The sequence below is a fragment of the Triturus cristatus genome, chromosome 2_2 (genome assembly GCF_964204655.1).
Source record: "Triturus cristatus chromosome 2_2, aTriCri1.1, whole genome shotgun sequence".
Lineage (NCBI taxonomy): Eukaryota > Metazoa > Chordata > Amphibia > Caudata > Salamandridae > Triturus > Triturus cristatus.
The window spans coordinates 844,737,647-844,809,735 of record NC_140582.1 but is presented as its reverse complement, the minus strand read 5'-3'; positions in this window follow the sequence as shown (position 1 = coordinate 844,809,735).

Here is a 72,089-nt window from a genome sequence, read left to right as displayed (position 1 = left end):
CAGGTAATCAATCCTAGAGAGGCTACCATGCGCTCCGGAGTGGAAGGTGTATTGGCTCTGTGTGGGGTGCCGGAGCCTCCAGCAGTCTATCAGGCCAAGTGTGTCAAGAAAGTCTGGAAGCCACTTCTGAGCCCCCCCTGTGTCTCTGGGCGGGTATCTATCCAGCAGCCCAGAGCCGACAGCATTGAAGTCACCCCCCACTACAAGCATACCCCCCGGGAGATCCAGCAAGGCCCTACCCAGATCTGTAAACGTGGAGGCCTGCAGGGCCGGTGGGACATAAACCGAAACTAAAACCAAAGTTCTTCCTTCCCACCGCCCCGCCACCGCCACAAACCTCCCCCTATCGTCAACAATAGTGGAGTCCACCTCAAATGGTAGCGAGGCTCTGACTAGGATGCCCACACCCCTGGACCCAGAGGAAAATCCCGAATGAGCTATGAATTTATAACCCTTCCTATTAAGAGCATAGCACGTGTTACCTATAAGGTGCGTCTCCTGCAGTAGGGCGACATCCGGCAATGACCGTTTCAAGAATTGCAAAACAATCCCGCGCTTAATGCGATCCCCAAACCATTAACATTCCAGCTAATAACACTTAAACCCCTACCCCCCATCCCCAAACGTAAGGAGGCCCACCCCACACCCGAAGAGCCACCATGGAACAGTCCTGAAAATAATCAATACGCCTTGCAGAAACAAACCCCCCAACAACAAACCCAACATCCCAACTATCCCCCCCACCCTGCACCCCTGCTGCAGCTTACAAAGCCCCCCCAACTTGCAGTGTGCCTGTCGCCCTACCAAACCCAAAATCTACAAAAAGTACCCTAAGGGAGGAAAGAGCTCCCCTCGTCCTCCCACAACCCTCCGTATTTACTGCATTCTGTTCAAGTCATTAGCTAGAGTCAAATCGAGTCAGTCCGGTTCCGAAGACATCAACCTTGTTCATCCCGGCCACTGTCCCCGTCTGCGGCAGTGTCCTCTCCCGTCCGTCGTCGGGGCAGAGCGTCTAGCCATTCATCGGCCATGACAGGCGACTCAAAAAAGAATGTTCGGTCATCGTACACCACACGTAGTCTGGCAGGGAAGAGCATGGCATATTTCAGGTCCCTCTCCCGAAGCCGCCTCTTCACCCCCAGGAAGCCCTGCCTCTGCCTCTGCACCTGCTGGGTGAAGTCAGGATAGAAATTCACCGAAGCGTTCTGGAAGGGGACCGGGCCCGTCACCCTCGATGCTTGCAGGATAGCGTCCCGATCTCGAAAATGAAAGAGCCGGGCGACAATCGGCCTCGGTGGGGCTCCCACCATGGGCCTACCCCCCGGTACTCTATGGGCCCTCTCAACTGCGAAAAACTTTCCAAGACCCTTAGGCTGCAGATGGTTAAGAACCAAGTCCTCCACTAGCCGGTCTACAGAAGTCTCGTCCGAGGACTCCGGGACCCCGATAACGCGCAAGTTGTTGCGCCTGGCCCGGCTCTCAAAGTCCTCCAGCCGACGGGCGGCGAGATCACTCTCGGTCCGCAACTTACGGACCTCGGTCTGTAGTTCCGAGACATCATCAGCGAGGCCCGTGGTCTTGAGGTCCAGGGTTTTAACTCGTTCGTTCGTTTTGCCCAAATCCGCGCGGATCAGATTAACGTCCACCAAGATGGCATCCACTTTGTGCACCAGGGCATCAAACTGTCTCCCAATCGAAGTCTGCAGCCCTTCGAGCGCGCCCATGACATCCTGGAGCGAGAGCTCCGGGGCCAAGGGTGAGGCAGTCTTCTGTGCATCCGGCGACTGGCTCGGTCCACCCGGTGACCCCTTCTGCTGGGCGTAGCGGTCCATATTATTGGCCTGAGTATAGGCTCCCCGCCTGGTGGCCTTAGGCTTCAGCCGATCCACCTCTGCTTTGCCCGACATGGTTGGCTCAAGCAGGTCGGTTCAAACAGGACGACCCTCTCTCAGCGAAAGGAGGCAGGAGTGCGCAGTCCTGCGGTGGGCCGCCAGAGTAGCGTGCAGAGCGTCCAAATGATAATAAAGCAGCCGAGAGCACTCCCTGGGCAGGGCAAACAAAGGGCGAGAAAGTGAAAGTGAAAGGATGGGGACCTCCGTCCGGTAGTTCACACCTCGCCTGGCCGCTGTTGTTCAATTAGAGGTCGGGCATCCTGCCAACTCTAGCCCCTGGCATCCCTCGGAGATAGGCCTCAATCTTCCGCCATGCATAACTCCGGTTCCCGGTGGGCGATCCGACCGCGGGTAGCATCAATCGCCTCCCTGACAAGTCATCTGCACGATGCCATGCATGCAAACAGGATTAGAGACAGGATAGTCGACGGAGGGCACGAGGGTCTCTGGAGCTCAAAGCTCACGCGGCCATCTTGGTCAAGCGCTAGGCTCCTCCCCCCCTATGTACTTTGTTAAAAGAACACCGGAATAAGTTTAAAAGCAAGAAGGTATATGTTTATTTAATTTTAAGGCACTTTTACACATAGTGCAGGTCATAGAGCAGAAGAATAGCTGTAACTAAACAGCATCAAGGCTGATTATGCTATGTGAAGTTAAAGCATTTCACCGTAGGAGTTGAATGAATGGCCAAGAGGCAGAAAACTAAGAAAGAGGAGCTAGAGAGTTTTCAGTTCACGACATAAAGATGCCAGACTGAAGAGGAATGCATTGCAAATGAGAGGGGCACAAAAGAGATGAGAACGGAATCAGTGAGTTGAATTTGGGATTCAGAAATAGATGGTGACCCAGCAGCATATCAGCTGCAGCGCAAAGATTGAGGAGGTCAAGGATGGAGGTGTGTTTTTTGAATAAGCTGAACGATAGAAGTTGTGAAGAAGATCAGTGTCGGTTGCATGAGAAGAAACAAGCACTGGCAAAGCCTGCTGCGGCATGGCGTTGTCTTTCAGCCTTTTGGATTTAGCAATGCGTAGGTTTTTTTGTCATGGGTTTTGCAAAACTTAATTGTTGGGAAAGCTGCCGTGCTCTCACCACTCAACATTCACTAAAAACAAAACAAAATCTGGTCTCACAAAGCACACAGTGCCGTAGTAGCCCCTGGAACTGATGGCAAACTATTTTGTGTGTGGATGGGCTCCTTGTGAAAGGACAGAATGCCATGAGTCGCAGTGAAGTTGCCCAACGGCAGAAGTAGGTTGACCCACCGCCCCTTTCTGTATGCTGTAGTGGGTGGTACATAGATATCAGTAGCGGCCGCCATATACAAAAAGAGGAGGGGCAGGTGCACAGAGGGGATAGAGAGCGTGGCGGGGAGTGCGTGTTTAAAATAATATTAAAAAATAAAAAGTTAAGCTTACCTGCAGCCGGCCGTCTCACGCTTGTGCCTTGGTGCTGGGACTTCCTTGTCCCAGCAGACACATTGTGACTACTTCACAGACTCCCTGTCCAATCCCGGCACTGCAGGGCAGTGCGGGGATTGGCCTGATCAGGCTAGAAAGATGCCCTGCCAAGACCAGGGAGTCTGTGGGGTTTCTCCAGCCTGGCTGCCAATGCGGCCAGGCTAGAGAAACCAAAGTGTGCATGTGAGTTTTGGTCGGCCTGAGACGGCTGGCCAAACACACATGAGCACTTAGGGAGTACACTTAGCACTCCTCCTCGCCCTTCCATGCCTCGGCTCCGCCCCTCCCTTTGCAGAGCCAGCGGCTTAAAAATAAAATGATATTGAAATATCGTTGAATATTTTGCTGCTGGTTCTGAGCCAGTAGGGCGACGCTCCTCCGCCATTGCGGAGGGCCACCCCTGAAAGATATGAGAGACAAAATAACAGATCAATGGATGAAGAGGACTGGCTAAAACCGTCTACAAGTAAGTATATTATAAGTATAATTTTTAGTTAAATTAAAAGGTCTTGGCTAATGCCAGAGCCAATTACAGCAGACTAGATGCTGCAGCACAGGGACTATAGAAAAGATATGTGGTTTATTATTTCTGAAATACACATTTTAAGATCTTGGGGCCATATGTATCAAAATAGAGTTTTACGATTCTCAAATTGCGATTTTTTACGAATCGCAATAGAGAATCGTAAAATGCAATGCATGTAGGATTTACAAAACTTTTTGTGAATCCTACATATTCCTTATTTGCGAATCTCAAATTGAGATTCGCAAATAAGGAATACCTTCCCATTCATTCCTATGGGCTAGGAGGCCCATAGGAATGAATGACAACACATTCTCAATTTGCGATTACCAATTAGAGAATCGCAAATTGAGAATTCAATTTCAGGGTTGCAAGGATGCCAAAAGGACACCCTGTTGCACCCCTGAAATATGAATGTGTGCACATTTAGGGCATGTGTGTGCGACATATGGCACTTTAGAAAATCAAAAAAGTGCTTTTTAGAGAAAATCGCAAATTACCACCCAGTTGGTGGTAATTTGCAATTCCTTAAGGCCAAATAGCACATTTCTGGTGCTTCCAGAATTGCATTTAAGGAATCGCAATTTGTAATTCCTTAATTGCATTCCAAAATAGAGAATCGCAGATTTTGCAATTCTCTATTTTGCGATGGCATTTTGGGATGATACATTCCAAAAGGCTATTTCCAATTCGCAAACGGGCTGATTCTGAGAATCTGTCCGTTTGCAAACGGGAAAAAGGCGTGATACATAAGGCCCCACGAGAGGAAGGGGTGGTGTGAAATAGGAAGCTAGCCAAAAGGGAAAAAGTCACCCAGTAAAGGGTTTAAAAAAGAATAAGGTTCAATCCAGAAATCTGAGCAGAGCTGGAGAGAAGGGTGGTAGAACGAAGACGTGCAGGAGCTGGAAGGAGCGGCAGTAGGCCAAGACTGAGTGGGTAACTCATAGCAAGAAAATAAGATGCAGATAGTTTTGAAATAAAACACAGGAGATAACAGGAAGGATATACAATCAAGCACAGAGAGTCAATTTTTGAAAGAGAGGACATAGGAGCAAAGAGACTAGGAAATGGAGGGACACGGGGAAATATGGAGCACTATTGATGGTTAAAACAGCTGACAGGTTTGTGAGGTAGATGGGGATAAGTCAAGAAATAAAGATTCTCTGCCTGTGCAGAGAGCAGAGAGAGGGTACAGGCAGATTTCGTTATCGATCCTGCTTAGTTTGACAGGAGTGTGAAAATAGTCTAAACGGTAGGAATGTGAAAGAGCTGTGTTGGCTTCAGAGAGGGAGAAAAAAGATCAAGATTATAGATCGAGCTGGCAGAAAATGATCACGAGGTAGAAAGATTGGAGGTGTCAGACGCTGTTTGGGGGCTACTGAGCCACAGTCATGGTGGTTGAGGTCCTTTGCCACTGTTGTTCTGGGGTCCATTCTACTATGGCTCTGCAAACTAGTCCAAGTACACCCCTTTGGCCTCGGCTCTCTGGGAGTGAAGGCATACATTAAAGGCTTCTAGAAATATTGTCGAGCGGGGGGCATCAGTTCAGAATTCAATACACAACCATCAGACACAAATCCGTATGGTGCATCCCAGTGCCTACCTTTTAGTTAAATGAAAATACTTTTTTCTCATAGCAAAACAAAATACTACTCAATTCAATAGCAATTTTAGGTACAGGGTTGTAATACTATCTAAAACGATCCTCAATGAGGAGTTAAACCCTTCTGGTACCCTCTGCCTGCCATTGGAGTTCACTAATATCTATAGTGCCTGCTGTGTATTGGGTTGAAGCATTAATTAGGAAGAGGTGCAGTTCACTCTGGATTCATGCATATGCAATTTCAGTGGCTTTGGGCAGCTTGAGTTCATAAGATAAAAGTCTCAAGTTCATAGATCAAATTTCTCTGAATGATTGCTCTGATCACAGCTGGACCCGGCTTTTAACTGTTTGGTGGAGATGCAGCTCTGGTGGAGGCGGTGGACATGTTCTACTGGCCCCTTCTGCAGCAGGAGCTTTATTAATGTAGGGGCTGCAGCAGGGGCTCCTCCCCAAACATAAAACCCTTGGCAAAATCATCTCAGCATGCCTGCACGGGAATTTGTCTTCGGCATTGTGACCTCCTCAAACAGGCACTCAGTCATGGCAGTTGAAGTATCTGGGACTGATCTTCAACAGGTGTGTGACTTCGGTAGGGTTTCCTCTTTTGCGGCAATGAGGATCTTCAACTCTGATGTTGGGGAGCGGCAGCATCAATTTCTCAGTCCCACTGGAAGATGTTAGACCACATAGTAATGCTTTGCTCTTAAAAAAACGATTTTGTGAATAGCAGGTGATTTCTTCGGAGTACGAGGTGTTGAAACACTGCGGTGTGAAATGCTAAGAAAGTGCATTACCTTTTTACACACTATCCATGAGGAATACATTTTCACCTATCCCATGCCTGCTTTTTTTGGAACAAATAAACAGCCACCATGAATCGTGACCCTATGCGTACGTGTCATGATGCATTCATGGGCTTTCATTAAAACCCACTTCCATGCATTATCAATCAATCAATCAATCCATTTGTAGAGCGCACTACTTACCCATGAGGGTCTCAAGGCGCTAGGGGGGGGGGGGGGCGGGGGTGCTGCTACTGCTCAAACAGCCAGGTCTTGAGGAGTCTCCTGAAGGCCAGCAGGTCCTGGGTCTGTCGTAAGCGGATGGGGAGGGTGTTCCAGGTTTTTGCAGCAAGGTGAGAGAACGATCTGCCGCCGCCGGTCGCTCGGCAGATTGTGGGGGACGGTGGCGAGGGCGAGGTCAGCGGAGCGAAGATGGCGGTTCGGGGTGTAGAAGGTGAGTCGTTCGTTGAGGTACACTGGTCCGGTGTTGTGGAGAGCTTTGTGAGCGTGGGTGAGGAGCTTGAAGGTGACCCTCTTGTTGATGGGGAGCCAGTGCAGGTCCTTCAGGTGGGCTGTGATGTGGCTGTGATGGGGGATGTCGAGGATGAGGCGTGCAGAAGCGTTCTGTATGCATTGTAGTCGTTTCTGGAGTTTGGCAGAGGGTTCTATGTAGAGAGCATTGCCGTAGTCCAGTCTGCTGCTGACGAGGGCCTGGGTGACTGTCCTTCTGGTACCGGTGGGGATCCATCTGTAGATCTTGCGGAGCATGAGGAGAGTGTTGAAGCAGGAGGAGGAGACGACGTTCACTTGCTGGGTCATTGACAATGCGGAGTCCAGGATGGCTCCAAGGTTGCGTGCGTGGTTAGTGGGCGTCGGTGCAGCTCCCAGTGCGGCCAGATGGTGATGAGGACCTCTGTCTTGTCCGAGTTCAGTTTCAGGCGGCTGTTCGTCATCCATTCGGCGATGGCCTTCATTCCTTCGTGCAGGTTGGTTTTGGCGGTGGCGGGGGCCTTGGTGAGGGAGAGGATCAGCTAAGTGTCGTCGGCGTATGAGATGATGTTGAGGTCGTGTGATCTGGCGATGTTGGCGAGCGATGCCATGTAGATGTTGAAGAGTGTCGGGCTGAGGGACGGTCCTTGGTGTACGCCGCGGATGATCTTGGTGTCTTTAGATGGGAATGGGGGAGGCGGACACTCTGGGTTCTGCCGGTGAGGAAGGAGGTGGTCCAGTCCAGTGCTTTGTCGTGGATCCCTGCGTTGTGGGGGAGTGTGCGGAGGGTGTGGTGGCAGGCAGTGTCGAAGGCGGTCGAGAGGTGCAGGAGGATGAGGGCCGCGGTTTCTCTGTTGTCCATCATGGCCCTGAGGTCGTCGGTGGCGGCGATGAGTGCTGTTTCGGGGCTGTGGTTGCTGCGGAATCTGGATTGGGATGGGTCCAGGATGTTGTTCTTTTCGAGGAAGGAGGTCAGTTGCCTGTTGACGATCTTCTCGATGACTTTCACTGGAAACGGGAGGAGGGAGATGGGCCGGAAGTTCTTGCGGTCCTTGGGGACTGATGCGCACAAGTGAGGTGATGTATGTGTATGAACAGGTGACCAATTTGCAAAAATGTTAGTAGAAAATCCATTGCAAGCATGTAAGTACTGCGTGCACATACATAATAAATGTGCATGTAAATGGCAAGGAAAAAGCCAATAGCACACTGATTTATACTTATTGTACGGCCTGGGGCCACATGTGGCCCACCAGGCCCTTTCTTGAGGCCCTCCTTGTGAGTATTGATTGCATTGCTATTTGAAGTCTGATCTGGTGAAAGCAGCCACTTTCATGTAAGAGTGCTTCACTGTAATGTAAACATACAATTCAGTACTCACTTGGCGCACTGCAGAAAAGTACAGAAGAGGAAATTAAAACATTTCTAAGGCACTTTAGCATATCATATTAGCATTTGAAAATGTAAATCATTTACTTATTTCAGGATTGCTTTTCTAGGTGAACTGTTCTCATAATATTTTCTGTGGTTTGTAAAACACATGAAGAAGAGAAAATCACAAAATATACAAAAATGTATGCTTTAAGTAAATTTCAGAAGAAAGCATACATTTGTTGTTTTCAATCTTACTTTGCATCTGTGATTGCTCCCTCCCCTCTGCCCCCACCAATGTGGCCCTCGACCAAACCCTAAAACTTTACATTTGGCCCCTTAGTAAATATGTGTGAGCGCCCCTGCAATAACTCAACCTTTTAGAGCCAAGCCGTATTGGCGTTGCCAATGTCAGATTTGTTATTGTTAACAACCTTTTGTAAATGTCCTGGTCACTGCACTTCGTAACGTTTGTAACGTTTTTTTATTTCTAGTATTTCCCCTTAGGTTTAGCACAGAGTAGCTAAAGTTGGCCGCAAGAGTTTTCTTCTGAACTTGGCTATGCCTAAATTATTTTTGTGACTTTATAGTAGCTGAAATAGTATTTTTGCGCTTGCCATGATCGTAAAAGTGTGTCCTTGAAATTAGATGTTCCTAACATTTTCTTGCAAATGTATCATTATTGGGAAGAGGTTTCTACCGAAACCTAATGGTGAAATCTTTTCCTCATGACTTTACTGACACTGGATGGACCGACAGGAACATTTTATTATAACTTTAGAATTTATACAAACAAGATTTTGCAGATATATTTCGAGTAATTACAATGACAAAACAGTGTTTCTGAACTGTAATTGCCCCAAATTATTAAGTCACTTTTCAAAAACATTTTATCCAGAGCAATAGTGACTGCTTTTACTGTAAAATTTCATCTTGCTTTACTGTCTCATCTATGATCATTGTTTATATGGCCAATGGAATTAAAGCATCAGAGGATCACACAGTTGCTATATCTGCAGCACCCCATAACGTGTATACAAAATCAGTTAATTTTTGTTAGTTGGGCATTGGAGAGGGGGTGGTAGGAGAGGGCCTCATTCAGCACTATGCATGAACAGTCCCAGTACTGAGTTGGTGAATCTGAATTTTTTTGCAGATGACACTGTGAGACCTATTCAAAAACTGCATTTTGTAATACATTCAGTAGTATTACAAAACGACTACTAAAGTACTACAAAATGCTATTCACAAACATATGAGTGTAAATCTCCACCTCTCAAATCTTTTCTATGGGGAGATCTTCACCCGTGTATGTGTACTACTAGTAGTACATTTGAGAGGAAGTGGGGGAGTGGCCAGAAAAAGGGGCATTCTAACTACCAAATGGGAGTTTCCTGAGAAAGGGGTTTAGGGAAGGGTATGGAGGGGTTTAGGGAGGTACATGCACTCAACATACAAAAGAGCAAGCCCATTGCTATTGGGAAACTGCTTATCTAAAATTACTACAGTCAAAAAGGGACCCAAAACAGCAGTAATTTTCTCCTACTCAGAGCTGGAATAAGGCCTGCACCGAGATGGCACACCAATGGCACTGAAAACCCCCATGGAAAATAATGGAGGTAGGGTCTTAAAATAAAACTCCACAGAAAATAATGTTAAAAGAAAGTACATTCTTTAAAATAATTAAAAATACGAATAAATACAACTTAGTGTTAAAACAATCTAAAAATAAAACACTTAATTAATTATTAAATGATGTTACAATATTATTACATTTATAAATTATTGTAACATCAATGTGATTAAAATACAATAAATTATATTCAAATATTTTAACCATCACTTTTAATAATTAATAATGCATAATAAAAAAACCAATTTGTTTACATTAGTTGGTAGTATATTTTTTCATTTGAACTTAAGTAAAATAATTGTAGTCTAACCTAATATATTTAAATTAATGAAAGATTGAATTAGGTTAATAGTGTGGCAGCATTTTTCTTTTGTTCCACACTTAAAAAAATAAATATTCAATCAATTGACATTAATATTTAACATAAAAATATTTTACTATTTTTTTTAGGTAAATAAACTTTTTTACTTTTCCCTGCACTAAACCATGGGGATACTCAACAACTGCGGTGGAGATCTCCCCATGGTAAAGTATAGGGAACATTTTAAAATATTTATTAAACTTTATGATGAATTGGTAAAACAAAGTCCCACCTAAAGTAAAAACATATTTTTTATTATGCATTAATAATTATTAAATGTGATATATATAATTAATTACAAGTTGTTTCATTAAATTCTAATACAAATTAATGTTACATCACTTTATAAATTCAAAAAGGTTGCTACATATATTATGATCAAATGATAAATGTTGTATTATTTAGCTGTATTTTAAACTATTTTATAAGTTGTAATTTAATTTAACATTATTTCCTATGGGGTTTTATTTTCTACAAAAAAAGATGTATAAAAGAAAGAGTCCAAATACCTAAATAAAGTTATGATGTTGTAGACACAAATTCCACAGTAAAATATTCTGAGCTCTATTTAACACAACTGAGATGCAAATATAATGTTTATACTGTTTAAAATATGAAGTTTAAAAGTAGGCATGAATAGGCCTAAATGTGTTTTCAAATGCACTTTTAAAATGGGCGATGTGCTGTGTAAAGCAGACATGTTTTCTTTTCTCTCTCTGTGCACCAAGATCTTCAAATGTGACCTTCGTGTATTTCATAAAATATAAAAAAGTCATCTATCTTTATGGTCCTGCTTGCACTGTATCACTTAGAATGTTTCTAATGTGTGTACGTCATGTCCCTGAAGGAAGCAAATTACAAATGTATTTGATTAACGGCCATTTTCGTTGGCAGAACAGTGATGCTGTTTATATTTTGAATGTGTTATTGTTTTTGATGTAGGGCATAATACAGGATTATTCAATGGATGTGGAGCAAAAGTAATGATACAATATGATGTGTTTTCTGCTTTATAATTGGGTAAATGTAACATTTACATCATGCTTTAGTGGCTGCACAATTTCGGTCTGAAAGTGTATAAAACTTTCATTACAAAACCGGAGGCTACCATTATCCATTTTGAAGTTATACATCATAAAGCTAAAATCTAGACTAGAATGCTCATGTGTTACAACAGAGAGAAGCCTAGATAGATCTGCCTCTTTTAAATGTGGCTTCAAGCAGATAAGTTCTACTAACTTACTCTCTCTATTAACTTCTAGAATTGATATTATAAACTGTTATGTTTGGAAATGATTTGCTGATACTTTAAGATACCTATGTTTGCTTGTGTGGTCTGACACGTTTAACTGTATACAACTGTTGCTATTGTTGCCTTGTGCCGATTTAGCCATATTCTCGCGCCGACCATTGCTTCCACGGCCTTGTCAAACCGCTAAACTGGAACACCTTACCCGTATTAATTTTGTTTGCGTGCTGTCCATTCATTGCGTTTCCTTTTCCTTTTGAGTTACATTCTGGCATGCACGATGTAGCCTTTGTCGGGTACTCCTATTTACTGAATTTGCCCTTCTTCCCCATCGTTAATAAATAGTGACTTTGTGATTTTGCGGGCTCCCTCCGGACTCGGGTTTCCTCTCCGGATGAAGAAATTCACCTGCATGAAGGAAAGACCCTTAGCAACCATTACGCGACGTGCATTGCGCACGCATCACGCTGGTTGCTGAGGCTCTGTGAGGCCTCTAGTCCTAATTCTTTTTTTTTTTTTAAAAGGGAAAAACAAGAGCGTTCTTCTCAGCGGCAAACGCGTTTGTTACGTTCCTCTTATGTCCCACTTGGGACACCGTTCTAGTTTGCTACTGTGTGTCCCTGCGCGGACACCATACCTGTGAGGTCATCAGCTGTCCAACTGTTCCACTGACAGTTGACAGCTGATCGCCGACACTGCAAGTCGTCATTCGCTCCTCCCTGTCGGAGCATGTGTTGGTATCTGTTAATAAAAGGATCTTTCTGCTTCATCCAAGACTGAGTTTATTTCAACAACTTGGCGACGAGTGCCAACACGGAACCCACGTTCGTCGAACAAAGAAAGAAAAATAATTCTTTCCTGACAAGACGCTTGCAGATTCATTAGTCGGACTTCCTGATACGTGAATTTCGACAGGACATCACCCAGCATTTAGGGCAATTGCTTTCAATATCAATGGACTTCGTTTCTCCTTTGTCGTGCCCAGCGGAGTGTAAACAAATTTCTACAAAGAACATCCGCTCCTTCTGAGGTGAATATTTGCCAATTTAACGCTTCCACGTTAAGAAATAACAGAAACTGTTGTGGCGATTTCAAACGTTCTGATTTAATATTTGAGCAGTGGCTGATTGTGAGGAAAACCTCCGTTTCCCTGACTGACATTCAACGGTTTTCTCAACCACCCAAACTGTCATCTGAACTGTCATCCGTCAACTGTCAACATTAAAAGACTCGCTTCTCAGCTGCTCCACACGTCATCACGCTCCTACGTGATACGTGCCGCCATCTTGGAAAACCCTTCTTCCAGCTTTTAGCGGTCTAGTGTTTCTTGCTTACGATCGCATTGGCCGCGACGCACCACGCTGCAATCTTCCTTCCTCAAGTCAATTTCAACGCGCGCACCGGATTTAGCAACTTAACCTTCACCGGTGCAGCGCGCGCTCGAGGGAAAACTGCACGGTGTACCAGGACTTTCCTTTGGGACTTCACCACTAGTAAGAGTTTCACAAAATTCCTCTGATTGACTATAATACTGGCATGTTGTGGGCAGTATAAACCCTTCTCACTCCCCATGGTTTGGCAGATACTGTGATTCTCTGCACTATTAAGCATATTTTTTTCCTCTTCGTCTACTATTAGAATCACCCTCACTATTTTATAACGTGTACTTTCCTCACTTCACTACAGTACTTTGACTAACCTGTTTAACATAACTCTGTGCCATGGCATCTGGATACGTGTGGAATCTCGCACCTCCCGAGACATTTTTAAGAGCAGGGGATGAACCAGTTCTCAGATGGGAAGAGTGGAGAGATTACTTTTTAAACTACATCTCCACACTAGAAGAAGATGACGAAGTTAAACCTGAAAGGAAGTATAAGTTACTAATGCATTCATTGGGGGCCGGTGGCATAAAAGTGTATAATGCTATAAACAAAAGGATTAGGGCCGAAAATGAAGGCGACGTTTTCAGTAATGCCATTGACGACCTCAATACGTACTATAAACCCAGAGTATGCGTCGGTGTTGACCGATACAAATTTTTCCACAGAAAACAAGGTGACAATGAATCTATTGACGACTATGTGTCTGCATTGAAAAACCTAGCATTAAATTGTCGTTTCGGAGACCTGCATGATGAACTTATACGTGATCAGATAGTAATGCAAGGATCTAATTCCAACATACAAGACAATCTGTGGGCTAAGGGAGAGTATCCTTTACAGAACATAATTGATATAGCCAGAAAGGCAGAACTTACAGGGCGTTGCGCCAAGGCAGTTCTGGCTGAAACCAAAGAGAAAAATAAAGGTGATGTCGTGGGGAAAGTGGCTGATAAAAAGAACTATAATAAAACCAATGTACATCAAAAAAACTATAGAAAAGTGTACAAGAAAAATGATACCAGAACAGAATTTCATTGTTATCGATGTTTGAGCCCATCTCACTTGGCTAATGATCCCAAATGTCCAGCCAAAGAAATTAAATGCACACATTGCAGGGTTAAAGGGCATTATGTGAAAGCTTGCAACAAAAGAAAACCGCAAAAAATTAAAATGATTGAGTACAGTGGGAACTCAAGTGATAGTGAAGATGAATATGATGACGTTAACATGTATGTACTAAACATTGATGAAGAAAAGGGCGAGTACGTAGATGTAATAAACACCACAGAAAGAATAACCAGAACAAGAAAACCTATATGTCACATGACGATTGGAGGAATAAATATTGACATTGTGGCAGATTCTGGGTCACCATACACCATAGTCAACAAGCAAGTATGGAAGGATAAGTTCGAATCTAAACTGGGAAATGACCTAGAGAAACCAGATATAAAAATAAGGTCATTTACTGGAGAGCCTATTGAGGTATGTGGCTATAAGAGACTCAATTTCAAATATAAAAGTCGCGACTCCGACAGTAAACTGTATGTTTCAGAAGTTGGTCCATCTGTATTGGGGTGGATGGATCAGGGAAGTTTGGGAATCATCCTTGATCCGAGCAGAGAGGATCCCGTTCTAAGCCTTTTTGATGACGAGAATTACGCAGACTCCTTGCTCAAAAAATACCCCAAGGTATTTAGTGGGACTGTTGGAGAGCTCAAGGGATATCAACATAAAATACAACTTAAACCTATTAACACACCCGTGATACATAAAGCAAGAAATATCCCTTTTGCCATCAGGGAGGAGGTGGAATCTCAATTGAACCAACTCCTAAACGAAGGAATTATTGAAAGAATCGATGCCTCTGAATGGGTCGCACCTTTGGTTATTGCCAAACGAGCCAACGGAAAATTGAGGCTCTGCGTCGATTTGAGAGACCTCAATCAAAACATCATTGTAGAACAGTACCCACTTCCAAAAATAAACGAAATGTTAGCTGCAACCAAGGGTATAAAATGGTTTTCAACAGTGGACTTGAAGTCTGCATACCACCAAGTGCCTCTACATCGTGACAGCAGGTCGTTGACAACTTTCATTACTCCACATGGCTGTTTCAGGTTCACCCGAGTACCTTTTGGTTTGGCCTCAGCGGCAGCTATGTTTCAAAGACTTATGAACCATGTCTTCAAGGGAATTACAGGAATTTTACTATTTCAGGATGATATCCTGATTATGGGGAAGACCAAGGAAGAACACGATGTAAGAGTTGAGCAAGTCCTCGAAATCCTGGAAAGTAAAGGTCTTACCGCAGAACATGCCAAGTGCAAATTTGCATGTAAATCTGTAAATTACCTGGGCCATAAGATAACAGGTGAAGGTATTAGCCCAAAAATGGAATTGTTACAGGCAATTAAGGATTCCCCTGTTCCATCCAACAAGGATGAAGTAAGATCGTTCTTAGGACAGGTGGAGTTTTACTCCAAATTCATCAAAAACTTTGCATTGAAGACTTACGATCTTAGACAACTGCTTAAAACAAAGAACAGATTCGAATGGAACAAGGACTGTGAAACCGCCTTTCAAAACCTCAAGAACGACATGTGCACGGCGTTACCATTGCAAGGATACGATTCAACCTTGCAAAACTATTTGACAACTGATGCCAGTAACAAAGGCATTGGGGCTGTCCTAACCCAAAAAGACTCCAAGGGCAATGAGAACACTGTGGCTTTCGCTTCGCGATCACTAACTCCAGCGGAGGAAAAGTATTCCGTGATTGAACGTGAAGCACTTGCGTGTGTATGGGCATTGGAGCATTTCCGGCAGTACATCTGGGGAAGGATGGTCCATCTCTGCACTGACCACAAGCCACTAGTCAAAGTGCTGACAACCAAAGGATTATACACTGCATCCTCAAGGTTGGCGAGAATGTCTGTACGCTTGTTTGACTTCGTATACAAGGTATATTACATACCAGGTGTGAAGAATGTCGTAGCTGACTATCTCAGCAGAATGCCTTTGAAGAACAGGGAGCAGACTGATGAGGAAAATGAAGAAATGTGCATTGCTAAAATTTTTGATGAGGACAGCAGGTTAGAAAAAGAGGAATGGTTCGCCGAACAGAGGAAAGATGACACCATCGTTCAAGTGATGGAAAAAATTAATAAGGGGTGGCCAGCAAGGAATAGGCTACAAGAAAAACTAAAACATTTTTGGGAAGTCAAGAACGAATTGTGCCAGGAGGATGGATTTTTGATCAGAAACGGAAGATTCGTACCACCGGAGTCATTACGTACCAAAATTCTCAACATATGCCATGAAGGGCATCTGGGTATTGCCAAGACTAAGAGCAGGGTGAAAAATATGTACTGGTGGCCAGGCGTGAGCAGAGACGTTGAAAGGGCAATCAGAGAATGCAAGTTATGCATGGATGCAGACAAATCTCAAGTCCCATTTAGACCACCATTACAACCCATTGCGTCACCCACCATGCCGTGGGAAAGAATCGGGATTGATGTGATGGGACCCATCACTGAAGCGCAGGAACAATGGTATGTGATAGTAATTAAGGATCACTTCAGCAAATGGCCGGAAGTAAAAATAACCAGTAAGCCAGATGCACACAACCTTGTTAAATTTATGGACGAGACATTTACAAGGGAAGGTCTACCCAAGCAGATTATTAGTGACAATGGGGCACAATTCATGTCTCACATTTTTCAAAATTATATACAAAAACACAATATAAAACATAAAACCACATCTGTGTATCACCCCGCTGCCAATGGTGCAGTCGAAAGATTTAATAGAGTGTTGAAGGGGACCATCAAACTGGCAGCGAACAATAATCTCGACTGGAAACAAGAAGTGTTGAAAACTGTGTGGGCTTACCGCATTACACCAAGTGACACCACGGGTCATAGCCCATTTGAACTTATGCGCGGCAGAACGCCACTATCAAAAGACAACGTGGGGTGGATAAATGCTGCCAAAAGAGTGGAGTGGTCAGCAAGAGCAATCCAAGAGAGACTTAGGCAAGCCCAGCACAAAACAAAAGATTACTATGACAAAAAGCACGGATGCAAGGAAGTAGAAATCAAAGTGGGAGATCTTGTCAAGGTGAGAAGGAGTGGTCACGTGGGGAAAACGCAGAACAGATATACCCCACCCTTGTCAGTAAGGAACGTTTATGGCAACTCAGCACGTTTGAGCGACGGAAGAGTGTGGCATTTCTCAGCACTGTCAGCGTACAAGTATCCAGCAAACCCTGAAGCTGAGTCCAAGAAGGATCCCGTTCCGGAAAGCTACGGGGATAATCAAGGTACTGCCGCCAAAGACAACAAAACATCCATGGACTTTTCGGACTACGAGTCTGACTATGAGTTCCCTGCAACACCCGTGACTGTGGGAAGAAGCGATACTAGAACCACCATGGATCCATCAATAACGATAAACGACACTCAGGCCGTTAAGGAAAACCGGCGCAAGTTGCCACCCACACCGCTTGAAGGAAATTTACCACAAGTCCGCAGAACACGTGCAGGAAGGTTGTTGGGGGCACCCATGAAGCTCAAGGACTTTGTTTGTGAATGATTCTTACCTCATAAGAGACCTGTCAACCCTTCCATAGTTTCCAGACTTTTACGTTGATTTCAAAGGGGGAAGATGTGTTACGTTCCTCTTATGTCCCACTTGGGACACCGTTCTAGTTTGCTACTGTGTGTCCCTGCGCGGACACCATACCTGTGAGGTCATCAGCTGTCCAACTGTTCCACTGACAGTTGACAGCTGATCGCCGACACTGCAAGTCGTCATTCGCTCCTCCCTGTCGGAGCATGTGTTGGTATCTGTTAATAAAAGGATCTTTCTGCTTCATCCAAGACTGAGTTTATTTCAACAGCGTTGCTTAGCAACGTGCTAGGGAACAGCTGATTGTTCGCGCAGCCCCATCCTCAGGCATATTGGCATTTTATCTGCTATTTGACATTACTTCTGCTCTATCACCAACCAGGAGCAGGCAACTGTTTTTACCAGCCCCAGTCCCAAGCGGACATAGTAGTTTCTTTTCCTTGGGATAATTATTTTTTATAAACTTGCAGGCACTTTGCTAATCAAGTTAGGTAGGAGTTAACCCTTTGCTAATCAAGTTAGTTAGTAGTTAACCCTTTGGGAACCAAGTTAGTATGGAGTTAACCATTCGGGAACCAAGCAACGTTGGTTTAGAGCAACTGGTGATCGGCGCCACACATAAGGCCGGGCACACACTTGACGGCATCTTCTCTAAAGAAATACAACTGCTCTTCATGGACACTCTCCCAGTAGTTGGGTCAGATCACAAGTTAGTGCTTTTTGAGCTCACCGCTCCCAACAGTCACACATGAATTCCAGGAAAAAACCCACAAATGATTAGCAGAGCCTGGAATAAGATAAATACTGAGGAATTACAAGAGTTGTTGACTGCAACCTCGCCATCTTTCTCCACAGATTTGGAAGAAGCAGCCCAATCATACACCTTTTGGCTTGAGGCAGCCGGCAACAAGTTTGCTCCAAAAAAACTCATCCGCCCTAACAGGGCACATCCATCCTCCCCCTGGTACTCTCAGGAACTAAGAGACCAAAAACTGGTCTGCAAACACCTAGAGCGAAACTGGAGGAAGAAATATGATGATAGTGACAAGAACGAATATAAACTCAGCTTAGCACACTACAAACAGCTGCTTCTAAAAGCCAAATTAGAGTTCTTCACCAATCAAATTAACCTGGCAAAAAATTCAAGCAAGGAACTATTTAAAACGGTCACATCTCTGGCATACCCGGCCACTCCTACTATCACTGCGAGCCAGGAATTATGCGACAAAATTGTTCAATTCTTCCAACTTAAAGTGGAGTCAATTTTCTCAATCTTCACCAATACAACAACCAAATCCAGAACCCTCCAATCCGATGACGATCAATCAGGAAAGGGCACTAAGGCACGTTTTGATAGGTTTGCTCCCGCAACACCTATAGAAACCTTAAATCTCATTAGGACTACAAAATCAGGTTCGCCTCATGACCCCTGTCCTATTTCCACTATAAAACAAGCATCAGAACCAGTTGCTCTGGCTCTATCATCCGTCATAAATTTGATGTTTTCTGAAGGATACTTTCCCAAAATCTGGAAAAGCGCATCAATACTGCCTCTGCTTAAAAACGCTACTCTGGACCCTAAAGACCCAAATAACTTAGACCGATCTCCAGATTCCCTCTCCCGGCTAAAGTAGCAGAGAAACTCATGAACACACAGCTTAGTAGGTTCCTGTTAGATTTACAGGCGCTGGATCCCTCGCTATATGGCTTCAGAGCTGGTCACAGCACCGAGTCAGCCCTCATCAAGTCCACAGAAGAGATCAGGTCCGTACTTGATCTAGGAGAGAAAGCGGTGATGATCATGTTGGATCTCTCTGCGGCCTTTCATACGGTCCATCACATTTTATTGATGGACCGTTTGTGGGAGAGTGGAATCCATGGGATTTACTTTAATCCTTTCTTTCTAACAGAACTCAAATGGTTGCGTTAGGCGAATACTCTTCCAAACCGTTCTCTTTGCCGTGTGCAGTCCCTCAGGGCTCTTCACTGAGCCCGACACTTTTCAATACATATGTCTCATCACTGGCTCCACTTATTGAATCATACGGCTTCTCCCTAACCTCCTACGCAGATGACACCCAAATCGTGGTGTCATTATTGCCAGGGTCAGTGATGAGAACATCATCAAGTCTCCAAGAGTGCATGTCAGCCGTAGGCGGCTGGATGGGTCAGAACTGCCTTAAACTTAACTCTGGAAAAACTGAGGTGGTGCTGTTCGGTAATGACCCCATCTTTTTGACTCATGCATGGTGGCCGGACGCACTGGGCCTCCTTCCCACACCCAAGAAAAAAGCAAAAAATCTTGGGGTCTGGGTTGATGACAAACTCAGTTTCAAAGACCAGGTGAATGGGGTGGTTTCCTCTACCTCCTATACTCTCAGAGCATGCAGGAAAATAATGCCATACCTCCCCAAAGAAAGTATACAAACAGTCGTCACTTCCTTAGCCCTATCCAGGCTTGACTACTGTAATGGACTATCTCACGCTGCAAGAGGGACTAATGCACAGACTACAAATCCTTCAGAATGCAGCGGCACAATTGATTACAGGTACACCAAAATATGCCTCTATCTTGAATTAGAGGAAACGGCTTCATTGGTTACCCATAAGAAAACGGACCCAGTTTAAAGCTCTGTGCTTGGTCCACAAGACACTCCATGGAGTCGGCCCAGAGTTCCTTAAACAACAATTTGTTTGTTATGTACCCAAAAGACCTCTACGCTCAACAGAGGCAAAGCTGATTTCGGTACCCAGAGTGCATAAAGCTAGCTGGGGAGGTAGAAGCTTTGTGGCCTGTGCAGCGAAGGCCAGGAACAGTCTCCCGTTACATCTCCGATCCACAACAAATTTACTCTCTTTTAGGAAGGCCTTGAAAACCTGGCTTTTCTCTTCTTAATCTCGTGCATGGTCTCCCTCCCGTGGGCCTCTGTAGGACTTCACATAGCACCAGGACACCCTTGGGTAACAGTTGCGCTCTATAAATTGCACTAACATAACATACCATAACAGTAAGGAGTTAACCTATAATGTCTGACATTGAATCAGACAATTCCCAAGCTCCGGTCCCCACTCCCAACGCTAATGAGGAGCTTATTAAAAAATGTATTAAAAAAAGAAATGTACTCCTTCATGAGAGAAACCATCAGCCAAATTGCTGTGTATAAAAGATCCCTATCTGAGGAAAACAACTCCTCTGCACTCCAAGGGGCACATAATGACGATTTTACTAAATGCGGGGGCAAAAGGTCAAAGAAATACAATAATATAGAACGGGTGCGCCCATTGAGCCCATTGGGAGGTCCAAGCACCACAAACCTATTGAGAGGCCTACGCACCTCACACTAAAGGAGGACTAAGCACCTCCAACTCTAAGGGAGGCCTACGTGCCCCAAAGATCACAGGTGTCCTTAGAGACACAAATTACCAGGATGCTCCAAGCGGCACACACTACTGAAGTGCTCCACCTGACCCCCTATTAATTGATCTTGATCAAGGAGCAACTGAGTCTATGGACAAATATATCCTAGACCTAGATCCAGACGAGAATGACCCAGATTTTACTCTTTCAGAGGACGAAGACCCCTCTTCCTCTAAAGAAATAATGGTTGACCCTGTAGGCGAGGAAATGTTCTCTCCCTATAACATACAAAATCCCAGGAGCTCACAATGGTGGCCTCAGAACCACGTGGCCAAGTTCATCAAGAGGTGGTTAAGAAACCCCCTTGAGAGACACACAAGAAATACTTTAACGGCGCAATGCCCAAGACCTATGATCCAAGACAAAATGTGCCTCACTCCAAACTTAGATCCAGAACTTATAAAGTTCCTATTCAATTTGGGCAGGGAACAACAGTCTTCTGTATTATAAAAAACTCTCCCTCAAACTAGCCTCTCTCCTATGCCTAATATCCTGTTGGAGAGTATAGTATGTTGAAGCACTGGAAATAACTAATAGATCCTATGATGCCTTCGGTGTCAGATTTGAAATTATCAAAAGAACTAAAACTATGTCTGACATGATTTTTTATCCAAGATTTGATGCTTGCAAAAAGATGTGTGTGGTAGATTGTATGAAGGAATATGATGCAAGGAAGAGCAAACATCGCACCGCTGGTGTAAACCAGCTTCTTATTTCCTTTGTTAAACCCTTCTAACCCATCTCCTCTTCCTCTATCTCTGGATGGGTTAAACCAGCTATGCAACTGGCAGGCATAGACCTCCAAAGATTTCAATCACATTCATTAGGAGGCGCTATGGCCAGCCAATCCTTTTGGAAAGGGGGTAAGTTTGATGATATTCTTAAGGCGGCCGACTGGTCCAGTTCCTATACCTTTGCGAAACACTACTGTAAACCTGTTAAACACACGTCTGATGTTGCTTTGCTAGACTACCAACATGCATAATGGTAGCCTCCAGTCTTGTAATGAAATTACGATTCTCCAATTACTATGACCAGAGAATCTGGATTTCATTAAAGACACGGAGGCTAAAATTATCCTAACCCTTCCCTCCCGGAAGTGGACACTTAACCTAATATGTTCATACATTATTTATATTGCCTTATTTTGATGCTTAGAATTACGAAAAAGTTGAAATGAAGAAACAAATCAGTCTTTTCTTTGTATAGAGTTCTTAATAATGCACTATTTAATATTTTCCCTTTTACATAGGGCTTAATAGTGCAAATTGTAATATTTTGTCTTTTTTCAGATTACTCAGCTTCCACAAAGATGCACCCATAGGAGCTTACCACTGGAGATTCAAGACTGCCTTCTCTTCCCTCCAACCAAGTTTCGGCATCATAATATTGTTGTTGACCTGGAACTTACCAGTTGCTCCAAGAAGGAGGTTTATTTGTTTTCATTATAGTTGAACTTTGTTTTCATTACATTTAAAAGAGGCAGATTTACTTAGGCTTGTCTTTGTTGTAACACATGAGCATTCTTTTCTAGATCTTTGTTTTATGAAGTATAACTTCAAAATGGCTTCTTGAAGTTGCATTAAAAGAATAATGCATAATGTTAGCCTCCGTGTCTTTAATGAAATCCAGATTCTCTGTTCATAGTAATAGGAGAATCACAATTCTTCATTTGGGAGACAAGTCAAGTATTTACCTAGTTCCCTTTGAGATCAGACCACGTCAGCCTTCTTATTAAATGATTGAGGAATTTTGTTTTGCTTCTCTTACAGGCAAACTTCATTTCAAACCTCTTACTACTTTAAAAATTAAAATATTTTTCATGATTCTCTCCTGTTTTCACCTAAGCACAGATTCAATATTTTCTTTTTGCTAGACCATATCTGGTACTGGCTATTGATTAGAACAGAGCTCGTTTTCCATTGCCTCTGCTGATTTGCATTTTGTTTGCATTTTAAATTGAATTGGCTAATCATTATCTTTTTACCTTCTTGGTCTGAATTTTGAACTTTGTTCTTTGTTGACTATTCAGTGTGGATTTTCTTGTGTGGAGTGTCGTGTCATACAGTGGAGGGGCATAGAGTGGAGTGGAGTGGCATAGTATGGAGTATGCATGGTGTGGTAGCGCACTGCCATTAAGACAACACATTTTCAATTCTAAATGACCATTACATTTGCACCGAAAAACTGTTTTACTGCATACAAACAATAAAATGTGCAATGTCCTTACCTAGTGTATTGATGTGTTTTGATTGGACTCAATTATTTGTTTTCTGCACACTTCAGAATTACAATACAAATGTACTTAATGTGTACTAATTCTGATATATTCTGAAAAATCAGCATGGTTCATTTTTTGTTGTCTGCTTAAAAAAAACTTTCTACACCCTCTCCTGCTCATGGATACTCAGCCGGATTGTCACATACATTTTCTCACTTTGAAGTTAGAAAAAAGAAAAGCAAACACCTAGCTCCCTTGGAAGAGAGAGCTTGACATTTGACCTCTGTCTTTGAATGCACAGCAAATGTGACAAGATAAGAACAAGAACTAATGGCCTGTTTACAGAAAGTGAGTATGTGGAAGAATACAGTAAGCAAGGTTTGGGCAACGGGAGCGACAAACTCAAGCTGCACAGCCTAAAATAAATACAGCCAGCAAATCGAAAGCCAGAAAATATGAGTTACTATCCACAAAGCCAATGGTAATCAGTGGGTGGAATGCATTCCTTGGTCAGCTTTCGAAATTTCTTTAGCAAACCAGTTATTCTGGACTTTCTTGTTTGTGGGGCATCCCTGTTTCTTCTTAATTATGGGCCCTTAGCATGCCTAAATGGCATCACAGGCAACTAATTAATGCACAGCTTGTGAGAAGTAAAATATATACATTTTCAATAAACTTCATTTACTTTTACTTGCACATCGTTTCACACTCTTCTCCAGACAATCTACAACACTAGCAGTACACTACTTTACTAATAGCAGAAGTATGTTATGATATAAATACCAAGTAATAGAACTTGCCATCACCAAGTGCCATACTGGCACTAACTCTCTGGTCAGATGATACTGCACATCCACGGAAGAGGAGATCCAGGTCCAGGAAGACAATGTCTGCCTATAGGTATAAGGCCTGCTTCTAAGTTAAACTGACACCTATCACCCACAGCATGTTGACGAGCACTTTTGCTCAGAGGTCCTTTCACTGTTTCTGGGAGTAGCCCCTCCTCACCTTCCCATGCCACCAGCATTTTACAGCATTATGGGCAAATCTTCACCCACATAGAAGATGAGCCATGCTAATTGAATTAATACTAACACTTTTATGAGTATGGAAGGTTATAGTTGCTGGGACAGAGCAAGCTCCCCTGCCTTGCTGTGGAGAGTATGCAACCGGTCCTAGGATGCTTGATTCTGGTCCAGGGAAGACATGGCTTGGCAGTTCGGGCTGGACTGTTCCCATGAGGCGCAGGGTCAAGACTGATTTGCATATGGCCATGTCTGAACTGGGGTGGTGTGGTGAGAAAAATAACGATGGATTAAACCCAGATCTGTGACTGGAGGTGAATATTTTGCCAATGTGCAACATTCCGTCCATCATCTTGTGTGTTTCACTCCTCAGCTTCACCATATCAAGCTGTGGCTTTTCCCATCCTACCTGAGAACACATGATGATCATGCATGTGAACTGGAGGCACTTTTCTGAGATGGACTGAAACCCAGCGCAAGATTCTGCGGTCTAGTGGGGTACACCACATGAATCCTTCTTGCTGAGAGTGACTAATGCCAGCTTGCCGTGCTGTAAAGGACTGACAGTGGTGGCAGAAATACTGATTATAGTGCATGGCCGGCTTTTTTACCAGTCCATGTTGAAGAGAGTCACCCTGGTGCCTCTCCCACCTTTTTCAAATTAGTCTGCTAGTCTTCTGCATCCAGGACCTTCACCTATCCATGTGGCACATGTCTGTTGCATGTGTGCCCCATTTGGCATGTGTAACAGATGTACCTTTAGAGTAAATGTGACATAGGCGACCATAGCCACACTGGGATCCATTTTGTAATTGCTGCACTTAATTGGTCTCAGATGGAGGCATAGAGGGAGAACCCAGACACCAAATGTTAATTCTAGGGCTCCCCAGTGGAAATTCTAGGGATCCTTTGTAGTGTTTATGAGTGTTAAGGAGAGGAGACAGGGAGATCCATGTGACCTTTCCAAACCTATTGTTCTCTGGAAGGGCTATACCACACAGATTAACAGCATGGAAGTCGATTCACCAAAATGCTAGGGGTAGCGGAAGTAATGTCACACATCCTTTGACCTAACTGACATCATAGCAATTGATGTCATATGACCATTGACCCTGATGTTATAAATCCCATAATAAATCCACAGATACATGTCTGTTTGATATACACTGGGAACAACCTTTACAACGCAACTTTTACAACGCACTACACTTACAACGCATTTTTTACAACGCACAATCCATTACAACGCATGACATTACAACGCATGACACTACAACGCATTTTTAAAAACTACCTTTACAACACATTCCATTACAACGCATACTACCATTACAACGCATACCATTACAACGCATAATATAGTAATTTTTACCCCTATACTATCCAACACTTACCCTACTGTTGCACCCCCTGGAGTTAGAATAGTAATTTTTACCCCTATACTATCCAACACTTACCCTACTGTTGCACCCCATGGAGTTAGAATAGTAATTTTTACCCCTATACTATCCAACACTTACCCTACTGTTGCACCCCCTGGAGTTAGAATAGTAATTTTTACCCCTATACTATCCAACACTTACCCTACTGTTGCACCCCCTGGAGTTAGAATAGTAATTTTTACCCCTATACTATCCAACACTTACCCTACTGTTGCACCCCCTGGAGTTAGAATAGTAATTTTTACCCCTATACTATCCAACACTTTCCCTACTGTTGCACCCCCTGGAGTTAGAATAGTAATTTTTACCCCTACACTATCCAACATTTACCCTACTGTTGCACCCCCTGGAGTTAGAATAGTAATTTTTAACCCTATACTATCCAACACTTTCCCTACTGTTGCACCCCCTGGAGTTAGAATAGTAATTTTTACCCCTACACTATCCAACATTTACCCTACTGTTGCACCCCCTGGAGTTAGAAGAGTAATTTTTAACCCTATACTATCCAACACTTACCCTACTGTTGCACCCCCTGGAGTTAGAATAGTAATTTTTACCCCTATACTATCTAATACTTACCTTAAATGCAATTTAATATTATGCGTTGTAATGGTATGCGTTGTAAAGGTAGTATGGGTTGTAATGGAAATGCGTTGTAAAGGTAGTTTTTAAAAATGCGTTGTAGTGTCCTGCGTTGTAATGTCATGCGTTGTAATGGATTGTGCGTTGTAAAAAATGCGTTGTAAGTGCATGCGTTGTAAAAGTGTGCGTTGTAACGACATACATCCGATATACACCAGTATCCCAATGCTGGCACGATATACCAAGGAAACATTACACATGTCTTTCCTTTATTTTTGAGGTGGAGTCTGTGGTGCCAAATATTAAGAACAGCACTAGCAATAACAATTATTTCTACCACAAAGGCAGTGCTGAATTTGAGCTAGTGTTGCAGGTGAGGCCCATAGACACTCATTTTTTGGACTTCCACGTATTTTTTCTCAGAAGACTGCGACCCAGAGCAAGAGAGAGAAAAACACACAAGAAGGATAGAGTTGAATGATGTTACAATGCATGGCATTACCATGCATGGCTTTACCACAAAATGTATTTTTACATCGCATACATTTACAACGCATCTGCTTGTTTTCCCATGCATTTGCCTTTACCACGCAGGTAAGTTTAAATAAGGTACGTGAAATATATAAATATATAGTGAAAATGTGTATAAATCATCCCTTTACCACACATGTGATTTAAAAAAACAATCAATGTTACAGTATTTTCTAATGCTCCAAAGTTCTAAACTCGACTTGTTGCTTTCTGCTTTTTTTAGTGGATACATTTCACTTGTAAAGTGCTCATGAGACAATTTGCCAGCATTATTTCAATATCATTACAAACAATGGACCAATATTTGTTGTTTGGTTCAATACGGGATTTCTGAATCCTAAAATCCACAGTGCATTTTTTTAAATATATGATAGTTCTAATTTGTCCTCAAAACAATTATCAATGTAACAGTGATCAGAATTATTAAAAAACGTTCAAATAAATCTTTTTCAGAGATATCCTAAAAGGTAGAATATTCTATCAGTTCTTATCATTCAAGTCAACTATAGATTTGTAAACACAAATGATGTAACATGTGCTAAATGTTTCTAGCAAATGGTCATTAGTATTAGCATACAATAATCATTAATGTTCTTGACATTTCCGCTGTCCCCTCCTCCTTTCTCGTCATTTACAGTTTTGCTTTTTCTTCCTCTGCTCCTTCGCCCACTCTGATAGGACTTTCATTGTTTAATTTGAGGAGTTGATACTCCTTGGAAAAAGACACCTTGCCCTGCTGTGTTACGGATGCATCGACGATTTAACCAATTTCAGAGCAGAGGATATATATGTCTATGTAACTATACCACACCAGCTTAAGATGGTGACCATAACAAGAAGCTGAGTTCAGTCCTTTGTTTATGATAGTTACGATGGTTTTTAAAAACTGTGTTCTCACTGCAAGTCGGTGTAGTGATCAAGGCATGCTCTGGCCAAAATGCATTGGGCCCAATTTACAGCAGCAATCTGTGACATAAGTCTAACTTTATGACTTTTGGTATTCACAGAGGTAATTTATGAGTAGTATCTTTATGTCAGCAGTCGGGCCGGAATTGTCGATGAAGTGTAATCACTGGGCCTGAATGCAATTTTTACAAAAAAGGAACATTAGGAATGTGTGATAAATAGTAGGAAAATGGGTAGGGGCGAAAGCGCGTTTTCCCTATGCAATTTCCCACAGGGATTTTGAACACGACTACAGCCTGAACGGCTAAACGAAACTACACCAAATTTGGCAGAAAGCTAGTTCTTGGTCCAGAAACAGTGCTGTCGGTCTAAATCCATTCAGTAGTTTTTGAGTTATTAAAGGAAAAATAAATGTATATATCTAGGGAAGTGGACCCTCCACAAATCCGGCAGATCTTATGGTGAGATCTGGTTGGATGCTAGCACTTCAACCAGGAAGTGTTGGCAGCCATCTTGGGGCTCGGACTCAGCCAAGTCCCAAAGAAAATGTTTTTATAAAAACAGACGGGAGGAGGGTAGGAATGCCCTGACCCCCTAGGCCTAGTGGTTGGGTCCCACAGGGAACCTGCTGGGGCCAAAAACATTATTTGTTTTATTTTTGCTGTGAAATCGCAGAGGTTCCACAAATGTGTGGCAAATATTTTTTACAAAACAAACGCGGTCTCCCGCACTTGTTTAATTATTTACCCCCCCCCGGTGGACTAGTCCTGGGAGAAAATACTATTATAATTAAGGGGAGAGGGGCCCCATCCCCCAGGGCCCAGCCAAATTATATAATAAATAGGGGGCAAACATGGCCACCTTCCCGGGCCAATTTGGCCCCGGGGACCACAACCCTGTGGTCCAATGTACAATAAAAAAGTAGAGGGGTGCCACGGGGACCACTCCCGGAGCCATTAATTGTCCTGTGGGCCCCATCCCTCAGGGCTGACTCAGCTATGCTCCAGGGTGCAGGGGCTCCGATCAGCCAGGAACAGAATTTTCCAACCACGGGTGACAAGGAGCAAGAGGGCTTCAACAAGAAGTAAACCCTCTTTCAGTGGTGAACCTGTCGAAAAGATCCCTATCTAACATAGAAATACAGGTTCAACAAAAAGGACTGACCTTCTGCCCCACAACTGAATGGGACTATGTACAAACTCGGATTGATCTCCATCAGTTCGTTTGAAAACTAAAATTAAAGAAAACCTTCACTCAACATGCAAGACGTCCAGAACCAGAAACAACGATGCGGCCAGCCGCAACTGACATTCTTACGGGACATGACTATGAAACTTTGCAGACTATGCACATATTACATGATTCTGGCCAGGATAGGGTAGAAAGTAACAGTGGAGGCACAACTGACACTGTGGAGGAATTTGGGATTGAACAGAAAAGTGGTACAAGTAAGTTTAAACCAAAATCCAAATTTATTCCTAGGACACCATTTGATACAATAGATAGTTTTCATGAGGCCATGATTAAAGACCTTGATGAATTAAAAACAGCTCACGTGCAACCAAAAAACAAAAGAAAATATAATCTCACCAGGGCATAGTGGGCAGCGGTCAAAGCACTGAAGGATGACACAACTCTGGTCATTAAACAATTGGATAAGGGCAGAAACATCGTCATCATGTCCAAGGATTTCTACAAGGAGGAGGCATTACGTCCCTTAGGCAACATGGAAAGCTACAAAAAAATCAATAGAAAAACCTTTAATTTGTGCGTTCTGGATTTTTATGAGGTACTTGACAAATGGAGAACCAGTGGAATACTGGAGGAGGATGAAAACCAATACATGAAGGTGGACTTTCCTGTCCTTCCCACCTTTTACCACTTACCCAAAATCCATAAAGACCTAAACAGACCACCAGGACTACCAATAATGTCCAGTAAAGGAAGTCTCTTAGAAAGACCATCAACATATGCATATTATTTTCTTTCACCATTGGTAAGAGACTTGAGTTCCTTTATATAGGACACCACGGATTTTATACGGCAGATACAGAATATACGCTGGGAACCTGACTTCCTACTAATCACCTTGGACATCACAAGTTTGTATACTTGTATTGCACACTGCATGGCCTGTCTTCTCTTTAATATTTTCTCAGAATGAGACCGTTAAAATTCCAGGCCCACAGCAAGGTGCTTCTTGAGATTGTTGAATTTTGCTTGAACAATAATATTTTTTGGTTTGGGGGGCAACTGTATTTACAGGTCCAAGGAACTGCCATGGGCACGGGCTTCGTCCTCAGCTATGCAAATCTTTTCGTAGGCTGGTGGGAGAAGCACGTGGCCTGGGCGGAGGACAAGGAGAGGTGGGTCAATAAGATAGCCCTTTGGGAAAGAAATATCGACAACCTTTTTATTGTCTGGAGAGGAACTGTCACTGAAGCTGAGGAATACATTCAGATCCTAAACAGCAATGACCTGAATTGCAAATTCACAAGTAACATCAGCAGCACTGAGGTAGCCTTTCTTGATTTATTGGTTTTCGTGGCAGAAGATATAATCTGTACAAAACTATACAGAAAGCCAACTGCAGGAAACACTGTGTTCCATTCAGGGAGCCAGCATCCAGACAGTCTAATTCACAGCATCCTTTATAGGGAATTACTGCGACTTGAAAGGAATTGCACACGTATAGATGATTACTCGGTGGCTGCAAGTGAATCTCTTAGTAGATTCAGAAAGAGATGATATAAAAACTATGTCTTACACGAGGCTGCTGTTAAGGCACAATCAAAAGAGAGACAGGATCTGCTTACACATAAGCCAGTAACTGCACTTGAAACGGTAGATGATACAGTAGTGGTTAGGCTGAACCTTTACTTTTCAGCAGAGGCACATAAAATCAGAGGTCTGGTCCAGCAGAACTGGAAAGTTCCACAGACGGACACAGTGATCGGACGATTACTACCAAACAGACCAAATATTACATACAGAAAAAATGCATTGCTTAATGACATTTTGGTACAAAGTCATTTCTCTGAGGAGGCAGCAACAAAGAAAATGTTATTAAATGGGTTCTATCCATGCGCGACCTGTAAGGCATGTAAGAATAGCCATAGAGTGAAAAACTACTCAGTCCTGGACAAGAAAGCCAAACAAACCATCAGTAAATTTCTCAACTGCAATACCAGTTTTGTAGTGTATTGTTTGGTTTGCCCGTGTGGTCTCCAGTATATAGGAAGCACGATTCATCCAGCCAAAAAACGTATATTGGAGCACACACGGGCGATCACCAACTGTGATAATTCTTACCCTGTCAAGACTGATTTGCATATGACTGGGTCTAAACTGGGGTGGCATCGTGAGCAAACGAACGATGAATTTAACCCAGATCTCTTGACATGGGGTGAATGAATGATTTATTCAGCATTCCGTCCATCATTTGTTTGTATAGCACTTTTAACCCTAAGTGGGATGGGTATACCCAGACGTGGGTCCCTTGCTCACTGTGCCACTGGATTCAAGCTATGTTGTGAGGAAACAATAGCTCGTGTGGATTAATATTTATCAATACAGTATATAGTCTATAATAATGATCAAAAAAAGGAAGGGGTTTAAACGAGATGTCAGAAGAAAAGGCAAAACCATACACAGTAGGTCTTATTGTAAAGAATATTTTTCTTTTATATTACAAGAATATTTTCATAGAAAGTGGACATAAATACAGAATACAAATTGACATTATTCATACAATTTACAAAATAGTGTCCCAATGAAAAAAATAAAATAAATAAACCTAAACAAACAGTTAACATAAAGTGCAACATACAAAAAAGGTTTCCATTTTTCTTTTACAAGGCAATCATAAACAAATAATAATTCAAGTTAACACTCAAGCATTCTAAGTGTTGCTTTATTGATTTGCCTTTCAAGTCAACGGCGTTTCGATCTTGGTGATCGTACCAAGCAGACAGGACCTTGTTCGCCTGCTGTAGCAACTTTCGGGACATTCGTAAACCCGGAAGCAAAGAAAAAAGTTGACTGGACTTTTGAAAACGTGGTGTGTGGTATATTATTAAACTCTCGCATCGAGCTAATTCAAGAGCTGACATACTGCCTCCTTGTGAGTTCTTCCTCACAGGGCACCCGGCCGGGTACCTGTGAGTATTTAATTTTCACCTTGAGCACGGTGTCACCGTACACTTAAACGCTAGACCTGCCCCGGACGATAAGGTGTCCCCTTATTAGACTGTCCTGACGAGACCCTTAAATTGGAACAGGGTCGAAACGCCGTTGACTTGAAAGGCAAATCAATAAAGCAACACTTAGAATGCTTGAGTGTTAACTTGAATTATTATTTGTTTATGATTGCCTTGTAAAAGAAAAATGGAAACCTTTTTTGTATGTTGCACTTTATGTTAACTGTTTGTTTAGGTTTATTTTTTTCATTGGGACACTATTTTGTAAATTGTATGAATAATGTCAATTTGTATTCTGTATTTATGTCCACTTTCTATGAAAATATTCTTGTAATATAAAAGAAAAATATTCTTTACAATAAGACCTACTGTGTATGGTTTTGCCTTTTCTTCTGACATCTCGTTTAAACCCCTTCCTTTTTTTGATCATTATTATAGACTATATACTGTATTGATTAATATTAATCCACACGAGCTATTGTTTCCTCACAACATATATTACCCAGGCTCCTTGTGGGTAGGGTCTCCTTGTTTCTCATTTAACTGGATTCAAGCTAGCCTGACTGATGAAGGGAAATACCCAGAAACCGGTCCCAGGATGCTTGTTTCCGGTCCAGGGAGGACCTGGCTTAGCAGTTCGGACTGGACTGTTCCCATGAGGCACAGGGTCAAGACTGATTTGCATATGGCTGGGTTTAAACTGGGGTGGCATGGTGAGAAAAAGAACAATGGATTTAACCCAGATCTCTTGACTGGGGGTGAATGTATGATTTATTCAGCATTCTGTCCATCATTTGTTTGCGTAGCAATTCTTTCCCTGTGGCCCGCCATTTTACTGAGACCCATGACTCCAGAAGCGACAGGGTCACTACTTCTGTTTGGATCAGGTACCAGCTAAAGAGAGGGGAGGAGACAGGGTCAAATTGCTGCGACAACTTGAAGCAAGAAATATAGTCGAGCTAAGACCCCTCACCCCCTGGGGACTCAACAGTGAAGAGGAGCTGTGGTCATTCATTGGTCAAAAATGTTTGATCAATGAGTTCCCCAAAGTCGCGTTGAATCCACTCATAGGTTCTATTTTGCATAAAAAATCGTTTTTTGGTAATATCCCTTTTTTTGGGTATCTTGTGGCACTTTCTAAAAAACAATTTTATTTAAATGTATATACACAGTAGGTAATATCCAGATATGGCACAAATGAGTGACTTCACTCATGACATCTCAAATGACATCACTGATTACATCATCCTGTGACTCTGAGTTTTTCAAATAAAGTTTATGAGTGTTAAATAAATATACCAAGGTGAATTGGTGAATCAGTGGGTGTATAAATACCTGTATGGATTATTCAGTGGGTGCATGACTGGCTGTATAAGTGAGTGATTAGGTGCTTGTATCCGTCTGTCAGTTGGTGTCTAAGTGGCTGTATGGGTGTGTGAATGGGTACATGAGTTTCTGTATGGGTGAGTGATTGGTTGTCTGAGTACCTGTAGGGCTGTATAAGTGACTGAGTGTGTGTATGGCTGTGTCGGTGAGTGAATGGATGCGTCAGTGGTATATGGGTGAGTAACTGCATATGTGGAAGGCAGTAGAAGTGAGTATATGAGTGACTGTATTTGTGACTGAATGTTTGTCAGAGTGGCTGTATGGGTGAGTGTGTGCTTGTGTCAGAAACTGTATAGGTGAGTGAGTATGTGTTAGTATCTGTATGATTAAATGAATGGGCGTGTGTATAACTGTATCACTGAGTAAATGGCTATGTGATTGACTCTATAGGTGAGTGAGTAGGTGTGTGAGTAGCTCTATGAGTGACTGTGTGTGAGTGGCTGTATGGGTGTTTGAGTGGATACATTAGTGGCTGTATTAGTGAGTGAGTTGGTGTATGAGTGGCTGTATGGGTAACTGAGTGGAAATGTGTGTAGACCTATGAATCAGTGAGTGGGTATGTAAGCACTGGTATAGGTGTGTCAAAGGTTTTGAGAATGCTAGTGTAGAAGTTGGAGTGAATGTATGAAAGGTTATATTGGGGTGTGAGTGGGTGCATCAGAGATTCTGTGGATGATATCATGAGTGATGTCATTGGAAATGTCATCAGTGATATCATCAGTGATGTCACTGACCATGTCATGAGTGATGTAATATGTGAGGTCATAAAGCAGTGCATTGCAGGGGTGTGAGTTAGCTAACTATAACTGAGGAATTTCTCTGGTTGTGAGCATGTGAAATCTGATCCTAACATAACGTCCCTGTAACCTTTGTTTTTTTCAGTGAATTTCTATGTTTTTTTAAATTCTATTCCCTAACTATAATGGCCCTGTAATCTTTGTTTTTTTGAGGGAATTTCTAAGGTGTTTTAAATGCTAATTCCTAATTATAACATCCCTGTAACCTTTGTTTTTGTTCAGTGAATTTCTATGGTTTTTTAAGTAGCCATGGTGTTTGCAGAGTGATGGGGAATGGCAGCGGGCCCTCTGACCAGCTCTCAGGAATCTCACTGTGTAGGACTTACCAGGGAAGGCTTCTTGGTCCCCAAGGTCTCTTAGCATCCAAGAGAACTTAATTCCCCAACCAGTAGTGTGCCAGGAGATGTGTTTGCAGAGTGGTGCAGAAAGGGGGCGTGGCCTCTAATGACCTCTTAGTAAACGGACTGTGTGGAACGTGCTGGAGGTAAAAGGAGAGGTAGTTTACCCCCATTGACCCTCAATAGCCAAGGGGACTTGATCCCCCAACTAGTACTCTGTCAGGAGGCGCGTTTGCAAAGTGGTGGAGAAAAGACGTCCTTCATGATTGCACAGGTAGTGCCCGTGTGATTCTATGAGTGCCAATGCCAAGAACATACTGTGAATACTGGGTGTTTTTGACAAAGTGTAAAACACATATATAGACATATTTAATGTAAAGTTTCAGTACAGCTATTTAATAAGATACTAATTTAAATCTCCCCTTAGTATATATTTTCTGAAATAACTACATCAAAAATGCATTTTCCTTCTTCACAGCAATACCGAAGGTCGTAATGACATCAGTAGTCACAAATACAAATGACACAATGTAAAACAGATATTTAAACATATATTACACAAAGTTTGATCTGGTAGTTTAGGTACATAATTGTTTAACTTTATTTTAACAACACATTTGACAAAATCAACAATTTCAAAAAGTAACTTTCAACATCTGAACTCATGAATAAAGCACAATTACAAAACACCCATAAAACTACCCATTCTTACCCAAACTCAACAAGAATCAAAAACTATAACAATGCACACACTGTGAAAAAATCCACTCTAGAGGGACAAATAAAAAATATTCATGTGGTATGACATCTATAGTCTATCATCTTAAAACTTAACATAGAAAACATCTAACATAGAGACCTTTTACTTCAGGGGCACAAGCAACAATTCCCAACCATAAAGTCCTTTGAGAGGTGCAGACTACTGCAACAGATATGGCTCCAGAGTTTTCAAGAATGGCCACGTACAAACCCACAAAAGAAAATCATGTCACTGAGAAATAAAGGAATATCATAGGATAATACACTTTTCAACTAAAAAAATTAAAAGAACATGCCCATTTATTTATCTTGAACATTCATAAGAGGAGTTTATAGTGAGCAGATTTGTGGAATGCACAATATGTCACAAGACATTGTCAAGGGGTACCAATAAAAAATATTTTTGCGGGACTACGTCCATGCTCTACCATCTAAAACATACCAAAGCAATAGTGTAAAAGCAACAAGAAAGCAATGCAAGGCTGAAGGACCCTGAACTTCAATACTAGCCACAACAACACTGGGGCAGAGAGTCCCTTCAGAGGTCCAATCTCAACTTCCAGAGTTGGCTCCACAGTTTTCCCGGATGGCATCATACTGCATGGATTGTGGAGTTGTAGTGAGGGCTGGACAGCAGTCCATAAGAGCCCTTCGCAATGCTGCAAAGAATCATAAATGTAAAGTTATTTTTATTTTTGGCCTTTCGGAATTTTTCTACATTAGCAGGCATTTTATTATCTTGCAAAATAGATATCTAATAGCTATGTGCTGTTCATTTTATTTTCTAATTTATTGTATTACTAGTTACATATAACTTGCCCATTGGACAAGTCAAAACATTCCTCTGCAAATAAACGCACAGCCTGTGTTTAAATCTTCCAGTGAGTGCGTCGACAACACATAGAAACATACTCTGGTTCTTTAGACCACACTGTGTAAAGTTTTGTAATCTCTTCTTCAAAACTATCAACTGTAATATCTGTGTCCTGTTCTACAACTCCTCCTCTTAACAACTCTTCATTTTCCCTAGAATCCTGCTGAGGACCAAAGAAACAAAACGCACATCATCACAAACCTTTTCTACATCTGCCACAGTACCATACAAAAGTGCCCTATTCATATCTCCTAAACATAAAGCAAGAGTTTTTACATAGTACAGCCTCCTAACTAAAGTTTGAATTGTTGATTGGTATACAACTAACATCCTGAAATGATGAAAAGTGCTTTGACACTTAAACAAGCTAGTGAGTGTCCCAAGGATCCAATCCTTGTAAAGTACTTATTTTCTGTTTTAAGCTTTACCTTGGAAAAACATGTAGGAATGTCCTTAATATATCAGTGAATTGCTGTTGAATACTATAAACACTACTACAATTCCATTTCTATACAGGCACCTGACTCCACCTTCCTTGTACCTGTGCTCCAATAACTTGTTCTACATTTTTAGGTACCATCACCTCTTTCGCTATAGGAATGCCATTCTTCATTTCATAACATTGTCCACTGTAATCAATAGCATGAACTAAACTATCATCCTGGAGATTGATTTCTACTTTAAAGAAAGATTCTGTACTGGAAGTATGTATGCATTCTCCACTAAAAACTGTACAAAGCTTGCTTCTGTTCACTAATCTTTTTTTCTTGTTTTCTCAACTCAAGTACAACACCATTTTGTCAAGAGTCTTCATTCTATTTATAATCACAATAAAAACCTTCACCTTCAAAGCAAAGGCCTTATAAACTACTCTCTCAACTCGTTCTTTGTGTTTCACTGCATGTCTCTGTCTTCTATACTTCTTAATATTTCTCAGTAGATTTATAACGACTCTACTTCGAAACATCCTAGCTCTGATTTCCTTAAACTGCTTCTGTCTCCTGTTAAGGTGTGTACATCTTTGTTACATTCTTTCCTGTTAATGCTATATAGATTTAGTCCATTGTTATTCTTTCTCATTGTTTGAATTTTAATTTCATTATTTCATAATCTTTGGAAATGTTCACCTATATTTTTAAGAAATGATTTTGCCCTCTTACCAATAGCTCTTTTTTCGTTCACCACTGTTTCTTCATTTTGCCCATTTTGAGTCTCAGTTCTGCATAGATACTCGACTTACCTCTGTTCCTTTTTTCTCCAAGCTTTAGTATGCAATCTGTCTGTAACTATGCACATATTGTTCTGTAAAAATAATTTTTTTTCTAGCCAATGCTCCATCTACTTTACTACTGGCTTACACATAATACAAAAATAGTTTTTATGTTATGTTGCAGTTTTAAATGTACAAATCAACCTACCTACATAACTTGAAGCACTTACTTCAATGTACCAAAACACAACACTTAATTTATTACTTACCTTTTAATATTATAGCACCCACTCCTACAACACAGCTGCACCATATTTCAGCTCTCACTTATACACGCTAAAAGACCCCTTTATCCCTATGTACTCAATTTTAAAATAAATACTAACCAAATTGTAAAGTACAAACAGTGTCTCAATACGGTAAATCCAAAAACACAGCATATGACCTATTTCTGTACCTCTCTACAACTGTGTCACTGGTACATTTAGTGTTTCAATACTTTTCTACTTAGATATGTCAGATTTAAAATGTGGGAAACACTCCATATAAAAATCTGCACATGAATGTGGATCACAGCAGTATAAAGGAACTTCAACAATGGTTCCATATCTTCATAGTTAGTGCCAGTGTATTCACATACCTAAATTGCTACTATCTGGGTGCTTGGATGAACGTATGGGTGTTGCCTGCATAGTTCATAATTAGCGCCTGTGTGTTTGGAAGAGTAGATGTGTAGTACCTGGGTGATTGAATAAGTCTAGATATCACACTTGATATGTAATTTCATACATGGCTCTCTAAGAGTATTCATTGCTCAGCTTCCACATGCATCGATGCGTTTTTAAAACTGAAAACAACAATTTTCACCTTTCGAAAGCGCACAACTTTTTCCTAATTACATATCTGCATCATTTCTCAAATATTTCTTGTTTAAAAACATATATTCAGAATTTCTCAAAGAAAAGTCACATGTCGAGTGAAGCTAGCACACAAACTCTCAAAAGACATCCTTCACTATTACGCCTACCCAATTTTAAACAGAGCATGTTGAAAGAAATGCACCACCCTCGCTATATACATGACATTTTCAACAGCCTTGAAGAACATAGAGCACTATGTAAACATATATGTGATTTTGTGAAAGATATACACCTTCAGGCCATCTTTCCAAAAATATATACTTCTTTGCATCTTTAAGTAAACTCAACAGTTTCATCGTACATATAACTATCTGCAACCAGAAAAAAACATATCTTACCATCTAAACATATGCAAACCAATTATATAAGTTAAAAATCACATTGACAAACACTTCCTAATACATACCTGTATATATATTTGTTTTAAACGCCTCCATTTTAACTGCTTTTCCTTTGGAAAACTATCTAATTTAGCTCCAGCCTTTTCCTGACTACTACTGTCCCTTCACTACAAAATGCTTAGAGTATGGATTGTGGGCCACAGCTATATCTATTGGGCTTTTACTTGGTTTTTGGGTTATTACTTGGTTTTGCCCAGAGAGGGTAAAGGTTTCATCAGTTGCTGACTGTGGTTAAATCCATTGTGGAGTCCCAAACTCCTCACCTCATGATTGTGTACTGTGGTGGCAATTAACTAGGCACATTGACTGGGGTAGGGCTGGAAATCCTAATGAAAGAATCCTTTGCAAAGCCGATGTTGCTTTTTCCTCACACTGTCTTGGTGTACTCTAATATATGCCAAAGACATAAATGGAAGTGGTCAAATCAATTCTGTTCACAGATTGACAAAGCCAGGAAACATGTTATTAAAACTGTTTCTAGATTCCTCAGAGACCATTGCATGGGCTATATCTATAAAAAACAATCTGCATTTTGACATGCATGGAATTTATAGAAATGATGTAGTGCATTTTACAGATGAAGGCAACAGGGTGTTTCTAAGTAACCTAAAACTCTGCATCCGGTCTTATGTGTAGCAGCCATATACACAAAACCAACGCAACTGCTCTTGTCAGAGCCACCCTAGTACATGAAATATTGTGAAGTTTTTTTCTAACTTTTTTTTATAGTTTTAGGGGATCTTTGCGACGACATTGCAATCCATGTGGACACGTCGCGAAAACGGAAAACAAAAGCAGACATTCATTGGCCACCAACACATCCCAAAATATTATGTAAATATCCATTTTGAACATTGCACTACACATATTACTATATACATACTTCTTTCAAAGCATGGTAAAGATCATATTTTTGTACTAAGTTTCTTTAAAAACCATCCTTAAGACTTATTTTCCATTTTCACGGTTATTCAGGGCATCGCGACGTAGCTGTTAACTGCGAAGTCGTGTCTTTTCTATAAAGTGTAAACACACATATGCACACATATTACAATATTTTAAACACTAGGGGTTTATTACTGTACACTTCAAACTCATGTTTTTCTAGTATATTTCTAGAACAACCATCTCTAAAACCTATTTTCCGGTTTCGCGGTGAGGCCGGAGATCGCAATGACGTCGGTAATCGCGATCCCCGTGGTTACATCGCAAAAGCAGAAATTCAATAGCCAACACCACATAAAAAAATTATAACTATATAATTAATTCTTACCCTCACAGTAGTTAACTCACTATATAAATAACTCTATAAAAACAATTATCAGAATCTCATTATCTCTACAACAATGCGTATTGATGATTCACTGCTATTGTTTTTAATATTTTTACCAATATTTGTGATGATGTCGCAAAAGTCGCAACGTCCCCCACGACTGTACACAGGGGGACCACACTGGGTCTTGCGGCATCATCGTGAATATCATGCGTGATTAAAAAAATCAATTTTCGCACATAACTTGTGTCACTAACACTCTCATTTCTCAAACATGGGGTCAAAGTACCTCTACTCTGACCCCTTACTTTAGCTTTTCCAGAAATATTCAGCCCCGGAAACCATTCCTGATCAATAAACTGGCAGCAGCAACTTTCTGTTCGGGTTCCGTCTTGCCAATCAGAGCTTTCGCGTTGTCACTTGCATTCCTGATTAATCGCAAAACCACAGCGAAATATCCGCGGTCAAAGATATCACTATAATTTTCGGCTTACATTTCTCAAAAACTACTACACAGATTTACACCAAATAGGCAAAAGGCACTTCATTGAACCAACATTTACCTCCCTGCCACATTTGGTGTAAGTCCGTTCAGCAGTTCGAGCCGTACAAGTGACTAAAAATTCCTGTGGGAATTAACATAAAAAATGAACCCTTATTTCCCACCCCAAATTCTCAGTTCCCACTGCACGGATCACCCCCCAAACTTTCCATGACAAACAGAATTTACCTCAACGCTTTTTGGGAAACTTTCATGAAGATTGGTCAAACGATAAGCCTTTAAGGCACCATTAGGGAAGTATGCATTAGCACACACGCGGGCATATTGAGGGATATACGAACCCAGCTTACCAAATGTGAAGACAAACTAAAACTGCTGGAACAGGACTATGCACACACCTCTGACAGGCTATACTGGGCCAAATTCGTGAAACGCTATCAGAATACCAGGAATACGCGGATAGTGAACTTAAATACCTATTGAGAAGGCAGGTGGCAAGAGCGTATGGGTAGGGCGGCAGAACAGGGCACATATTAGCACAAAAAAATCTCCCGGGACTATACCCCACACACAGTGATCAAAATTCGGGATTCACAGGGCACCCCACGGTATGATACACAGAGTATTCTCTCGGCTTTCATGACAACATATGTACACCACCCGCAAACCGGCTGATCCGCCGGAAATACTCGAATACTTGGAAGATGTGGCGATAGCCTGGTTGTCAGATGCCCAGCGAGAATATCTAGCACAACCCATCACCATAGAAGAAGTTACTGAAGTGGTAAAATCTCTACCCAACGTAAAAGCACCTGGCCCAGATGGGTTTACAGGTGAATTCTACAAAGCATATATAGATCTCCTGGCCCCACACCTTGTGAACATGTATGGAGATGCCCTTGAGAAACAAATCCTTCCACCCACCCTGAGAGAAGCCATGATTGTAGCTCTCTTAAAGCCAGGTAAAGGCCCTGACAATAGTGAGTCCTATCGCCCATTGTCTCTAATAAATACAGACACCAAGATTTTGGCTAAAATTATTGCTAAACAGCTCCAACCACTCATGGTTAATATTGTCCTGCCAGATCAAGCGGGATTATCCCTCACCAGTCCACCGCCTACAACCTGAGAACCCTCTTTGCAATATCACACCAACTTAATCCAGAACTAAAGGCTGCGGCTGTTCTGCTAGATGCTGCAAAAGCGTTTGACTCGGTCGAATGGCCATATCTCTTTACAGTGTTACGCAAAATGGGTATGCCTCCGATATTCCTGAAATGGATTAAAACATTATATACACAACCTGTGGCACGCATCAGGATAAATAAATACGTTTCCGATACAATAAGTATAACGCAGGGAACTAGACAAAGGTGCCAGCTCTCCCTGTTGCTATTTGCTATTGTGTTGGAACCACTCACTTGTAAAATACGACATCACAAAGCTGCAGCTTTACAATACGCCCTATAAATATCTCTCTGTATGTGGACGACATGGTCCTATATGTACGTGAACCACATATAAATCTCCCACCTTTATTACGCGAATATATAAAATTTGGTAGACAATTGGGCCTCCAAATAAACTGGAGCAAATCCAGCATAATTCCCCTGACGGACATTACGGAGCCACATCCGGTGGAGTATCCCTTGGAATGGCAGCGAGATCCCGTTAAATATCTTGGTGTCTGGTATCACATAGGCCCTGCAGAGGTTATACGAGCCAAGTATGGCACAGCCATTAGTAAACTGGAAGACACCATAGAAAGATGGCTCCATCTGCCGCTGTCCTTGGCAGATAGGATGGCACTGGTAAAGATGGTCATACTCCCCAAGTTCCTATACCTATTTAATAATGTCCCCATCACTCCGCCTAGGGCGGTATTTCAAAGCCTAAACGCGTGTGTGACCCGCCTTACATGAGCTGGAAAACAAGATCGAGTTGAGCTACAGGCATTAACTTTACCGCACTTTAAAGGGGGTTTTACAGTACCTGACTTCCTGCTATACTACCTGTGTGCACAAGCACAGTATGTGCAATACTGGTATCACCCAGTGCGATACCTGCCTCATATGGCAGTGGAGGTTGGTGACACCCACCCAATACCGCTTCCACACATCTTACCACATCCGCGCACGCATGTACCAAAAAAAGAAATAAACACTATTCATACTACGAATCTGGCCTGGCAGAGAATGGGGAAATTAGCGCATAAACTTTCACTCTATGCTTCAGAATTGCCACTGCCAAACCACCCAGCTTTATCAGTAACTCAGGAAAAAGTGAGTATGTCCCTACTGCTGCAGGATGGGATAGCCGAAATGGGGGACTTATACCAAAATGGCATTTTCCTGGCACTCGACGATCTAGATTATATTAGTAATCATACTCTTCTTTTTAAATTTGCTTATCATAGACTCAGCAGGGCAATCAAAGACCTATATCAGACCTTCCCAGAGGAGCCGAAAACACTGCAAGTCCTGCAAATGATTATCACTGTCCCACACAATACACACTTAGGTGCCGATCACGATCCGGTAAAAACCGGGTACGAACCGTTGGACGGAGCATATTCTCCGTCCGACGCGTACCCGGTCGTCAAAATATACAAACATTTCCGTACGAATCGTACAAAACCCCGACCGACGAAAATAAACATACAAATGTGATCCGGGAAAGCGCCGACGTGACGTCGGGACGCACGCAGCCTGCCATTCACGAACCAGGAATCACGATTCGCACCGACGTCATCCCGCACGCTGAATATTTTCCGGCTGCCAAAAACTGCCGGGAAATCAGGACGACGCGAACAAGGAGTACCTGTACGCGACGGACAGACATGGACCCGAACCTACGTGTCATCCCGGCCCTCATAGCAGTCGACCTCCTCTACAGGTTCGGACGCAGGCGCCGCAGAAGGTCAGAACAACAAAGGGAGGAGGGAAAGGGGGGGGGGGCAGGAGCAGGGGCGGGCCACAAACCCCCACCAAAGTCACACAGCACACATGCCCTGGACATACCTGACCCCCAGGCCCTGGTCACTACGAGGGGGTGGGTGCGTGTCCAGCAAAGCCAGCGTCCGCCACAACGGAAGTGCTTGACGACGCGAACCGGCAACACAACAATACAGGTACGTCCCGTACCCACGCCTTAAGAGCGTGGGTACGAGTCGTACCACGCCCACACCTACGTCATCCCAACAATGGCGATGCGGCTGTACCCACGTGGCAAAGGCCTGGGTACGGCCCGCACAAGCATCACATAGCGTGGGGACGCATATATACGGACTGTACCCCCACCCCCGTATGCATGGAGGGTACCCCCACCCCAACAGTGTAAGTACGACCCGTACCCTCACCCGCGTACGTATGGAGCGTACCCCCACCCCAACAGTGTAAGTACGACCCGTACCCTCACCCGCGGACGTATGGAGCGTACCCCCACCCCAACAGTGTAAGTACGACCCGTACCCCCCCCGCGTACGTATGGAGCGTACCCCCACCCCAACAGTGTAAGTACGACCCGTACCCTCACCCGCGGACGCATGGAGCATACCCCCCACCCCCACTGCGTATGTACGACCCGTACCCTCACCCGCGTATGCATGGAGCGTACCCCCGCCCCAACAGTGTAAGTACGACCCGTACCCTCACCCGCGGACGTATGGAGCGTACCCCCCACCCCAACAGTGTAAGTACGACCCGTACCCTCACCCGCGTACGTATGGAGTGTACCCCCCACCCCAACCGCGTATGTACGACCCGTACCCTCACCCGCGTATGCATGGAGCCTACCCCCACCCCAACAGTGTAAGTACGACCGGTACCCTCACCCGCGGACGTATGGAGCGTACCCCCCACCCCAACCGCGTATGTACGGCCCGTACCCTCACCCGCGTATGCATGGAGCCTACCCCCACCCCAACAGTGTAAGTACGACCCGTACCCTCACCCGCGGACGTATGGAGCGTACCCCCACCCCAACAGTGTAAGTATGACCCGTACCCTCACCCGCGGACGTATGGAGCGTACCCCCCACCCCAACCGCGTATGTACGACCCGTACCCTCACCCGCGTATGCATGGAGCCTACCCCCACCCCAACAGTGTAAGTACGACCCGTACCCTCACCCGCGGACGTATGGAGCATACCACCCACCCCAACCGCGTATGTACGACCCGTACCCTCACCCGCGTATGCATGGAGCCTACCCCCACCCCAACAGTGTAAGTATGACCCGTACCCTCACCCGCAGACGTATGGAGCGTACCCCCCACCCCAACCACGTATGTACGACCTGTACCCTCACCCGTGTATGCATGGAGCCTACCCCACCCCAACAGTGTAAGTACGACCCGTACCCTCACCCGCGGACGTATGGAGCGTACCCCCACCCCAACAGTGTAAGTACGACCCGTACCCTCACCCGCGGACGTATGGAGCGTACCCCCCACCCCAACCGCGTATGTATGACCCGTACCCTCACCCGCGTATGCATGGAGCCTACCCCCACCCCAACAGTGTAAGTACGACCTGTACCCCCACCTCGTATGCATGGAGCAAACCCACACCCGTGTATGTTCTAAGCGTACATATCGTGAAATAGGAGGGGTGTGTGCAGAGTCCTCCCAGCAGTGCCCAGACACAGGAGGGGTGTGTGCAGAGTCCTCCCAGCAGTGCCCAGACACAGGAGGGGTGGGTGCCTATCACTCCCAGCAGTGCCCAGACACAGGAGGGGTGTGTGCAGAGTCCTCCCAGCAGTGCCCAGACACAGGAGGGGTAGGTGCCTATCACTCCCAGCAGTGCCCAGACACAGGAGGGGTGGGTGCAGAGTCCTCCCAGCAGTGCCCAGACACAGGAGGGGTGGGTGCCTATCACTCCCAGCAGTGCCCAGACACAGGAGGGGTGGGTGCAGAGTCCTCCCAGCAGTGCCCAGACACAGGAGGGGTGGGTGCCTATCACTCCCAGCAGTGCCCAGACATAGGAGGGGTGGGTGCAGAGTCCTCCCAGCAGTGCCCAGACATAGGAGGGGTGGGTGCAGAGTCCTCCCAGCAGTGCCCAGACACAGGAGGGGTGGGTGCAGAGTCCTCCCAGCAGTGCCCAGACACAGGAGGGGTGTGTGCAGAGTCCTCCCAGCAGTGCCCAGAACCAGGAGGGGTGTGTGCAGAGTCCTCCCAGCAGTGCCCAGACACAGGAGGGGTGTGTGCAGAGTCCTCCCAGCAGTGCCCAGACACAGGAGGGGTGGGTGCCTATCACTCCCAGCAGTGCCCAGACACAGGAGGGGTGGGTGCAGAGTCCTCCCAGCAGTGCCCAGAGACAGGAGGGGTGGGTGCCTATCACTCCCAGCAGTGCCCAGACATAGGAGGGGTGGGTGCAGAGTCCTCCCAGCAGTGCCCAGACATAGGAGGGGTGGGTGCAGAGTCCTCCCAGCAGTGCCCAGACACAGGAGGGGTGGGTGCAGAGCCCTCCCAGCAGTGCCCAGACACAGGACGGGTGTGTGCAGAGTCCTCCCAGCAGTGCCCAGACACAGGAGGGGTGTGTGCAGAGTCCTCCCAGCAGTGCCCAGACACAGGAGGGGTGTGTGCAGAGTCCTCCCAGCAGTGCCCAGACACAGGAGGGGTGTGTGCAGAGTCCTCCCAGCAGTGCCCAGACACAGGAGGGTGGGTGCAGAGTCCTCCCAGCAGTGCCCAGACACAGGAGGGGTGTGTGCAGAGTCCTCCCAGCAGTGCCCAGACACAGGAGGGGTGTGTGCAGAGTCCTCCCAGCAGTGCCCAGAGACAGGAGGGGTGGGTGCAGAGGCCCCCAGCATTGCCCATGGAAAAAAATAAGGGTGGAGTACCCACAGATCCAATTGCCACAATTGTCAGTCAGGTGCACAAAGACCCTGCAGTACATGTAACACATGTGTGCGAGGCTGGGAGTACACACATGCATACAGCCTAAAAGGGAACATGTCCACATGAAGTCATGTCAACAGACTACATACACAAGTACAGTGATCACCAAGGATGCCACGAATGATGCAGGTGGAGACATCGCTCTGCATGCATGGCCAAAGTTGAAGGGGTCCGTCACACACCCAGCTAATGTAGACACAGCTCAGCGCTAAATATTGGGAACACCCTGCAGGGAAGATGTCAGGGTACACAGAGGAAGGAATACACCTTGGGACAATTTCACCATGAAGTAACTGCTTACATGAACAGAGAAACCTAGCTAACACCTTGTGATGGCACACAGATACCAGGGTCCCCCCTATGACCAGCACACTACTACATTTCGCACACACCCAACACATGATCACCACCCAAAATCATGTAGCAGCCCCACCAACAGCAACACCACAAAAGCAGTAGTGTTCTAAGGAAAATAAAAAGGCTTTATTCAGCATTTCCAAATAATGTGTGTGTGGATCAAGTTCAATATTTACAAAGCCCATAGGGCAGTCCATGAGTCACAGCTGGATGGGGGACACAGTGGGACGCGTGTCCCCTAGCTTGCCTGCACAGTCAGACTCCTTCGTCTTCCACAGCGGGGAGGGCATCATGTGGGGGGGAAGGACCAGGCACCGCAGGGACATGAGGGCGAAGGGTAGGCGTCGTGGGTGCAGGGATGGAGGACTCCACTACAGGGGGTGGGGCAGGGCCAAAGGCGGAGGCCAGGATGTCACTGCACACCTTAGCAAGGTCCTCCAGCGTCTCCCCTGCACCCGAAGGAACCACAGGCCCCAAGGAGGGGGGGGCGGAGGGATGGGTCGCAGCGCCACTGGGGGAGGGTCTGGACAGGGGGGGACTCAACCACCCTGACACCCTGACCGGGGACTCCCTTGACCGCTTGCGGGGTGGTGTCACAGTGGGGCTCAGGGACAGAGCGGCCATGAATGAGTCCTTGCCGGATATGTGGCCAGGAGAGCTGAGGGGAGGGGATTTGGAGGGAGTGGATTGGGTGGAATGCGGACTCCCACTCTGGCTGCATGACTTACGTTTGCCCCCCTACCCAGTGGGTGTGCCTACTTCACCCTGGGTGTGCGTGCCAGGAGGTGTGCGTATGACCTTCCCTGCTGGTGTGGTGCCTGTGTCTGTTGTGGTGGGTGCATGCTGACGTCTGGGTGTACGTGGGACAGGCATGGGAGTGGGAAGTGTGGATGGGGCAGGGGTAGGGGGTGGGACGTAGCGCTGCAGGAGACCCACTGCTGCAGTCAGTGTCGAGTCTATGGACCTCAGCAACTGGCGTTGGTCAGCCTGCGATGAAAAAATGCCCTCCAAGTATGCCTCCATGTTGTGCAGCACTTGGCTATGGCCATGGAGGACATTAAGGATCGCAGCCTGACCAACCTGCAACTGCCGCTGGATGTCCACAGACTCGGCATTGGCGGCAGCAGTGGAGACAGGGGCAGGGGGTGCGGTGCCTGGCAGGAAGGAGACATGTGGTGACCGGGCACGCTGGGAAGGGACATGAGCAAGTGGGAGGCGGCTGATGGCAATGGAGGGGGCGGGGTGCGATGTTGTGCCGCTGTCAGCTGCTGGTGCAGCCTCCGCCCACTCGGAGAGATCATCCTCGGACCCGTCAGCTTCATATTCTGTCGTGCCAGTGGACAGGTCCTCGGCCTCACTCTCCTCCGCCTCAGTACCACTCAATGTGCCAGCCACGATGTCAACGCTGGCACTGGTGCTCGGTCCCTCCGCTCCGTCTGTGCTCATGTCTCCCTCCGTGTCCCCCGACGATGCTGTGGGCAAGGTGAAGAGACAGCAATTAATCACACACCTGTATACATATGTCACATGAGTCAAATCTACATAGGTTACAGTGCATAGCCTGCAAAGAAAGATCAGTAACATCTCCAAAACAAGGTACAGATGTAGGGCATGCAACACACAGGTGGTTGACCCACCATGCCACTGAAAATCCATGGAGAGCATGACACAATAGCAAATGACATGAAATTGTGTTTGACATAGGAGCCAGGCCCTGGGGACAATCCAGCACTGCATCTGCACCACACAGCGGTGCTGAAAATAGGGATGAGGAGGGACCATATCCATGAACTTGAGGCACATGCTGCATAGGTAATACTGAAAACATGCCCACCATGACTGGCTCACTGCACCTTGAGTGTATGTCCAGACAAACATCACACACTGGCCAGACCTAGCAAGGAGAATTCTGGTTTTGACATGTAGGCTTGGCCCGCACCAACCACCCCCTACATGAGACAATTTGTTGAGACACAGGTGGCACTTACATCTCTTAGTCTGGGTGAAATACACAGGGGCTGCATAAATGCAAGATTGGACGCCAAATACCCAAGGTGCGCCTGTCCAAATAATCATGTACAAATGGCCATCATCAGATGATTGTAACAAGACACACAGGCACTGGCTACTGTGAGTATGAACAAGGAAAATCAGGTCAGGCTGTAAAGTGGACACTTGTACTACATTTCACGTCAATATACATGGTGCCAGGGGACAATGGCACAGAGCACAACCTATGCTGTAGACACTGAGAGTGTCCACGTTTTGTGATGACACACATGACACCTATGAAAATATGCCCCAGGGGACAGTAGTGGCCACACAACTCCATGGTCCTGAATGGGAATGACTGCAACACACGCCACCATCCCTGCACTATGCGTATTGCACACTCATGCACATCATGTCACAGGCCACAACATAGGACATGCGTGCTGTAAGGCATGACACTTGAGAGACTAACTCCCATGTCTGGACTCAGCATCAGTGCCAACTGACATGGAACCCACATGTACTGAACTGGACAGGGCACAGGCAAGGTCCCCAAACCTGTTACACACCACCCCCAGACATGATGCTACAGGCATAGTTCACGTGGAGAAAGCGCCAGCCTACATTACCTTGTGAAGGAGTGACTACACACAGACCAGGGAACACATTGCAAGGAGGGGAAGGGAGGCAGGAGAGCACAGCTATACTGTGGGTAACTGGATCTGCACAGCACCTTTAAACCCTGGCAGTGTATCCATGCAACTGTGCACTTACAAATGCTGGTGACACACAACAAACACACATGTACCTACCCCCTTCCTGCTGCTGCTTCTCCTGTAAGCGCCTCTCCAAGTCTGGAAATACCACCGCCAGCACACTCTTGTGGATGTGGGTCAGACGGCGGCGCCCGCGGTTCTTATGGGTCTCAGGTGAGTCCCCCAGCAGGACCCGTGCGATCCTCCGCGTCCAGCACCGGATATCCTGCCAGCGTTTCCTCACCTGGGCCAGGCGCCGCTTGCGACCATCCGCACTCCTCACGGCACTGACGGCGGTCAGCCATATCTGCTTCTTGGCAGAGGCGCCTACTTGTGAGGATGAACAAGTGAGACTACATCAATACACCAGGCACATGTCACAGAGAGACATATTAGAACAAATTTGCTGTTTACAACAAGGCATAGTATGCATCCAACGCATTGCACCTTTGTCATAGGGACATGATCCTCTGGGGAAGGGCAAAAGCAGTACGTGCCATTGAAAGTACACAGGTGGAATGAGGGCAACTACACAATCAATGATCCAGGCTCACACTGTGCATCACAAGCTACACCAGGATAATGTACAGCACCTCTAAGCAGTCACATGCCACAGGCCACTGACGCTACCGCAGCAGAGTAGTTAGACACACACAGGCACAGGCCATTCACCTGCCATTGCCAAATGCAGCCACAAACCTCACTCTGCACATGTGCCACTAGACGGGGGGGCTCACAGGTGTGGGGCTGGCTCTGCACGTCAGACACACAGCACTGCTCCCTGCTCACATCACATGGGCAGGGTATATCCATCCCTCATGCAGCCCGGGTGCTACACTCCACATATGCACCCACCCACATGACAGGGGACTTACACACACACCGATGTCCAGGGTACGAACACATCATGTGGACACTCTCAGCACAGGTACACAGAACTAGCATACATCTGTGGGTACAGTCACCTGTCACACTGGGCTGACCACATAATCACATGAGGACTGTAGAGGCTACATTCCCAGGAGGACAAGACAGGCAGAATGTGGCATGCACCATGCAGTGATTGTCACAGTAAACACAATGCAAGTGAGGACGGCAGACATGCACCACAGCATGCACTGGCTGGGAGACATCAGGCATTCCCCCCCCCCCGGGACCCTCCCCTACAGTACATAGCATGTGTGTCACACCTGGACACAATGCCAGAAGTCACAGTCACAAACAAGGGACACAGTCTGTGCTAGTAGACTCTGCACTCACCTGATACCCTGGTCGGCCATACAGCATGGGGTACTGTGGGAGGATCACATCCAGCAAAGCCAGGTTCTCCTCCAGGGTGAAGGGCTGTGACCTCTCCACAGACCTTGACATGGTTCCAGGGAATCAGTAGCAGCAGCTGGGTCGTCGAATAGAAAGATGTGCAGGCAAGTGCTCCCTCATGGGACCTGGCTGCCTTATATCTGCCTTGCTGGCCTGTTTCATGCACAGGAGTACAGAGTGATTGGTCACTCACATTTGCATCCTATGTTTCCTCCAATCCCTTCAAACCTAGCACAGTCAGTGGGTTCTTATTGTGTTTTTTTCTTCAGCATGATGTCAACTCCAGAAGCACATTGCAACAAAGTAGATTCATTCAAACTGACTACTGCTGTGCACCTGCTTAAAAAAATTCTAACTTTAAACTTGGTCTCCATGACAACCAACATGCATGTAGGCCTTTATACTTGTCCCTCATCTGTCCCCTATGTAATTTGGAGCTTCACACACAGGTACGGTGCGTCCCGGGGCCCTAGGGCACCCCAAATGCATAGCAACGGCCCGTACAGGCGTGTGTACGGTCCGTCTCACTATGGGTGTTCTCGCGTATGCGTACTCATAGTGGTACGGAGCGTACACACGCCTGTACGCTCACTATCACTATGGGTGTTCTCGCGTATGCGTACTCATAGTGATAGTGAGCGTACAGGCGTGTGTACGGTCCGTACCACTATGGGTGTTCTCGCGTATGCGTACTCATAGTGGTACGGAGCGTACACACGCCTGTACGCTCACTATCACTATGGGTGTTCTCGCGTATGCGTACTCATAGTGATAGTGAGCGTACAGGCGTGTGTACGGTCCGTACCACTATGGGTGTTCTCGCGTATGCGTACTCATAGTGGTACGGAGCGTACACACGCCTGTACGCTCACTATCACTATGGGTGTTCTCGCGTATGCGTACTCATAGTGATAGTGAGCGTACAGGCGTGTGTACGGTTCGTACCACTATGGGTGTTCTCACGTATGCGTACTCATAGTGGTACGGACCGTACACACGCCTGTACGCTCACTATCACTATGAGTACGCATACGCGAGAACACCCATAGTGATAGTGAGCGTACAGGCGTGTGTACGCTCCGTACCACTATGAGTACGCATACGCGAGAACACCCATAGTGGTACGGACCGTACACACGCCTGTACGCTCACTATCACTATGGGTGTTCTCGCGTATGCGTACTCATAGTGGTACGGAGCGTACACACGCCTGTACGCTCACTATCACTATGGGTGTTCTCGCGTATGCGTACTCATAGTGGTACGGACCGCACACGCGTGCGTACGCTCACTATCACTATGGGTACACATACGGCAGCACTCCCATAGTGATAGGAACGTACACAGGCCCTCTTAGCGAAAGTACGGTGCCTTTCACACATCACAGTGGTGTCAGGCAGCACACAGGAAGGAATAGGGCTGACATACTTGTCCATGGATGGACATCAAGGCATTGTCTGGGCAGTACTACATGTGTGGGGCACAGGTGTGAAAGGCTGTGATGTGGCACATTACTCCTGAGTCGAGAAGACACCAGATGTATGATGAGATGTGTACAGATGTTATGTGTGACGGTGCAATGTGTGCCAGGCATGCCCTTAACTCCTTTGACATGTGTGCATGTCGTACTGCACACTTGGGATGAGCGTCACTGGCATGGCACGGTCAACAACACACGCAAGTGTCCCCTGATGCCCGCTACAGGGGTTACCACACCAGACATGTCACTACCCACGGTGCACGATGTGACTATGTCATGTATGTGTGGGGGGTTCCCATTAGGTTGATGTTGGAGCTCCCTCAAAAGCATCAGCTGTTGCAGCAACCAACATGTGTCTGTGTGTAGATGGAAATGGCACACTGTTCCGCACACCAGGCCACATGTGGTATCGGATGTGAGGTGCGTATGTATGCATGGGACACGGAGTAGCGTAACAAGGACATGTCTGCATCCTCTCTATGAATGTGTGGTGAGTCATGACATGTACACCTTCATGGCAAGGTGTGTGGGCTGTCCTAGTGTGATCTCATGTGACCTGTGGCTCTAGTGTTCCGCTAACAGTCTCTGCAATCGACATCCTACTTCTGCTGATGTGTGGATGTATGTCACTCCTGTGTTGCGTCTGGCTGTTCACTTACACTGGGACACAGCTAATCCCATGCCATGGCATGTGGAGGTTCACAATCTCCGTGTGTAGCTGGGTCTTGGTAGGAGTGTCACCTGCCAGCCATACGTGTCCAGGGCATGTGGCACATACCTGACTCCGTATGTCGCATATGTGTATTGACAGATTAACATGTGCTCAGCACCAACAAATTGTTGTTGTAGTGCACTCACTCTTCCTTGTCACTTCCAAATTACTGCAGAGCGCCGCCTCTTCCCCGAGCACTTCCGGACTTGGCTGACATGCGGGAGAATGACTGTATCCGGTGCTACCGCTTCCCCCAACCGTTGATTCTGGAGTTGACGGCAAGGCTGGCACCACACCTGCAACCGCTGCACAGGTATCCTACGGCACTGACACCCAAGCAGAAGATAATGGCCGCACTACATTTTCTTGCCACGGGTACCTTTCAAAATACCATAGCTCATGTTGGTGGCATGTCCCAAAACATGTTCTGCAGTGTGCTGCATGATTTCTTAGAGGCCATGTTGATTCACCTGGATGAGTTCATCCATTTCCCAACCCCTGCAATGTTGACTGGTGTCAAGCGTGGATTCTTTGCCATGGGAGGGATGCCCCATGTCATTGGGTCCATAGATGGGACACATGTGGCTTTGGTACCACCACAGGCACAGAAGGTAGCGTACAGGAATCGCAAGCACTACCACTCCATCAATGTCCTCGTGGTGTGTCTGTCCAACATGGTGATTTCACATGTCTGTGCTCGTTTTCCAGGATCAGCACACGATGCCTACATCATGAGGCGTAGCAGGGTGCCTGAAATGATGAAGCAGCTGCGCAACGAACGAGCATGTGTTGTTGGTGGGTACACTCTGTCTGTCCTGTATTTTGCGTAGACTTCCAGCACGACCACTTCTCCTGTCCTAATTATGTGCATGTGCTTTCCATGTAGGGGACGCTGGCTATCCCAACATGCCATGGCTGATCACACCTCTCCGCAACCCCATCACGCCGGCCCAGCTCCGCTACAACACCGCCCATGGCCGGACAAGGCGAGTGATAGAGAGGACATTTGGCCTCCTGAAGAGCCGATTCAGATGCCTCCACAAGACCGGCGGCGCCCTCCCATATGCCCCGCCGAAGGTCTGCAAAATCTTCATGGTCTGCTGCATGCTGCACAACATGGCAGTTGAGAAAGCTGTGCCACTCATCCTGGATCAAGATGATCAGGACCATCCACCCGTGGAGGACGAAGGTCTTGGCAATGGGGCTAGTGATGTGGAGGATGTGGTTCCGCAAGAGGACATCCGGACTCGGCTCATACGCGACTTCTTTGCTTAGTGGTGAGTACCAGTGTCTGTGTGTGCACGCATTGGTCCCCGTGTGGCATGTGTTGCGATGTGTGTGTCCATCTGCATGTATGCCACGTGAGTCAGAGGTGTGTGTGGATGTGTCACTGGAGTGATGGTGCCAGTGATGAGTGTATTTCCACAGTCATAATTGTGACCTAGCATGTTGTCATCCTTACATGTGTCGAGTACATGCACATGCAAGTGGCAGTGCTTTTTGTGGCTGACTTCTTGTGTGTCTCTCTTCCCCAGGTACTTGCGCATGCCGTCTGCTGGTTGCATTGTTGTGGCACTGCTATTCCTCATGGACACGTCATCGTGTGCTGACTCAGCATTACACGCACGGACAAGTTTGGAAGTCTCCTTAGGGTAAGGGATGCATCAGGGGTGTATTGGGTGTGGCAGTTGTTTACGATGTATGCACACTGCCCCTGTCGATGTTTGGTTCCTCTGCAGACATGTCGCATCACCATGGTACACATGACATGCAGCTGGGTACACCTGAATAGATGGTCAGACTTGTTGACAGTCATCAGTGATGGGATTGTGGAATGTGATGATGGCATCAATGTGTGTGACACTGCCCTCGGACACATACGGTTTGCATTGGTTTGACATGGTGTGGGACTTCCACATCAGCGGATCAATGGTGTATGGAAGTCTCTCCGTGAGCAGCAGGGGGTGTTTAGCTGTTACCCGACACTTGTGTGCCAGTTCCATGGCTATCACGCATTTGTGCTGCTGAAGGGGGGTGCCAGTGTTGGACCCACATGTTACTCCACATGACCCGTTCATGTGTACTCCGAGTTGCCTCTGCAATCCCGAATACATGAATAATAAAGGTGTCCCTATGCCTCCAAGGTGCCTCTTCTCAGTCAATGCTGGTGTGTTGCCACGGTGCATCCGGCTTGTATGGCATGGTTTTCCGTGATAGTGGCTATGTGTCTATGTGTCGAGTAGCAAGATGCAAGCTGTTTGTGTGGGATTAGACTGTGTATTGTGCATGATGTCCATGACTGTGTGGGTATTGTGACATGTGCCATCCCCATGCATCCAACGTTGGCCAGGCCACCATTCTCTGCATCCACCTGACTCAAGCTTGCAGGACATGGTTCTGCCACCTGTCCACACATACCTGGGTGCCCCCAGGACACTCCACATGATCCCTGACCTCTGCGCATGGCTGTCGCTGTACTCAGTGTGTCTGTCGGCACGGTTGTGCGGCCACCCCCTCAGCTGGTTGGGCCCATCACGGGTGTGTATGGTGCACAATGTGACCCATGTGTGTCCTGTGCCAGACTCAGGCCCCAGGGTGTGGATGGTTGAAGTCAAATGAGAACTCGGGCATGGTTAGACTTTACAAGACACATGTAAGGTAATAATGCAATCAGTGGGCATCTTCTCTTTATGGTGTGACTTTTTATTTTGGTTGGGGTAGGGGGGGGGGGGGTTGACATGAGGGGCTTTCCGGGTGTGTGGAATCCAAAGTTCACGAGGGGAGTTGGTGTCCTTGCCATTTGAAATCCTCAGAGTCCATGCCACAGTCTTTGTCAACATTGGTCAGACAGTGACCAGCAAGTCCATGTGGCAGAGAATGTCTTTTGCTGCTGTGCTGCTGTTGCTCCAGTGGGCCAGGTGCCAGGCCAGGTGTCCTGGGAGATGGTGCTGTTGCGCCGACCCTCACGGTCTTTTCCGTGGATGACCCGCCCTCCTGCGGGGACCCTCAGAAGCAGGCCGTGACGATGTTTGGGATGCTCCGTCGGATGTCTCCTCCTCCTCCTCCTGATCCCTCCCTGTGGGTGGTGATGTCCTATGCCTGATGGCACAGGGAGGGTTGCCCATGTTGTCGGCCATCCGACGGAGTGTACTGTGAATTCCCGTGAACACCGTCACGAGCTCAGCCTGTCTGTCCTCCATCCGCCGTTGGTGTCGCTGTAGACAGGCATGTTGCTCCGCATGTTGCTGGGCCTGCTGGGTCTTGATCTCCTCGAGGATGGACACAACCTGGGCCATGCCCGTGGTGTTCTGCCGGTATGTGTCCAGGATGTTTCGGACATGGGAATATACCGGTTCCCCAGCCAACAGGTCAGGCTCGCGCCTCCGCCATCCTCCACTCCCACCACCCCTGCCCACTTGCACCTGGCCTGCCCTTGTGGGCACATCGGGTCTCCGGGACCCCTGAGGGGTGCCATTGGCGTTGTCGCCTGCCTCCTCCTGGGTGCCAGGGACACCGTGTCCCTCCTGGCCAGCCTGGCTGCATTGTGGTGGTGGGGCAGGGATCCTGGGTGTCTCCTGGGATGTGGCAGGAGTGGGGGTGGTGGTTGGCCCAGTTGTACCTGACGCAGGTGCTGCAGGTCCTTGGACACCAGAGGGGCCAGGTTGGTCGGGGTCGGGTTCGTCCACAGAGTGGTGAGAGTCGTCGCTGCCGGTGGCTCCGTCATCCCGCCGAGCCGGGTCCTGTGAGTCTTCCCCCCCAGTGTTGGGGGGTGATCCACAACGTTGACCTGTGTGTGAGAGAGACAATGTTAATTTTGTTCCATGCAACATGCATGTTTCATTCATTTCAAAGTTGGCACATTTCCTCTGGGAATTTGGATATGTCTTGCATTCCACTCACAGTGCACTTGTGCATGGGTATGTCCCTTGGCCACAGCTTTTGCGACTTTACCTATGTGTGGCACAGTCTTACTTGCTTTGTCAATTGTGACTGCAGTCAGCAGTGGAGTGGGCAGGTGTGGTGAGCCATGCATTGGCGCCTTCCGTGTTGCACTGTACGTGGGCACATGGAGTGGTTCCACACACTTAGATAATGCAGGTAGCTGGCGTTGTGCTCGTGCACAGGTTGTGACATGGCCCTGTGTTTTGCCATGGAGAAGAGGGGGGGTTCTGGCACTGGCCACCCTTGTCTACATGCACGCAGTCCACCTGCTGATGAGCAGACATTCCCACACCCCACAAGGCTGAATTGGTCTCCCTGTGTGTCCCTTTCTCACTCCCTCTCTGTCCCCCTCTCCCTCCCTCTGTGTGTCAGCCTCCTCCCTCTGTCCGTCACCCTCCCTCTCTCTCCCCCTCTCCCTCCCTCTGTGTGTCACCCTCTGTCACCTCAGCCCAGCTTCCTAGGCACACACTTTTAGCAGATCTTTGAATGGCCCTTGGCTTGTTGATGTGAGTTTGTGTCTGATCTCCAGGCAGCCATTGGGTGTAGTGTCTGTGTGTGCGCTGCTGCTGTGGTGGTGTGTGCTGCCACTCTTTCACAGTGTTGGCTGTTCATTAGCTGCTGTCATGTGCAAAAAGTGCCTTCACCCCATGTGTTAATGCAAGGCGTGCGCCATTTGCTGGCAAGTCTTTCCTGTGTGGGGACACACTGTTTGTCTGGCTGTGACCTAGGCCATATGGGCAGAGGGCATTGTTGTCTGCTTCTGAGTTGCACTATGTGATTTTTGTGGCCCACACTCCCGCCATCCGGGTTACCGTGTCTTGTGTTGGTGTTTTCTGTGGCCTGTGACTTTGCATTGTCCAGCTGGGTGCATGGGGCATGGTGGCACCAGTGGCATGTGCGTGTTCATGGAGTGTGGTTGAGTCATGCGATAGCTTGGGGTGGTTGCGTGCCTGTTTGTGAGTTTGGTTGTGGATGACGTTCCCCCATGTGAGGTGAGTTGTTTGTGTACTCACCCGGGTCTCGGAGTCCGTCTAATCTGTCCACTGCCACCACCGGCAGTATGGCCATCACCCTCTCCTCCCAGGGATGGTATTCTACGCGTCTGCGGGGCGGCCCTCCTCCAGTGATGTTGGCCTGGTTGTGTTCGTCGGTCATTTTGGCTCGGACCCTCCTCCGCAGATCGTACCACCTGGCTTGGCATTCATGCCTGGTCCTTCTGGTGTCCGCAACAGCATTGACAGCATCGACAATCGTCTGCCACATGGCTGTTTTTTCTGAAATGCTGGTCTATCTGACCAATGTTCCAAAGAGGTGTGGCTCGACTCTGAGGATTTCATCGACAAGGACCTCCAACTCTCGGCTAGTGAACTTTGGATTCTTGTTAGTGGGCATGGTGAGGGGTGTGGGTGTGGATGGTGGGGGGTGTGTGGATGGTTGTGGGTGTGTGGGTGTGGTTGTGCAGGTGTGTGTGTGAATGTGATGAGGGGGTGTTTGTGAAGGTGTGTGTGTGAAGGTGTGCAAGTGTAAGGTATAGTAAAGGTTCTAGTATGGTGCTGTAGGTTGTCTGTGGGGTCTGGCAGCAGTGAGTCTGTTGCAAAGGCTCATGGTTTGTGTGTGTGGGCCCTTTTTATTGGTCCATTGGTGGGTGTGGCTGTGTTTGAACTTTGGGTGGGTGTGTTATAAGGAGTGGTTGTGTATTGGGTCTCTGTTTTGGATTTTGGCAGTTGCAGGTCAGTGAATGTGTTGTTTTTGTGCTTGTTGGACATGTTTAGTGGCTTTGTGCCATTGAATGGTGTATTCTTGTGTTGTTTTGCTTTGTCCTGGTTGTGTACGTGCGTTTTTAACGTGTGTCCGGTTTGTACTTCGGGCATTTTGTTGTACAGTGCTGTCCTTGTGTCTGGCTTGGTACGACTCGTACATGCGCGATGTTGTGTGAAGGTGCTGGTGTTGGGGCCTGGGGTGCGCTCCGTACTTAGAATGTTGGGGTGGGGGTACGCTCCATGCATACGTGGGTGGGGGTACGTGTCGTACATACACGGTTGGGGTGAGGGTACGGGTCGTACATACACGGTTGGGGTGGGGGTACGCTCCATACATACGCGGGTGAGGGTACGGGTCGTACATACATGGTTGAGGTGGGGGGTACGCTCCATACGTCTGCGGGTGAGGGTACGGGTCGTACTTACACTGTTGGGGTGGGGGTAGGCTCCATGCATACGCGGGTGAGGGTACGGGTCGTACATACGCGGTTGGGGTGGGGGGTACGCTCCATACGTCCGCGGGTGAGGGTACGGGTCGTACTTACACTGTTGGGGTGGGGGGTGCGCTCCATACGTACGCGGGTGAGGGTACGGGTCGTACATACACGGGTGGGGGTACGACTCGAACGTACACGGGTGTACATACACGGGGGGTACGACACGTACACGGGTGTACATACACGGGTGGGGGTACGACTCAAACGTACACGGGTGTACATACACGGGGGTACGACAAGTACACGGGTGTACATACACGGGGGGTACGACACGTACACGGGTGTACATACACGGGTGGGGGTACGACTCGAACGGACATGGGTGTACATACACGGGGGTACGACATGTACACGGGTGTACATACACGGGTGGGGGTACGACTCGAACGTACACGGGTGTACATACACGGGGGTACGACACGTACACGGGTGTACATACACGGGGGGACGACACGTACACGGGTGTACATACACGGGGGTACGACACGTACACTGGTGTACATACACGGGGGGACGACACGTACACGGGTGTACATACACGGGTGGGGGTACGACTCGAACGTACACGGGTGTACATACACGGGGGGTACGACACGTACACGGGTGTACATACACGGGGGGTTCGACTCGAACGTACGGGGGCTGGGGGGGGTCGGCGCGTATGCGGGCACATGTCTCCATGGTTGCTATGGGTGTTCGGTGCGGACGGTGTTTTTTCCATACGGTTGTAACATCGGACGCACGGGATGGATCGTGATTCCGCGGTCGGACTTCACTTTTCACATTTGTACGGTAAATCGTTCGGGGACGTGTCGGACACATTTTCCGACCCGAGGACGTGTGGGGAATTATTCCCAATGCGATTCGTATGGTCTTTTTCCCATGCGAATCGTAATTGGCAGTTTGTACGGCACTTGTACGATTCGTACGGTAAAAAGACTGGATACGAGTCGTACGGGGAATTTTTTTACCGGATCGTGATCGGCACCTTAGTGTCCAAACTATATGACCTATTACAATCTGATATAACTGGTAATACACGAAAAGCACAAGAAAGGTGGTCAAATGTTTTGGAGATGCCCCTGACCGACGAGGAATGGGCCACATGTTGTGCATTGACGGACATGCTCACCCCGAATGGTAACTTAAGACTTATACATTACAAATATCTTCATCAAACGTACCATACACCGGTTAAGCTGAAGAAATGTAGGGCCATATGCATGAACACATTTTCCCATAGACACATTATGGGCAAAACCCTTTGATGCATCTGGCCCATTGGCTCCGAACTGATGCATATTGTAAAAGATGTAAAGCCGACAATGAGGATTTTATTAATTTAGCGTGGTTCTGCCCAAAGATCAGAGAATACTGGGAAGAGATAATAGGCATTCTAAATGTTATTTTGGGAACTAATATGGAATGCACAATCCGTATCTGTTTATTGAGTATAGTATCCACTCTCAGGTCAACTAAACGTAAGTTTTCTGTAATTGCTCTCTTATTGGTGAAGAGATGGATATCTATGAACTGGAATGGTAGGAACTGCCCCACACATGAACAATGGCTGCAAGACTTGTGTTATTGCAAGGATACACTACGGACTTATGAGGAAGAACTGCCCACGGGGTCCAAACCTAGAGACTACTGGGGACCCTTGACAGTGTATTTACAAAATCGTCCGATTATGACATCGAATGCTAATGTGTAAAGTGTGGTATTTAGTCTCTGTAGAATTAACGTCGCACATTGTATTGCCTTATATCCATTTGACGTGTAAGTAATTGTACAGATCGCTGGTGCCTTTACAAGCCTGTATGTTAATTTTCTTTGTATGTTGTTTTTTCCTTTTATGCTCAAGAAAATCCTTTAAAAATAAATAAAAAAAGATTGGTCTAACGATGGCAAAGTTATAGCCAAGTCAAAAAATGCTTTTCCTATGAGAACTCGGTCCTCACTATAACTACCTATTGGCAACTGCCAGTAGGTTTTTATATATATATATATATATATATATATATATATATATATATATATATATATATATATATATATCAGTAGCGGTCCGTGGAGGGAGTTCGGTGGGGCAGTGAGACGGGGCGGGGAAAGGGGCAGAGTGGGGAAATGTAAACACCGGAATATGGATGAACGGAGGTAAGTACACATTTAAATAAATAAAACTAATTTCGTTGCACGCGCTGCATCGCATTTTGCGATGCAGCGCGCGCAAAGGAATTCGTTTTATTCATTTAAATGTGTACTTACCTCCGTTCATCCATATTCCAGTGTTTACATTTCCCCACTCTGCCCCTCCCCCGCCTCACTGCCCCACCGAACTCCCTCCACGGACTGCTACTGATATATATATATATATATATTACCTACTGGCGGTCGCCAGTAGGTAGTTATAGTTAGGACCCTGTTTCCATAGGAAAACCGCAACATTCTATTTGGAATAACTTTGGCGCCGGTCGACGAATCCTCGCGAAATTTTCAAAATAGGTGGGGCGCTACGCTCCGCTCCTACCCTGAAAGTCTCGGGGGGATTCGTCAAGTGGGGGCTGAGATAAAAGGGGGTCCCAAAACGCGTTTTTCCCATGCATTTTTCCATAGGACCTTTAGACACAGCTACAGCCCGAACGGCTGAACAGAGTTACTTGAAATTTGGCAGAGAGGTAGTCCTCAGGTCAAGGAAGTGCCTTTTGTAGGTCTGGTGTAAATCTGTTCAGTAGTTCCTGAGAAAATAGCCTTTAAATCACTATATATATCTGAGCCAGCTTACGGTGCGCTTACCGTGCGCTTACGGTAAGCTTACCGTACGCGTACGGTGACGTGCGCGAGCGCGAATCTGATTGGCTGTTAGATCTTAGTAAACATTCGAATCGGTCGAAACCAGGAAGTGGCGGCCGCCATTTTCTCTCTCGCACTCTGAGAGGGGGTTAAAAAACAAAGGGCGAAAACATGTAAAGGGGCTGTTTAGACAGCTCCTAAGCACCTAGCCATGTTGAGGGAGTCCCCAAAGATCCCCTAAGGCCAAAAACGGAATTTTCATTTTTTCGATAATTTCGGCAATTACGCTTCCCGTACGCGTACGGTAAAAATTATTTAAAAAAAAAAATATCCATACTCTCCCCACCCCATGTGCAAATGGTGCCCGAAGGGCACCATTTGTGCATGACTTATAACATAAGTGAAAAATTAAAATATTACCTTTCACAACGAAGCGCATCATATGTCCTCCATGTGCGCACGGTGCGCGAAGCGCATCGTGCGTACATGGCCCATCTAGCGTAACGTGGGCACGCGGTGCGCGAAGCGCGCCGTGCGCGCACGGAACGAACTGCGTTAAGTGGGCGCGCACGCACGCGACCGCAATCCTCTGCTGATGCTAATACTGTATTTAGACACTTATTTACCTATGTCTTCTTCCATAAATTTTTAGCTATACATATATTACAAATATTTTTTTTTCATAAAGACACATATGTCATCAGCAGAGGATTGCGTCGCGTGAGTTATAGTTGCCTGCACTAACTATAACGGGGGAATTTCATTGTTTTTTTATCAGTAAAATGTCCAGCTAACTATAACATGTGTGAAACCTATGGTTTTTTCACTGAATTTGCAAGGTTTTTTAAATGCTAATTCCTAACTATAACGTGTGTGAAACCTATGGTTTTTTCAGTGAATATATATATATGTTTGCACCAATAAATCCGAATTGGGATTAAAATCCAACCGGAGTGCTGGTCCTTTGTTCATTTTGTGGAACTTGGAGCGTTATATATATATATATATATATATATATGTTTCAAATGTTCAGATGTCGTGCGCTCTCAGGAACAGAATAGTTCAACACAGATGGCAGAACAAACGGGTGTTTATTCACAACGCGTTTCGACTTTCACAAGCCTTGCTCACGTGAATAACAGTGCTACAGTGATAACAAACTAAATAAAGTTAGAGAGCTGTGAAAACAAACAATGGACCAAAAAATCATGGTAGCAGAAAACCAGCCCAATGCAGCAGCCATCTTGGAGTGGTTAAATAACCATCTCGAACATGAATGTTTACATATACATGTTGTCCAAATGAGCCATGGCAATCAAATTGACCACAAAAATCTTGTGAAAAGTAAGTACTGGCTAGTATAAGGCATAATGTTAAGATACCTGGCAAGTGCCTATGACGTGTTTGTACAAACCACCCCATGTAACTACAATTGGACGGTAGTCAGAGGCAGAGATCTAACCCATATGTGCGGGATATCATATATCAACAGGTATATTGATGGACAACAATCAGCAAAAAGGGGGGGGTTATTTAGTATGTGTTCCCCAAGTGGGGCTAACCGTATTGACCAGGAGAAGGACCAAGTCTTTCACACGCCCAAATATCCAGAACTGGTGATGACCTCGGTGAAGTGAAGGGGGAGAGAGGGAGAAAACTGCCCGTGCAGAGTGAGTGTCAGTGTTGGGGCCCCTGCCTCTCCTCCTAGAAAGAAATAAACAAAATCAGATGAAAAAACATGGTTAAAAACAGATGCAAAAGAATCTGCATCTAACAGTTCTAGTACATGTTCTAAAATTGGAAGAAGGGAGGAAGGGAAGAAATGTATACTGGTTATACAGACATAACATAATGTAACTTAAAGTACATCACACATATCAAATGCAGATAGGCTGGCGACAGTGTACCAATTGTCACTCTCTGAGGTGTACGGCTAATTCTTCGTCCTGATTGAGACCGCCAGGGTCCTTGCTTTGAAAATCAACAATGTATTTAGATTCCCTTTGTCTCAGCCTCAGTACCCTATCTCCTCCCCTTGGATTACTGAGGACTTGTTCCAAGATGAAGTATCTAAGTAGAGTGGAATCAGAGAAATGGTGGTCCCTGTAGTGACGTGCGACAGGATATTTTTCGTCTCTGTGTGTTATGGCTCTACTATGCTCAAGTACCCGTTTTTTGGCTTGGAGGGTAGTGCTTCCTATGTACCACTTGTTGCAAGGACAAACAATCACATAGATGGCAAATGTAGTGCTGCATGTTAGAAATTGCTCTATCTCCTTGTCAACTCCATTGTATGTGGTCGTTTTGAGGAATGTGCTCTGTTTACACGCTTTACAATGGCCACAGGGAAAAAATCCCTGAAGCCCATGTGTATGTTTGTCAGGGTATTTTGTCACATCACTGCGTACCAACATGTCCCTAATGTTCTTCCCCTTCCTGTACGTGATACTTGGTCGCTTGGGAATACTGTTACCAATAACATTGTCAGTAGTGAGAACATTCCAGTGTTTGGTCAGTATGTGTTTAATATTATCAGAATTGGTGTTATAGGTCATGATGATACGCGTGACATCGTCACTCTCCTTAGATGTCTGAGTGGGTTCATTTTCCAACGTAGAAGTTCTAGAGATCCCGTTGGCCCTCTCTCTAGCTCTATTGAGTACCCAATTGGGATAGCCTCTGTTCCTGAAGCGTTCAAACATCTCCTCACTCACTTGTAGATAAGCTTCTTCTGAATTACAATTTCTTTTTGCCCTCATAAGCTCACCAAAGGGGATGCTCCATTTTAGGGTCTCTATGGTGACTGCTCAATGCATGTAAAATGCTATTGCCAGCAGTGGCTTTCCTGAAGAGAGTGGTACACAGTTGGTTGTTAATGATGTCAATTTTGACATCCAGGTATTCTGCCCTTGTACTGCTAACCTGTCCTGTGAGAACAATATTGCTGGAATTTTGATTAAGGCATTGGATAAAATCCAAGGCTTCATCTTCATCACCCTCCCAGACAATAAAAAGGTCATCAATATAGCGCATCCATCTGATGACATGCGCAAAATGATGGGCAAGCTCCTGTTTGGCCAGTATGGTCTCCTCCCAGTGACCCATAAATAAGTTGGCAAAGCTAGGGGCAAAGCAAGATCCCATCGCCGTACCTGTCGTTTGTCTGTAGAGTGTACCGTCAAATAGAAAAATGTTGTTAGAGAGACAGAACTCTATCATCCCCAACAGCATCCTGCTATGTTCCCTAAGTCTAAGAGATCTTGCATTAAGGAAATGCTCACAGGCCCTCAGTCCTTGTTTGTGATCAATGATTGTATAGAGGGATTGCACATCAAGTGTGATGAGAAAGAATTTCTCATCCCACTGGATGTCTTGGATCTTAGTCAAAAAATCTTTCGTATCCCTCACGTAACTGGGTAATGCCATAACAAACTCCCTGAGGAAGCATGAAAGAGCGGTTGAAAAAACATGAAGAGGAGATCAAAGCGCGGAAGGAGAGAAAAATGAACAGAGACTACAATGATTATGAGTCTGGTAGAATTCTCACTTTCAGCCGGAAATATGACCATCTCTATGAGTATAAAGAAAAACCGCCATCCACGAGGGAAGACAGAGACACGGAGCCAACGCCATCAACATCCACAGCGAGTGACATTGAATCTGACATCTCCACAGAAGAAACCAACAGCCTTGAGACGACAACACGGCAAGTGAATTTTTTGGAGGAATATCGTCACCTGCGCCGGAGCAGACGGGAGACAAAGGAGACTCCGGCGAAGACTGCATCAGGATGGAGGGGACGAGGACGGGGAAGGGGACGAGGAAACGAAGGAAGAGAAGAAAGAGAATCCACCAACGATGGGAGGAGAGGCAGAGGAAGGGGCGGCGTGGGAAGCTACAGAACCCGCTCCAGAAGGATGCGATAATGGATATGACAATGGTAAACAAAACTGTCATTAATCTGTCCAATAGGGTTATGACCGATTTGGAAAAAAGGACTCTATGTTTGGGTCTGTCCTTTTGCCCTTCCAGATCTTTTAACTTCACTGAGACCAGGATAGATTTGTTCAAATTTACTAGGAAATTGAAGTTAAAAAAATGGCATGCGCTCAAAAGGTTGGGCAATACCATTGGGACCAAATCATCCATTCCAAGACGTCACAATGAGATTACCACAGGTGATATGGATGCCCTGATTAATCTCATTGAATTAGAACGTGAAACAACAAGTGTCACTGACATTAACATCCACAATTCCATCAATGCTGACGATAACAGTGTTCCTACCACCAGCACTCAGACCCTTATAGAATATGGGGTCACTATGGATGACAGTGCCTTGACGGGTTTCAAACCGAAATCCACGTTTCTCCCTTCCCTTCCACACGACAACATCGATACGTTCCATGACTGTGTTGTCAAGGCTTTATGTACTTACAGAACTAAGAAAAACAATACCAAACATAACAATCTATCTTTTGGTCAAAGACAAGCTCTCCATGATCTTGCCAATGACTCTAGTGTGGTAGTACGCCCTGCTGACAAGGGTGGCAACGTTGTCATCCTCAGCAGAGACAAGTATGTAGCGGAAGCTCTTAGACAGCTGGATGATTCTAACAGTTATGTCTCTGTTTCCATGGAAACATATAACCGCAGCATCATCGAGTTATGGGACAAACTTCTTGTATGGAAAGACAAAGGGATTCTAGAATGGGAGGAGTACAGATACCTCAAAAACGATCATCCTGTGCTCCCAGTACTATACCTTTTGCCCAAGTTACATAAGAATCCTATCGACCCCCCGGGGCGCCCCATCGTGTCATCGAGAGGTAGTGTTACGGAACATGTCTCCAAATACGTGGACCACTTCCTCAGGGAGTTTGTTATGGCATTACCCAGTTACGTGAGGGATACGAAAGATTTTTTGACTAAGATCCAAGACATCCAGTGGGATGAGAAATTCTTTCTCATCACACTTGATGTGCAATCCCTCTATACAATCATTGATCACAAACAAGGACTGAGGGCCTGTGAGCATTTCCTTAATGCAAGATCTCTTAGACTTAGGGAACATAGCAGGATGCTGTTGGGGATGATAGAGTTCTGTCTCTCTAACAACATTTTTCTATTTGACGGTACACTCTACAGACAAACGACAGGTACGGCGATGGGATCTTGCTTTGCCCCTAGCTTTGCCAACTTATTTATGGGTCACTGGGAGGAGACCATACTGGCCAAACAGGAGCTTGCCCATCATTTTGCGCATGTCATCAGATGGATGCGCTATATTGATGACCTTTTTATTGTCTGGGAGGGTGATGAAGATGAAGCCTTGGATTTTATCCAATGCCTTAATCAAAATTCCAGCAATATTGTTCTCACAGGACAGGTTAGCAGTACAAGGGCAGAATACCTGGATGTCAAAATTGACATCATTAACAACCAACTGTGTACCACTCTCTTCAGGAAAGCCTCTGCTGGCAATAGCATTTTACATGCATTGAGCAGTCACCCAGAGACCCTAAAATGGAGCATCCCCTTTGGTGAGCTTATGAGGGCAAAAAGAAATTGTAATTCAGAAGAAGCTTATCTACAAGTGAGTGAGGAGATGTTTGAACGCTTCAGGAACAGAGGCTATCCCAATTGGGTACTCAATAGAGCTAGAGAGAGGGCCAACGGGATCTCTAGAACTTCTACGTTGGAAAATGAACCCACTCAGACATCTAAGGAGAGTGACGATGTCACGCGTATCATCATGACCTATAACACCAATTCTGATAACATTAAACACATACTGACCAAACACTGGAATGTTCTCACTACTGACAATGTTATTGGTAACAGTATTCCCAAGCGACCAAGTATCACGTACAGGAAGGGGAAGAACATTAGGGACATGTTGGTACGCAGTGATGTGACAAAATACCCTGACAAACATACACATGGGCTTCAGGGATTTTTTCCCTGTGGCCATTGTAAAGCGTGTAAACAGAGCACATTCCTCAAAACGACCACATACAATGGAGTTGACAAGGAGATAGAGCAATTTCTAACATGCAGCACTACATTTGCCATCTATGTGATTGTTTGTCCTTGCAACAAGTGGTACATAGGAAGCACTACCCTCCAAGCCAAAAAACGGGTACTTGAGCATAGTAGAGCCATAACACACAGAGACGAAAAATATCCTGTCGCACGTCACTACAGGGACCACCATTTCTCTGATTCCACTCTACTTAGATACTTCATCTTGGAACAAGTCCTCAGTAATCCAAGGGGAGGAGATAGGGTACTGAGGCTGAGACAAAGGGAATCTAAATACATTGTTGATTTTCAAAGCAAGGACCCTGGCGGTCTCAATCAGGACGAAGAATTAGCCGTACACCTCAGAGAGTGACAATTGGTACACTGTCGCCAGCCTATCTGCATTTGATATGTGTGATGTACTTTAAGTTACATTATGTTATGTCTGTATAACCAGTATACATTTCTTCCCTTCCTCCCTTCTTCCAATTTTAGAACATGTACTAGAACTGTTAGATGCAGATTCTTTTGCATCTGTTTTTAACCATGTTTTTTCATCTGATTTTGTTTATTTCTTTCTAGGAGGAGAGGCAGGGGCCGCAACACTGACACTCACTCTGCACGGGCAGTTTTCTCCCTCTCTCCCCCTTCACTTCACCGAGGTCATCACCAGTTCTGGATATTTGGGCGTGTGAAAGACTTGGTCCTTCTCCTGGTCAATACGGTTAGCCCCACTTGGGGAACACATACTAAATAACCCCCCCCTTTTTGCTGATTGTTGTCCATCAATATACCTGTTGATATATGATATCCCGCACATATGGGTTAGATCTCTGCCTCTGACTACCGTCCAATTGTAGTTACATGGGGTGGTTTGTACAAACACGTCATAGGCACTTGCCAGGTATCTTAACATTATGCCTTATACTAGCCAGTACTTACTTTTCACAAGATTTTTGTGGTCAATTTGATTGCCATGGCTCATTTGGACAACATGTATATGTAAACATTCATGTTCGAGATGGTTATTTAACCACCTCAAGATGGCTGCTGCATTGGGCTGGTTTTCTGCTACCATGATTTTTTGGTCCATTGTTTGTTTTCACAGCTCTCTAACTTTATTTAGTTTGTTATCACTGTAGCACTGTTATTCACGTGAGCAAGGCTTGTGAAAGTCGAAACACGTTGTGAATAAACACCCGTTTGTTCTGCCATCTGTGTTGAACTATTCTGTTCCTGAGAGCGCACGACATCTGAACATTTGAAACATTTAATTTCCGGCGTGCTCCGCCGGCGTGTGCGCCAGCTCTCTCGGGTCCCCAGCAATCGGAAGGAGCGCTGTCTTGGAGGTTATATATATATATATATATATTTGTGTGTGCGTGTGTGTGTATAGATACACACACATATGGGTTCACAATTGCTGCACTTCGTGGTTCCCAGCCTCCGGCGTCGGTGCCTGCAGCAACACATCATTTTGCTGCCATGGCGACACATACCGCAAATGGGTGCGGATTATTAACAAGGAAGCTTTAAAATTAGCACAACAGGAATGCATTAGTAGGTTTAGAGCCCGTGGGTACAGCAACAAATGTCTAGAAAAGGCTCTTACTAAAAGTAATCTAATTGATAGGGAAAAGACACTGGAAAAGAAATCACAGCAAACTATCCCTAAAGACACCCCAAGCAATTTCAGATTCATTTTAGACTACAATCAACAGCAATTGGCAGTAAGAAAAATTATCAATAAGAATTGGCACCTCATAAAACAGGACCCCATTATAGGTAAATTGGTACCCAAAAAACCATCTATAACTTATAGAAGGGGAACATCAATGAGAGACTCGCTAATTGACAATGACCCGTGTGGCACACCAGCCAAGGGATCTTGGTTGGCACAAAGACAGGGATTTTATAAATGCAAGACTTGCAAAGCCTGTCAGCATGGGGTTTCTACAACCAATTACTCTACTCCTTTTGGCGGCCCTAACAAAGAAATCACAAAAGTTCTAAATTGTAAAACAGACTATGTGGTGTACATGTTGGAGTGCCCGTGTAAATTAAGATACATTGGTAGTACCATTCTACCAGGTCATAAACGGGTGCTCCAACATCTACGAGCCATCAAAAACAATGATCAGGCGTACCCAGTAGCACGTCATTTTCATGACAAACATAATGGCAATTCCAAAGATCTCAAATATTTTTTCATCGACTCTGTCCCAAGGAACAAAAGAGGGGGTGATAGGGAGAAATCCCTTAGATTATTGGAAATGCACTATATCCTGAATTTGGACAGCAAACATTCTAATGGACTTTACAGTTCAGAGGAGCTACATGCAAGTCTATAAAAAATAAAAATATGAGAAATAAATAAATAATTACAAACCCAAAACTAAACCTCATAAATTAACAAACAGGATATTCCTAGCTAACGCATCACATAGCTGTAATACCTATTTAGAAAATATACCACCGATCCGCCTAACAGCATACATACAGTATATTAAGAATAAATAAGTTCCCCCTTGAATCGCGTATCATTTTTAACTACCTTTGTTTTTAATTAGGCACAATTTGCACATTTTTTTCTATAAGAACTCCTTTCCTCACCTTCCCGTTTTCCTTCCTTCCCTCTCCAATTTAGATGTTAGGGCACCAATACTGTTCAACACATAGTCAGTCAGGATTCAAGAGGACGTAAATTGCCAGATATAATTGACTGAATCAAGCACAATATAAGGCACAAGGCCCAGAACTTACTGTGATCCAGAAATAATGAGATACAGAGAAGGAGAAACAGAACATGTTTACAGTGTATGATTCCATGTATTTATAGGTTTGGTCAATGAAATATTTATCATGATTTTATGGATATTTTAAACCCTAATATTTATTATATGTATTATATATATAAAACATGTTTATTATTATCTAATCTATTAGGTCATATTTGAATTTCTATTTATATATTTATTTATTTATGTATATATTTGGAGATGATCATATGTATTTATGGCTATATTTTGCACAGTTAAAACTCCTTCGGTACTTCATTCAGTATTGGGTTAGTACATCAAGGTGTCGACAAAGAAGAAAATGTAACTTGATTGTTGTTGATTCTTATCAAACGGCACATTGACATGATATTATTAAGCTTCTCTGAGCTAGTTGCCGTGGGATTTATCCCGACACTTTGAGTCACTATGACTGTAATATTTCAATGTTGAACAGTATGTGAAAAAGTGATTTGAAACACAATATATTTTGCACTAGGAATCATGTGGCGAATTCTGCCCAATCACAATGAAAAATACAAAAAGGAAAAAAAGGTAACCTTTTAAAACCAAGAGCCAGTGGTAGATCTGCTTCATGTGATCAAGTCCCCCAGGAGGGATGAAACGCGTAATGGCTGCCGTTTGTCTTTGAGATTCAGCGAATAAACGGATATTGAACAAGAATCCTGTGGTCCGTGCTCTCTTTACTCGGCTTCAGTTGGGTAATACACGACAAAGGAGAGTGCTTTCTAATATATATATATATATATATATCAGTAGCAGTCCGTGGAGGGAGTTCGGTGGGACAGTGAGGCGGGGCGGGGGATGGGGCAGAGTGGGGAAATGTAAACACCGGAATATGGATGAACAAAGGTAAGTACACATTTAAATAAATAAAGCGAATTTCGTTGCACGCGCTGCATCGCATTTTGCGATGCAGCGCGCGCAAAGGAATTCGTTTTCTACATTTAAATGTGTACTTACCTCCGTTCATCCATATATCCATATTCCAGTGTTTACATTTCCCCACTCTGCCCCTCCCCTGCCTCACTGCCCCACCGAACTCCCTCCACGGACCGTTACTGATATATATATATATATATATATATATATATATATATATATATATTTGTGTGTGCGTGTGTGTGTATAGATACACACACATATGGGTTCACAATTGCTGCACTTCGTGGTTCCCAGCCTCCGGCGTCGGTGCCTGCAGCAACACATCATTTTGCTGCCATGGCGACACATACCGCGAATGGGTGCGGTTTATTAATAGCCACCGCCTCGCATATGGGCACTTGCCCGTTATTAAATTGATTGCATTAATCTGTTATAACGCAAGAAATTCTATTATGGTGACTAGGGCTTGTTATCAATAAGCACCTATCCACACCCAGGCACTTGCCTTAAATTAAATGGGATCTTAGGAATTCGCCATGGAACATTTAAAATCATCCCAAAGTTCAAGTTTCCTTGCATAGAGACGCCAACTCAGGTGGAAATGTAGCCTTCGTTTATTGCAGGTAACCAGCACAGCGCGTTTGAAGCCCATCAGCAAAGCGCCAAACATGTTTCGGGCTCCATGCCCTTGTTCACTGGCTGCATGTGCTAAGT